Consider the following 66,092-nt stretch of genomic DNA (forward strand, 5'->3'; position numbering starts at 1 on the left):
AAGCAAAGGTAGCATCGGCCACAGGGAAAGCAAAGGCAGGATGGGCCACAGGGAAAGCAAAGGTAGGATCTGCCACAGGGAAAGCAAAGGCAGGATCTGCCACAGGGAAAGCAAAGGTAGCATCAGCCACAGGGAAAGCAAAGGCAGGGTCTGCCACAGGGAAAGCAAAGGCAGGATGGGCCACAGGGAAAGCAAAGGCAGGATCTGCCACAGGGAAAGCAAAGGCAGGATCTGCCACAGGGAAAGCAAAGGTAGGATCTGCCACAGGGAAAGCAAAGGCAGAATCTGCCACAGGGAAAGCAAAGGCAGGATCTGCCACAGGGAAAGCAAAGGTAGGACTGGCCACAGGGAAAGCAAAGGTAGGATCTGCCACAGGGAAAGCAAAGGCAGGATCTGCCATAGGGAAAGCAAAGGCAGGATCTGCCACAGGGTAGGGGGGATAAGGAGAAATAATGTTTTGGCTCCTCCCCAGCCCCCCTGCTCCCAGCTTCTTTCTTTGTGCCTCCCAGGGAGCCAAGCAGTTAAAAAGAGGCCAGAACGCAGCGCTGTTGAAGTGTAACAAACCCGAAGTACATTCTTCTGCTCTTAATGACACAGACTCCATGCAAAGTTACAAAACCCTCCCTGGAACAGCAGATAAATCCAATTCTTCATAACAGCAAAGGCCAACAGAAGAAAAAGAGAACAAACCCCCAACCCCCTCCCCAGAAACTCCCCTCCAGACAGGGGGGAGCAGGAGGAGTAGGAAGAGAGACAAACACTTGAGCATGTCCTGGATAGAGAAATATATTTGCTTCTCCCCACACCCTACAACAAGACAGGGGGCAAAACTAAAGGGTCATCATCAGAACCGTGTGGGGCTGGCCAAAGCTAAAATCCCAGCCCTCCTCTCCTTTGGAGTGGGCATCACAGAGCTAAACACGGGAACCTCCCCTCCCACCCTCAAAAAAAAAAAGTGCATCTTAGAAAACAAAACGAAAGAGAAGGAAGAAGGTGGGGCCGAGGATGGAAGAGGAAGGGAGGAGGGCAGGAGGCAGCCCCCGCCCCAGGCAGGGCTAGTTGCCCCGGAACGCGTTCTGTGCGGCTGCCGAGGCGGCCCCGGTGGCGGCCGTCTGGAAGCTCCTGTTGGTGAGGATGCCTTGGGAAAACTCTTCCTGGGCCCTTTGGAAACTGGCTCCCGTGCGCCGATACAGGGAATGCACCTAGGAGATCAGAAGGGAAAGGAAATCAGGCGGCAGCTCGGGACTTGCTTTGCCTCCTCCCTGTGCCTTCTCAGCTCTCCTGGTAGCTGGAGGATAGGCTCCATCTCCTGTTTTGGGGCACTCACTCCAGGAGGGACAAAGAGGGGCTGGGGCAGGTTCCACAGAAGGGCAAGAAAGCATGGGAGATGGTATGGAGATCAAAGCAGGGGAGGAGCAGCTGAGGGAACTGGAGAAAAGAAGGCTGAGGGGAGACCTCATCGCTCTCTGCAACTCCCTGAAAGGAGGATGGAGCCAGGTGGGGTTGGTCTCTCCTCCCAGGTAGCAGGAGGAGAGGAAACAGCCTTAGGTTGCCCCCAGGGAAGGCTTAGGTTGGACATTAGAAAAAGAACTTCTTCTCTGGAAGGGTTTCCAAAGACTGGAACAGGCTTCCCAGGGAGGTGGTTGAATCTCCATCCCTGGAGGGCATTCAGAGACACAGAGCCGTGGTGCTGAGGGCCATGCTTTAGCCCCAGCCTTGGTAGAGTTAGAGAATGGTTGAACTCCATGGGGCTGTTTGGCCTGGAGAAGAGGAGACTGAGAGGAGACCTCATTGCTCTCTACAACTCTCTCAAAGGAGGCTGGAGACAGGTGGGGCTTGGTCTCTTCTCCCTAGTAACAAATGACAGGGCAAGGACAAATGGCCTCAAGCTGCACCAGGAGAGGTTTAGGATGGATTATCAGGGAAAAAATTCTTCCCTGAAAGGGTTGTCAAAGCCTGCAACAGGCTGCCCAGGGCAGTGGTGGAGACATCATCCCAGGAGGGCTTTAAATCCAGGCAGATATGGTGCTGAGGGTCATGGTTCAGTGGTGACCTGGGCACTGTTGGGTTAATGGTTGCACTCTTGGATCTCAGAGGCCTCTTCCAACCCAAACCAACCTGTGATTCTGTGAAATCAGTACCTTTGGTGCCACTTCCATCAGCACCTCCACAAAATCCAGCCACGTGGTGTAAAGACAGGGCTGCAACACCTCACATGGCAGGCAGCAGGTGGCAGGTCTGCAGCCTAGACCTGCATGCCACTGTGACAGCTCTGCAGGGCCAGGGATGTAAGTGTTGGGGGGGGGGGAAGAGGAAGGGAGGGACGAAGTGAGAGCTACAGAAGGAAGGGAAGTGGCAGTGGTTGAAGGGAAGGGGCATGGGGAACACTGACAGTTCACAGTGGGCCTCACTCAGAACCACATACAATAATAGAATGGGGTTGGAAAACACCTCTGGAGGTTGAGTCCAACCCCACTCCTTGCCAAGGCAGGTTCATCTAGAGAAGGTCACACAGGAATACATCCAGATGGGTTTGGAATGTCTCCAGAGATAGAGACTCCACCACCCCTGTTTTGACAGTCTATTCCAGAGCTCCACCACCCTTAAAGCAGTTCCTCCTCCACATGATGCTGTGGATTTCAGGAGATACTGTGGGTATCACATCAAAAAGTCCTCTCCCTACACTGTGATGCTGTGGACACAACTCCTGTATTTACAGACAGGACCTGAAGGTGTTTGCCACAACAAGCAGCAGCTATCTCCTTCCAAGACAGAATTTTAGAGGGAAAGGAAGAGGAAGCAACAGAAATGGGACCAGTTTGGCCTGTTCTTGCCTTCCCCAAAGCCACATTCCTGTTGTTCACTGCAGAAATGCAACCTTCATGGGCTCCATCAGAAGGAGGAAGGGCAGTTGTGTCTCTGAGACACAACTGGATCCCACCACCAGGCTTTGGGAAATGCCACTGCACTGTGGTAGGAAGGACTGAACAGAGCAATGGTCTAATCTGCTCAACCAGCTCTTGACAGACTCAAGCTAAAAGGAGGTGCAAAAATGTCCATGTTTGCTGACATCTGGGACCTCAGTGGCCACCTTTGTTGGACAACAACCAAGGCAGCAAGATGTCCTACTTCATTCTAATTGTTAAAGCTACCTCTGCCTCTTGCTTCTTTCTCAAAGGTCACTTTCCCACCTGCAGGTCTCCTTCAAGCCACTTGTTGTGGACCCAGGAAGCACAAGCAAACTACCTCCATTGAAAGTGCCCAAATTCATGGAATCATAGAATGGTCTGGGGGGCTGGGAGAGACCTCTAAAGGTCATCCAGCCCAACCCCCTGTGCTGTCAGCAGGGACATCCTCAACTACATCAGGCTGCCCACAGCCCTCTTGAACCCACCTTGAAGATCTCCAAGGATGAGACCCCAACCACCTTCCCAGACAACCTGTTGCAGTATTTCAGCACCCTCATGGTGCAGAAATTGTTCTTCACACCCAGTCTGAATCTGCTCTGCTCTAGTTTGAAGCCATTGCCTTCATTCTGTCCCTGCAAGCCTTTGCAAACAGCCTCTCCCCATCCTTCCTGTAGCCCATTCCCATCTTCACAAGCTAATCCCCAGCTGGCTGGCAGGAGGCGACGACCCCAGAATCACAGAACGGTTTAAGTTGGAAGGGACCTCAAAGCTCATCCAGTTCCAACCCCCCTGCCATAGGCAGGGACACCTCTCTCTAGAACAGGTCAGGAAATGCCCTGGGAGCAGCCTGCCCTGCGGGGAGGTTCAGCTGAGACCCTTGAGCCACTCACCTGCTTGAGGAGGAAGAGCGAGAGGACCGCGCAGAGCGTGAAGAACCCTGCCACCACCATCATGATGATGGCCACGGCCAGGTTGTCTCCCACCATCGACAAGGCTGCGATCCAGCCGCTGCAAGAGAGAGGGGAGAGCAGGCTGAGGGCGGCCAGCACTCCAGCAGAGGCAAAAGCACCACCTGCCACGGCTCCAGGGCAGCCTTTGGTTACAGGCAAGTGCCAAACCCAACGCTAATGGCTGTGCAGATAGGGACCCAGAGCTCATCCAGGTGCTCCTTCTGGGGCTGGAGCATCCTTCATTGTTTTTTGGAAGCAGTTCTCTTCTCCACAAGAGAACTGAGCTCACCCTGGCCACAACATCACCCCCAACCTCTTCAGCAGCAAAATCAGCTGAAGTGGGATCAGCAGGACCAAGGAAGACAGGGAATCTCCTGTACTTGGCACTAGTGAAGCCACACCTTGAATACTGGGTTCAGTTTTTGGGGCCTTCACTCCAAGAAGGACATTGAGGGGCTGGAGCAGGTCCAGAGAAGGGCAACAAAACAGGGGAAGGGTCTGGAAAACAGGGCTGGGGAGGAGCAGCTGAGGGAACTGGGGGTGTTCAGCCTGGAGAAACAGAGGCTGAGGGGAGACCTCACTGCTCTCTACAACTCTCTCAAAGGAGGCTGGAGACAGGTGGGGCTTGGTCTCTTCTCCCTAGTAACAAATGACAGGGCAAGGACAAATGGCCTCAAGCTGCACCAGGAGAGGTTTAGGATGGATTATCAGGGAAAAAATTCTTCCCTGAAAGGATTGTCAAGGCCTGCAACAGGCTGCCCAGGGCAGTGGTGGAGACATCATCCCAGGAGGGCTTTAAATCCAGGCAGATATGATGCCATGGTTCAGTGGCGACCTGGGCAGTGTTGGGTTAATGGTTGCACTCTTGGATCTCAGAGGCCTCTTCCAACCCAAACCAACCTGTGATTCTGTGAAATCAGTACCTTTGGTGCCACTTCCATCAGCACCTCCACAAAATCCAGCCACGTGGTGTAAAGACAGGGCTGCAACACCTCACATGGCAGGCAGCAGGTGGCAGGTCTGCAGCCTAGACCTGCATGCCACTGTGACAGCTCTGCAGGGCCAGGGATGTAAGTGTTGGGGGGGGGAGGAAGAGGAAGGGAAGGACGAAGTGAGAGCTACAGAAGGAAAGGAAGTGGCAGTGATTGAAGGGAAGGGGCATGGGGAACACGGACAGTTCACAGTGGGCCTCATTCAGAACCACATACAATAATAGAATGGGGTTGGAAAACACCTCTGGAGATCCTTGAGTCCAACCCCACTGCCAGAGCAAGTCCACCTGGAGAAGATCAGAGAGGAATACACCCGGATGGGTTTGGAATGCCTCCAGAGAGAGGCAGAGACACCACCACCCCTCTGGGCAGCCTGCTCCAGCAGCTCCATCAACCTTAAATGACAAACGTTCCTCCTCATGTTTAGCTGGCACTTCTTACGCTCCAGTTTGTGCCCACTGCCCCTTGTCCTGTCACTGGGCACAAAAAGCCTGGCCCCATCCTGCTGACACCCACCCTTGATGCACTGCTCAGCACAGGTCACATCCCCTACTCGGTTCTCTGGACTAAAAAGCCCCAATTCTCTCATCTTTCCTCACAAAGTCTCTCAGTCTGTTCCTCCAGCCCCCTGGGTGTTCAACACCCTCCTGGGTGCTGGAGAAAGGAATCTTCCCAACTGCTGAAGCAAGCCAGCCAGCCCTGTGCCACCGGGAGAGAGGGAGTGAAGGGAACTGAGGCCACCCTGCTGGCCGGGGGGGACACGGCAGGCACACTACCAGCCCCAGCCGAAAACAAACACGGGGCCTGGCCACAGGAAAGGCAGCAGCAAGCTGCAGGCAGCCTCTCTGAAGGCAGTCTCCACACACAGGGTGCCCTCTCTCAGTCCCCTGTGACTCAGACAGCAGTGGCTCGAGGGGCAGGCAGCACAGGACAGCTTTGCCCAGGGGACAGCTTCGCCCAGGGGAGAGCTTCACCCAGGGGACAGCTTTGCCCAGGAGTCATTCTGCAGGCAGTCAGCAAAAATAGATGAAGGTTTCACCCTGCTCCTCACCCCGAGGCTGAGGAGGAGAACCACTGCCTGTTAACCTTTTCAGTGTTCACAGCAGCTTGGGGAGCTGATCAGTGGCCAAAGCCTCTGTGTCCACTGCAGGAGGACAAGTGGGACCTGCTCCAGAAGCTCGGACTCACCCTTCTGTACAAGGCCATCAGGAGAGGGTGAAGGTAAAACCCTCCTTGCCCCTACTGACAGCACACTGGAGAGAAACTCAGGTGGGGTTTGGGGGGACACTATCAGGCTGGGAACAGCAGTAAGCTGTTAAGCCAAAACCAGACTCTGGGTGGGACTCTTCAGCCCACGCTACCTCCTCGGTCTTGTCACCGTGAAGATGCAACCAACCCTTGAGGCTCAGCATGAGAGGAAGCAGCCTCACGCTGTGCCAGGGGTGGTTCAGGGTGGATATCAGGACAATTCCTTTCACTGAAGGAGTGGTTAAGCCCTAGAACATCCTGCCCAGGTTGTTGGTGGAGTCACCCTCCCTGGAGGTGCTCAATAAATGTGTAGATGCGGTGCTGAGGGCCATGGTGTAGTGGTGAACTCTGCAGTGCTGGGTTAATGGTGGCACTTGGTGTTGGAAGTCTTTTCCAACCTTAATGAGTCTATCACAGGATTGTTTGGGTTGGGAAAGGCCTTCAAGATCATCAAGTCAAATAATTCTCCAACTCTGCCAAGGTTGGTGCTAAAACATGGCCCTCAGCACCACATCTCTGTGGCTTTTAAAGGCCCCCAGGGATGGAGTCAGCCACCTCCCTGGGCAGCCTGTTTCAGTGTCTGACAGCCCTTTCAGGGAAGAAGTTCCTCCTAACATCCAACCTAAATCTCTCCTGGTGCAACTTGAGGCTGGTCTCACTTGTCCTGTCACTTGTTAGCAGGGAGAAGAGACCAAGTCTCACCTCACTCTAACCTCCTTTCAGGGAGCTGTGGAAGGCAATGAGTCTCCTTTTCTCCAGGCTGAACACCCCCAGCTAATGTCTCATGTCCAACCTAAACTTTCCCTGGGGGCAACCTAAGGCTGTTTCCTCTCCTCCTGCTACGTGGGAGAAGAGACCAACCCCAACCTGGCTCCAGCCTCCTTTTCTCCAGTTCCCTCAGCTGCTCCTCCCCTGCCCTGTTCTCCAAACCCTTCCCCAGCTTTCTTGCCCTTCTCTGGACCTGCTCCAACCCCTCACTGTCCTTCTTGGAGTGAGTGGCCCAAAACTGAACCCAGTAGCCAAGTTGCAACCTCAGCAGTGATGAGAAGGGGTAAATCTGCCATGTCCTAAGTGAGGGGGGCAGGCAGCAGGAGAGGTGTGGAAGATTTCTCGCTCTCCTCTCTGCACCGGCCCGCAGCAGCAGCAGCACAAAAGGCACTGGGACCAAGAGAGGAGGAGGAGAGGAGAGGAGAGAGGCAGCCCAGCTGGGACCTGCCAGAGCTGCGTGGCAAGTTAAGGAAACCAGGGTGGGGAGAGGAGAACAGTCAGCTGTGAGAAACAGAGCTCAAAGCTCCTGACAGCCCCAACCCAGGTGAGGAACAGCACCCAGGCAGGGCTGTGACACAGGGGCGCCAGTGCCACCCAGCTTACCTGTCTCCCCAGCCAGGAATGCCAACAGCCTGGATGACATAGATTGCTATCTGGCAGAAGAAGATGAAAAAGAAGACGAAGAAGCTGAAGGAGCTGTCAGACCTGCAAGAGAGATGGCAGCAGAAGTGTAAACCCAGCAGGATGTGATCCTTGCCCAGCCTCTCTCCCTCCTCAAAGAGGAAGGCAACAAATCCAGCAAAGCCCTTTCTGCAGGGGGAATGATTTCAGAGGCAACTCAGGCAGTAGCACAGCTTAATGTGTCCACTGTGCATGACTAACCCACCCACCAGGCTGCCCAGTGCAAAGTGGGCTGAAGGCAGGGTTCCTTGCCTTCCTTGGCATTCACATGCCCTAGGTTGGGCCCTAGAGTGGCTCCCTGGGGCAGTTCAAGGCAAGGTTGGACGTGGCACTTGGTGCCATGGTCTAGCCTTGAGCTCTGTGGTAAAGGGTTGGACTTGATGATCTGTGAGGTCTCTTCCAACCTTGGTGATACTCTGTGATACTGTGGGACTGGGGCTGGGAGGTGAAAGAAGCTCCTCACAATCAAGTTCTGTCAGACACTTGTAACACGTTTAGGAACAAGCGGGTCTGATCTGCTCCGCTAGGCAGAGAGCTGGGAAAAACCCCCTCTGGGCAAAAGAGGATGGGAAGAGACAACGCCAAAGCTCCTCCCACCCAAAAGACAGATTCCCCACGACAGGAGCAAACAGAACTTGCCTGAAAGCCTTGTAAATGGGTCTGTACCAACAGAGAAAGGCACAAGGGGTAAATAAAATAAACCACAGGATCGAGAGACCGAAGTCCACTCCTCTCTCCTTGCTGGCTGTGAACCAAGCCAGGCAAGCAAGCAGGTTTAGGAGCAGAGTGATGGAATGCACTGCACGGGGTAGGAGACAGAGAAAACACATCAGTAAGTGCTTGGGAAGCTCCAAAGTCACTCCAAGCATCCCTAATCTCCCGCTGAGCACACGGAGATCTGCCGCAATTAAGGAGCCTTTGGGCCATCTAATTTCCTTCCCTCCCTTGAAAAGGAAACTGAGCTTAACCCTAAGACCTTCATCTGATCCTGCTGCTTACAACCAAATCTTTCCAGAGCATCAAAACTGACAGAGCTGAGACATTCTGTGCTATCTGCTGCCTTCTGGGGGCTCAGGAGAGTTGTTAAAGTCTCTGTCAAAAGACAAATTGGAATTCTCTGCTGAATGAGCCATTCCCAACAGATCGACTCTGAGCCCCGGGCAGCCCTGTTCCAGTGCCTCACCACCCTCACGGCGAAGTTTCCCCCTAATGGCCAATCTAAATTGAGCTCCTGCCAGTTTGAAGCCATCACTCTCTGCACTGTCACTCCATGTCTCTGTAAAAAGCTCCTCTCCAGCTCTCCTGCAGCCCCCCACAAATACAGGAAGGCCACCAGGAGGTCTCCCTGGAGCCTTCTCTTCTCCAGGCTGAACAAGCACTACTCTCTCAGCTTGGTCTCACAGCAGAAGGTTTCCATTCCTCCCAGTATTGCTGTGACCTCTCCTGGCCCTGCTCTAACAGGTCCTTGTCTGTGCTGTGCTGAGGACTCCAGAGCTGGCCCCAGCACTGCAGGGGAGGGTCTCAGCAGAGTGCAGCACAAGGGCACAATCCCCTCCCTGCCCCTGCAGCCCACACTGCTGGGGACCAGCCCAGGGCAGGGTTTGCTCTGGGCCAGGAGCACATGGAGCCAGCTCATGCCCAGCTTTTCACCCCTCAGTACCCCCAAGTCCCTTCTTCACAGGGCTGCTCTCTTATCCATTCTCCATCCAACCTGGATCTGTGTTTGGGATTGCCTTGATCCAGGTGGAGCATCTTGCACTTTTCTTTGCTGAAATTCATGAAGTTGGCATTTGCCCACCTCTACAGCCTGCCCAGCTCCCCTCCCTGGTTGCCATCCCTTCCCTCCAATCTGCCCAGCTCCTCTCCCTGGATGCCATCCCTTCTCTCCAGCCTGCCCAGCTCCCCTCCCTGGATGCCACCACACAGCTTGGTGGTGTTGGCCAACTTGCTGAGGGTGCCTCAATCCCATGTCTCCAGCAAAGATGCTCAACAGCACCAGGCCTGGTACCGACCCCTGAAGATTGCTAAGAACCCTCTCAGGGAGAGTTCTGGCTGCAGTTCCAGCTGGTACTCACACATCCACAGGTAATAAAGCATCTTGCATGTCCTCTGGTAGTCAGCTGGGATGTCTGCAGAGAAATCCTGATAAAAACAGGGCTTGATGGGACACTTCTTGGGAAGAGGTGGCCAGTTGTTCTGCCTCGCTGTGGAGAGGAGAAAGGAACAGCTCTTCACTCTGCTCTCCTCTCCTGCAGGCACTCAGTCACACGCCATGAAGTGCACACAGCCATTCAGACATGCTGACATGGCAACCTTGGAAGAGGCCAGGTGTGAGCTCTGAGCATGTCCTAACCTGGCAGCATCACACAACAGCTCAGCCACGGGCACAAAACTGGCGTCTGAAGAGCTTAGGGTGGTGGAACGCAGGTGCTGCCAGCATGCTCAGGGGGAGAGGACCCACCAGAGCTGGGCTCCAGCAGCTCTCAGCTTGTTTCCCACTTTGTCAGTTATGGGATGCCAGGTGCAGGCCCAGGAGGGCTGCCACAGCTGTGAAGGGCTGGAGGAAAGACCCAGGCCCTCGGCCTGGCTGAGCCTCCCATCGCAGCCTGACCCAGGCAGAGTGCCAGAGCAGCACAGTGCCTGTGGGCAGGGCACCTAGGGAGCAGTACTCACGGTTAATGCTGGCTGCACTGCTCTGCAATTCCCTTTCCTTCTTCTCCAACTCTGCTGCTTTCCTCTCTAACTCTGCCTGCTGCTGGAGGAGCCCAGCTTGTGCTGCTGCAGCCACGGCCTAAAGCAGGGGGAGAAAAAGGATAAGTCCTTGCCTAACCACAGCAGTGGCAGAGCCACCAGCAGACACATCAGATGGCAAACTGGCAAGGAAGCAAAGGCAGAAAGGCTGAACACCTCTGGCTGATCCAAAACATCTTGAGGCTTTCTGCCTTAGCTGCTGGAGGACAAAACTGAGACCAATGCAGACATCTGCCCAGATGTTCATCTCTTATCCCAAGGGAAGACAGGGCCAGAAGAACCTCCAGCCTGCTGCCCAGCCTCTGTGCCCTTTCCTTCAGCAAAGCTACACTTTTCTTGCAGCTGTTTCAACCTTCCAGCTCACCTCACTGCTCTAAGTGCTGTCCCAGCAGAGCACTGAGCAGGAGGTTACCACTACAATTCCCTCCCCTGCTAGGAGAGGGGGTTGAAAGCAAAGCAAGACAGCTGCCCACTCCACCTCTTCCACCTGCTGGCTGTTCTGAGAGCTGACCCTTTCTCCCAGCAGTTTTGGCTTCTCTTGATGAGTGAGTCCCTGCCAGCTCTGCCATGTCCAGCTCCTGAAAGGAGCCTGTCTGACCAGTTACCAGAACTAGGCTCAAAGCATTCCCAAGGAAATGCCAGTGTTTCCAGAGGGAAGCCAGAGCAAACAGGACACAAGGCAGGGAGAGCTCTGCCACCAGACAAGGAGGTCTGGCAGGTATTGCATGTCTGCATCCCCTACAGAGACCTGCTCCCCAAGGCAGCCCCAACGGCCAGTTTAAAAGACCTCACACAGCTTCCCACACCTCATCCCAGAGAATCCCATTCTTCTCCCATTCTCCTCACACCTCCCAAGGCCCAGGGCAGCTTCTTCCTGCTCTGCAGCCCTGCTCTGAGGGAGGCAGCAGTACCTGGGGAGTGGGCTCCACGGAGGTCTGCAGAACAGCAGGCTGTGAGTGGCCAGAGGGCTGCGTGGCTGGTGTCGTCCGAGCTGCATTTGTCTGCACACAGAACACAAGCAGCAGCACAGAGACATCACTGACTGCTCCCTGCAGGACAGGGAAGCTCAGCCTTTAGCACTGCCAAACCAGAAAGCACTGGCAGCAAGCAGCTCTGTGTCTTCAAGTGTTTGTTAGGTCCCCCATGAGCTGGGGGAACAGTGGCTAAGGATCAGGGCTGTTAGGCTAAGGAGGAAGAAAAAGGGATCCAAGTGCAAGGTCCCTGCACCTAGGTTGAGAAAATCTCTGGTATCAGCAAAGGCTGGGGATGAAGGGCTGGAGAGCAGCCCTGTAGAAAAGGAATTGGGGGTGCTGAGGGGTGAAAAGCTGTGCCTGAGCTGGCACCATGCACTCCTGGCCCAGAGCCAACCCTGCCCGTGGGCTGATCCTCAGCAGTGTGGGCAGCAGGGGCAGGGAGGGGATTGTGCCCCTCTGCTGTGCTCTGCTGAGACCCTCCCCTGCAGTGCTGGGGCCAGCTCTGGAGTCCTCAGCACAGCACAGACAAGGACCTGTTGGAGCAGGGCCAGGAGAGGTCACAGCAATACTGGGAGGAATGGAAACCTTCTGCTGTAAGACCAGGCTGAGAGAGTAGTGCTTGTTCAGCCTGGAGAAGAGAAGGCTCCAGGGAGACCTCCTGGTGGCCTTCCTGTATTTGTGGGGGGCTGCAGGAGAGCTGGAGAGGAGCTTTTTACAAAGACATGGAGTGACAATGCAGAGAGTGATGGCTTCAAACTGGCAGGAGCTCAATTTAGATGGGACATTAGGAAGAATGGTTTGAACTAGAGTAAGGGAGATTGGTCATTAGGAGGAAGATCTTTATGATGAAGGTGGTGAGGCACTGGAAGAGGCTCCTGAAGTAAGTTGTGGAGGCTCCATGACTGGAAATGTTGAAAGGCAGATTGGATGGGGCCTTGAGCAGCCTGGTCTAGTGGAAGGTGTCCCTGCCCATGACAGGGAGATTGTAACTAAGTGATATTGATATTAGAAGGAAGTTGTTGGCAGAGAGAGTGATTGGCATTGGAATGGGCTGCCCAGGGAGGTGGTGGAGTCACCATGCCTGGAGGTGTTGAAGCCAAGCCTGGCTGGGGCACTTAGTGCCATGGTCTGGTTGAGTGGGCAGGGCTGGGTGCTAGGTTGGGCTGGCTGAGCTTGGAGCTCTCTTCCAACCTGCTTGATTCTATTCTATTCTAAGCTCACCACCAACAAACCCAGTGCAAGGGGGTGTGGCACTTACCAGCTGGGAGCTCTCAGAGAAGGGGTTGAACTCATCCAAGCCACTTTGGCTGGCATTTGTGAGCTGGGTCACTGAGGGGTCCTGCAAGGAGAGAGAGCAAAGGCAAATCAGCAGCATCAGACACGGGCTGTGGAAGCACACAATCGTTTTGGTTGCAACAGACCTCTGAGATCACTGAGTCCAACCATCAACCCAACACCACCACGGCCACCATGTCTCAAAGTGACAGGTCTGCACATTCCCCCAACACCCTGGGCAGCCTTTTCCAATCCCTGACCACTCTTTCAGGGAAGAAAGATTTCCTAATCTCCAAGCTAGCCTTCCCCTGGCACCACTGCAGACCATTTCCTTTTGTTCCAGCACTTGACACCAGGGAGAAGAGACCAATCCCCACCTCACTTCAACCTCATTGAAGCCTTTCTGCCCAACTACACTTTGGGATGCTGCTACACTCAGAGCTACTGCTTCCCTGCACTGAGTTATTCCCAGTTTCCACGGACTCAAAGTGGGACAGGGATTCATTCACCCACTGCTGGACATCCAGGACCACCTCCCAAGCCTCCCTCATGGGCAAGGATGCCCAAAGCACAGCAGAGCCTCACAGAATGAGTTTCCCAGGTCCAGATGAGATTACTGCTGGACATCCAGGACCACCTCCCAAGCCTCCCTCGTCGGCAAGGATGCCCAAAGCACAGCAGAACCTCACAGAATGAAGTTTCCCAAGTCCAGCTGGTCCTAGCTGAGGTGTCAGCTGCCACAAGGGACATTCAGAGAAGCAACCTGAAATGCCAGTGACTGCTCCAGAAGGAATAACCCATCAGCTTGAGGGAGGGTCTCCTGCCTCACTGCCCTAGTGAGGCCACAGCAGGAGTCCTGGGTCCAGTTTTGGGCTCCTCGGTTCAAGAGACACAGAGAACTACTGGAAAGAGTCCGGAAAGGCTATGGAGATGCTGAGGGGGCTGGAGCAAAGGCTGAGAGCCCTGGGGCTGGTGAGCCTGCAGAACAGCAGTCCCAGAAGGGATCTGATCACTGCTCAGCAAGAGCTAAAAGGCAAGAGGCTGGGGCCATGCTCTTGTCAGTGGTGCCCAGTGACAGTACAAGGAGCAATGAGCACAAACTGGAACCCAGGAGGCTCCATTTGAAGAGGAGAAACCTATTTGGTGTGAGAGTGCTGTTACAGGCCTCCAGGCTGCCCAGAGGGGTTGTGGAGAGATTCCAAGCCCACATGGACATTGTGATGCTGGGCAAGCTGCTGTGGGTGCCCCAGCTGTAGCAGTGGGGTTGGACTGGACGATTGCCAGCTGTCCTTTCCAACCCCCACCATGCTGGGACCCTGTTGCAAACTCCCAAGGAAACTCAGCCAGAGGTGTGCCACTGGTGACTTTCAGCTGGCACAATAACTGCACTGAGGTAGTTTTCTTCCTTCCTTTATCCACACTACTTCCCACAAAAAGATCCCTCTTCCCCAGGCATCCCTTGGACCTCTGGAGCACTTCTCTCTCTGGTCAGCAGAGAAACAAAGCACTTTCTGAGCCTGGAAATGCTGCTGCTGAGAACAGCCTGGCAACCTGGCAAACCAATCAAGATAAAAGTGGCTGTTCATCCTTGCCTCCCTCAGCAACTTGTGTCTCAGGATCACTCAGTTAACCACCCAACTAAATGGGGTGAGAAGCAAGGGAGCAAGCGAGGCGTGCAAGGGGCTGCAGGGGAGTTGCTTGGTTGTTTGGAATGCTGCTGGAGCCATCCCCTGGGCTTGTAGCGCAGCCTTCTGCCGAGCCAGAAGCCTACAGAAGAGTTAATGAGTAACTGCAGACATCTCCTCAGCAGCAAGGCACTCCCCACGCAACAGGTTGCACTAGTTTGTGAATCACCCCAGGCTCAGGGATCTCAGACTGGGAGAGGTTTCAGATGCTGGCCAGGAAGCAGCACCAGCAGAACTACCACGGAGGAGCTGAGGGCTCCGAGGAGCCCAGGCACAGGTTTTATTTCACTGCTTGCTCCTCTGGAGGCTTCAACTTAACCAGTTTTGCAGGTGCCTGGGCTGCTGGATGCAAGTTTACAGGGCAGCTGCTGCATGAGAGCTGCTGCGTGCTGGCCTGATGGCCTTTAATCCAGAGCAGGCAAGGTCCCAGCCTGACTAAAGTCCAGCAGAGGACAACTGCACAAGGAAGAGAAACTCCCTTCAAGGCACGGGAAGAGGAAAGCAAAGGCTGCAGAAGCACTTTAAGAACCTGAATGGTCAGGCTGGGAGGAAAGAACTCAGAAACAAGAAGAAACACTACCCAGGCTAAACACTCACTTTTCCTTCCCATCACAAAACCACAGGGGCTGGAAGGGACCTCTGGAGATCAGAGTCCAATCACCCTGCCAGGGCAGCTTCACCTAAACAATATCATACAGGAACATGTCCAGATGGGTTTTGAACGTCTCCAGACATGGAGACTCCACCACCTCTCTGGGCAGCCTGCTCCAGTGCTCCACCACCCTCAAAGTCAAACTGAAGAAGTTCCTCCTGATGTTGAAGTGGAAGTTCTTATGCTCAGGTTTGCGCCCATTATGACTTGTCCTCTCACTGGGCATCATGGACAAAAGCCTGGCCCTCTCCTCCTGACACCCACCCTTGAAGTTTTGATGAGATTCCCTCCTCAGTCTTCTCTTCTCCAGGCTACAAAGCCCCAATTCTCTCAGACTTTCCTCATCAGAGAGATGTTCCAGTGCCCTCATCACCTTTCTAGCTGTCTTCTGCCCTCTCTCCACTCCTCATTGCTCACCTCCACTCAGACAGACCTTGCACTAACAGGCCCAGTGCAGCCCTGCTCCAGAAAAGGGCAGGCTGTCAGAGGGCTGAGCAGGGCAGTGGGAGTAGCACCACTGCTTCCAGCTGCAGAATGGTTTGTCCTCCAAAGGAGACAACCTCTTATCTTCTTGTGTGGCTTTAAAGCAAATCAATCCCTTTGCGAGGTGGCACAGCCAAGGCAAGGCAGCTGGGTCCAGCCTGCTGTGATGCAAGCCTGGCTGAAACAGTTACACAAAGAGCAGAGGCTCTGCAGCCAAGCTCGAGTGCGTCTGGACAGGACATGTGCCTCTGTGGCCTGCGGAGGGCAGGAAGGAAAAGAGCAGCTGTGAAGCAGAGGGTGATAGGAAAGCAGCAGCTTCTGCCAGCCTGGACCGCACCGCCTGAAGGATGAGTAAGCACCAGAACGGCAGAGGAGGTGAAGGAAGAAGGCCAACGGTGTCCTGGGGTGCACTAAGAGTAGTGTGTCCAGCAGAGCCAGGGAAGTTCTTCTCTCCCTCTACTCTGCCCTAGCGAGGTGCCACCTGCAATACTGCATCCAGTTCTGGGCTTCCCAGTTCAAGAAGGACAGAGATCTACTGGAGAGAGTCCAAAGGAGGGCTTCAAGGATGCTGAAGGGACTGGAGCACTGCCTGATGAGGAAAGGCTGAGAGCCCTGGGGGTGCTTAGTCTGCAGAGGAGAAGGCTGAGAGGGGATCTGAGCAATGTCTATCAATATCTGAGGACTGGGGAACAGGAAGGAAGGGACAGGGACAGGCTCTGCTCACTTGCATCCTAGGATAGGACAAGGAGCAATGGATGCAAACTACAGCATAGGAAGTTCACCTCAACATGAGGAAGAACTTCCTTGCTGTAAGGGTCACAGAGCACTGGAAGAGGCTGCCCAGAGAGGTTGTGGAGTCTCCTTCTCTGGAGCCTTTCCAGCTCTGTCTGGATGTGTTCCTGCACTAGATTCTATGGTCCTGCTCTGACAGGGGGGGTTGGACCCCAGAGGTCCCTTCAAAACTCTGACATCCTGTGATGCTGAATGAGGAGGAGGTGCTCTCACAGCTGCTTTCTGCAAGCTACAAAGCAAAAGGCAGATGGCCCTCTTGAAATGAGCAGTGGCCTGATCCTTTGTCATGGAATTGTGTTGGAAAAGAACTCCAAGATCATCAAGTCCAACCATCAACCATACACTTATCATGGACACTGAACAATGTCCACAGGTTTCCTGAACACCTCCAGGAATGATGACTCCACCACCTCCCTGGGGAGCCTGTTCCAATCCCTGACCACTCTTGCAACAAAGACATTTTTCCTGCTATTCAACCCAAACCTCCTCCAGTGCAACTTGAGGCCACTTCCTCTTGTCCTGTCACTTGTTGCATGTGAGAAAAGACCAACTCCCATCTCACTCCAACCTCATTTCAGGGAGCTGTAAGGAGCAATGATGTCCCCTCTCAGTCTTCTCCAGCCTAAACTTCCCCAGTCCCCTCAGCTGCTCCTCACCAGCCCTGTTCTCCAGACCCTTCAGCACCTTTGTTGCTGTGAAACATGGAAGCACAGAGTTCATTCAGCTGCTGAACCCCTTGAAGCCACACTCCCTCTGAAGAGGAGGTAACCCTGTGCTCTACAGTCACCATGCATCTTTCCTTTCAGAGGGGGGTTAGTTGTTGGGATCCTCAGCTAAACTCAAGTCATTTGGGAAGAGCCTGAGCATCTGAAGGCTCTCTTACTTCTCCATTCCATTTAACAAGCAGGTCCACCCACAGATTTTGTGCTCACTGGACCCCAAGCCACCAAAATCCCCATTTGCTGCCCCTCCTCAAGCAGCAGGGACACACGAGGTCATTTTTCACAATCTCTAGCTCCCCAGTGCAGAATAATTTCATGGCTGGACCAAACTGCACTGCCACAAGATTAAAGATTAAGATTAAATCTGCTTCCAGATGCAGCATTTAGAGCAAATACCGAGCTGCAACCATGCCAGCTGACAGAGTTTGATACAACAGGTTTGTGCAAGAAACCCCATCCTTCCATTTCTTTCTGTTCCCACAGGTCAAGCAAACAAAACAGGACCAGATGCCTCTCTGGATGGGATCAAGGCAGGACAAACTGAACAAGAATCACACAGGTTCACAGGATGTCAGGGGTTGGAAGGGATCCGAGGAGATCATCCAGTCCAACCCCCCTGCCAGAGCAGGACCACACAATCCAGCTCAGGGCACACAGGAACACATCCAGACAGGGCTGGAAAGGCTCCACACAAGGAGACTCCACAACCTCTCTGGGCAGCCTGTGCCAGAGCTCTGTGACCCTTCCAGTCAAGAAGTTCTCCTTTGTGCTGAGCTGGAACCTCCTGTGCTGCAGCTTCCATCCACTGCTGCTTGTCCTGTCCCAGAGAGCAGTGAGCAGAGCCTGTCCCCCACTCCTGACCCCCAGCCCTCAGGTGCTTATAAACATTGATTCAATCCCCTCTCAGTCTTCTCTTCTCCAGACTAAACAGCCCCAGGGCCCTCAGCCTCTCCTCATCAGGTGGTGCCCTCCAGTCCCACTCATCATCCTCGTAGCCCTCCGCTGGGCCCTCTCCAGCAGATCCTGTCCCTCTTCACCTGGGGAGCCCAAAACTGAAGGCAGTATTCAAGATGAGGTCTCAGCAGGGCAGAGTAGAGGGGGAGGAGAACTTCTCTTGATCTGCTGGACACACTCTGCTTAATGCACCCCTGGATCCCATTGGCCTTCTTGGCCACAAGGGCACATTGCTGTGCCATGGATGCTCTCCACCAGCACTCTCAGGTCCCTCTCCACAGGGCTGCTCTCCAGCAGATCACCTCCCAGCCTGCAGTGGTGCAGTTTATCATCCCTCCCCAGGTGCAGGACTCTGCACTTGTCCTTGCTGAACCCCACTTGGTTCCTCTGTGCCCAGCTCTCAGGCTGTCCAAGTCTCACTGGATGGCCACAGAGCCTTCAGCTGTATCAGCCAAGCCTCTCAATTAGGTGTAATCACCTAAAACTTAACACAGGTGTCCAAACATCTCTGAAAGTGCCCCAAATATCAGCAAATCCTACAGTTAGCCAGACCTCAGAGCAGCATCACTGCCTGGAAGATGCACTGGGAGAAAGCTCAAGAGGTTTGTTATTGGTATCTCTAGAGGATGGACATTTCCTACCCTGTCTGAAGCTCACCTCAAAGCTCTGGAGGTAGCTGCCACTAACAGCAGGCTACCGAATAAAGGAAGGCAGTTAATCACCTCTCGTTAACTGGTTACAAAAAGCAACAAGAAGAAAAGGCAGAGATGTTTTTAACAGGGCAAAACCAGCTGCTTTTTTATCCACACCACGAGCAAAGTCTCCCTAAAAGGCAAAGATGCCCAGATCTGCCAGGAGCTGTGGAGTGCAAAGCGCTGCACCGGGAGCCTCAACGTGGGAGGACGACCCTGGTGCTCTGCCCAGCGTGACAAGGCTGGGAGGGTGAAGACACTTCCAGTCCTCTCAGCAGGATCTCTGGAGCGTGTGGAAGGGGATGCACACTGTCCCCTCAGCCCTGCACAGCAGCAAGCCAGCACATGGAGCCGAAGCCTGGCAGGGAAGGGGCTCGTTTCACCAGCTTTACAAGAGCAGGGCAGCACTGTCCTGCGTCGTGAGGTGCCACTTTCTAACCAGAGGCAGCAGCACTCAGAGACTCCTCCTGCACAGCTGACGATGACTGGAGGGAGGGGGGAAAGTTTTCTTTCAGTAAAGGTGGCCACAAAACCTCATGCTCCCACAAAGAGGATATAAAACCTGCCACAAAGCCCAGCTGCAGCTGCACAGAGCCTTCAAGTGACCACAGGGACACTGGGGTGCAGTGTATGTTTGTCTTCACAGGCAGGAGCAAGCCTGACATCGAGAGCTACCTGCTGTAATCTGCATCCAAGCTTTCATGTTTGAACAGTGAGTAAAGAGCGAGCACAGCCCTGCTCAGTCAGACACCAGGACAGCTTCATGGGCATGAAGCAGAAGAGTATTTACTTCCTCAGTGCTGAAGCAGTAAATGCTGATGTGTACAACTGAGCCACCCTCTGTTTGCCCTCGCCGATGGAATGCTTCAGGAATACAGTCATCCAAACCCTTCTTGGGATGCAGGAGAGGGCATGAAAACAAAGGTGAGGAGGAGAAGGGGTGATTTTTCCCTCTGAATTCACTTTGATCCCTCAAAAATTGTACATGTGGCACTTTTGGACATGGTCAAGGAGGTGTGGGGTAGAAGGTTGGACTCAATCCTAGTGGTCTTTTCCATAGGGTTCCATGAGAACACTTCAGTTTTTCACAGAAAACACTCAACAAACATTTTTGTCTTGGCTTGGCCACGGAATCAGAGGTCAGGACACAGTCTTCTCCTGCAGATCACCTTCCAGCCAAGCAGCAAGGCTCCAGCAGCACCTATAGCAGCCTACGGATGGAGGTCAAAGCCTGGACGCTTTTTGTCACACCCCTACCACGTAAATCAGGTGCAAGAGCCTATTCCTGGACAACTCCCCGTGTAATGATCCCACGCTTCCAGCATGGAGGTTAATCCCGCAGGGAAAGTGGGCAAAGTTCCTCAAAGGCTCCCGAAACCCACTGCCAAAGGCTGCGTTCGGCCTTGTAGGCTCGGGTTTAAATGCCGACGCTCCGTGGCGCTGAAGATCAGCCCCCAGCCGGGCCCAACAGCCGGTCCCACCGCCGCGACCCCGGCCCAGCGCAGTCTGCTGGCCGAGCTGCTTCCTGCCCCACCACTTCGGCACCCCCGCAGGTAGGGGCGGCTCGTTGGCACAGAGCCCCCTCCGCGCATCGAGCGGGTCCCCGAGCCCCGGCCCCGGACGGGGGGAAAAAAGCAGGCTGCCGGGAGGGAAGGAAGGGCCTGTCCGGAGGGTATGGCGGCTGGGGCACAGCGAGGCCGAGCGCATGCGGGCAGAGGGGGATGCGACACGGGGACAGCACAGCCCCGGGGCAGGGAGCGGGTCCCGGGGACGGCTGTCCCGGCCGCCGCATAGTCCCGCCCCTCCTTCCTGATTGGCCGACGCAGAGAGAAGCGGCGCCACGATTGGACAGCGACGCTTCACTCACTGCCACGTCCCGCCGGCAGCGGCCCCGAGAGCGCAGGGCAAGAGGAGGGAAGGAAGGGCCGGGCAGGGGGATGGAAAGAACGACCAGGGGCCCTGACGCCTCACCTGGAAGGGATTGATGTCCACCGGGTCGGCGAACGGGTTGGTGACGAAGCCCGACATGGGCGCGGTCCCCGCGGCTCCGCTCCTCGCTCCCCCCGCCGCCGTCGCCGGACCAGGCACTTCCGGGGCAGCGGGGGGGGACTGGCGCCGCCAGCCACGTGACCCGAGCCCCGCCCACTCCCCCCGGCGCGGTGACGTCACGGCGCCGGCAGCGTGCGGGGGGGCGGGTGTGGGTGCGCAGCGTTAACCCTATAGGGGAGCGGTCAGCAGGGGGCTCCTATAGAGGGAGCTGTCGGGGGCAGGCTCTGCAGGGGGGGTTCCCATAGGAGCCGCAGGCCGCTCCCTGTAGAGTATCCTCTATGGCTCAGCCCTTTTGAACGCCCCCTGTAGCTCACCCCCTATAGCTCGCCCCCTGTAGTTCAGCCCCTATAGAAGAGCGCATCCCCTATAGCCCTCCGCAGCCCTTGCGGAGGTGCCCCCGCCCGGACAGTGCCCCTGCGGCCGCGCAGCCCCACAGCGCTTCCGAGTGGGCGCTATAGGGTGTCTGTAGGGCCCTGCCCTACCCTGCCCCGCCCGAGCCGGGGGGGGAGGCGGTGCCGGCGACCGGAGCCGCCGCTGTGGGACTACGGCTCCCGGCCTGCTCTGCCCTGCTGTGCCCTCTCGTGTGCCGGTCGAGCTATGGCGGAGATCCGCGGTGAGCGGGGCCCGGGAAGGGGGGGTGGCGGGGCGGAGAGCACCTCCCGGGACTTGGGCTAGAGGCTGTTCTCGGGGCACCCCCCGAGGAAAAAGGCTGTCCCTCGTGGGGTTCGATCCCGCGTGGGATGGGGACTTTTGGGTGGGCAGGTCACCCCCACGGGGATAGACCTCCCCCCTACACCCCAGGTCCCCCAGGACGGTGGGACAGAGGCATTGCAGCCCGCAGCCCTCAAGTCCTCAGCCTGATGATACAAAATTGCCCCCTCAGTGCCCCTACCCTGCCAAAAGCCCTCGGTCCCTCCCTGTCCTGTCCCCTTCACACTCCGCACCGGAGGGCTTGGGACTGTCTGGATGCCCGGGAGCGTTTGGGGGGTGGTAGGAAGAGTGCTATTTCTGTCTTCCCCTCCTCTCTAATGTCTGGCTGCCTCCCGCAGTGTTCCCCCTCTCCTGCGCCGTGCAGAACTACTCCTGGGGGAAGCTGGGCCTGGAGAGTGAGGTGGCCAAGCTGCTGGCCAGCAGTGACCCCTTGGTCCAGATCCAGCCCGACCAGCCATATGCAGAGGTGAGTGCCTGGCTCTGTCCATCCAATCCCTGTGTCTATCCCAACTGGCTACAACTCTGCCATCCAGGATCTGGCCAGCTTGGGAAGGGCTGGGGATCCTCTCGCCTTGACTGGTCCCCAGGGAGGAGGAGAGAAGCTGCCCGGTGTGACTCAGCCACCGAGGGAGCTGCCTTGGCCACACTGATCACCTCCAGGGCCAAGAAGCCTCAAGGAAAAGCCAAAGTCATGGCTGTTGGCTGCCCAGCTGAGAGGTCCATCTGTCTGTCTCCCACAGCTCTGGATGGGCACACACCCTCGGGGTGATGCTGTTATCCGGGATAACCGCATCCCTCAAAAGACCTTGGGCCAGTGGATTGCTGACAACCCTGCCTGCCTGGGGGCTAAGGTGAAGGACGCCTTCCAGGATACCCTGCCCTTCCTCTTCAAGGTGCTGTCAGTCAACACTGCCCTCTCCATCCAGGCGCACCCCAACAAGGTAGGGAGAACCCCTGGGGGGACAGCCCCAGCCGGACCCCATGACCCTGGGGAGGTCACCCAGCTCTTCTGCCCCCTCTCTCCAGGAGCTGGCAGCGAAGCTTCACGCCCAGTTCCCCGAGCACTATCCTGATGCCAACCACAAGCCCGAAATGGCCATCGCTCTCACTCCCTTCGAGGGCTTGTGTGGCTTTCGGCCAGTGGAGGAGATCGTCTCCTTCCTCCAGAGTAAGGACGGCGAGGGAGGGTGGGCATGGGGTCAGACCCCGGCCCCACCTTCCCTCCTTGCAGTGGGTTTGGGGTGGGGATGGTGGCTCTACCACCTCGGGACGGAGGCGCTGGGTTTCCCTGTGGTGGTGTCCCGGGGGTGACTTGGGCTGGCCACCCTGGCAGGTGTTCCCGAGCTGCGGGCGCTGATCGGGGAGGTGGCCGCAGAGCAGCTGGAGCGCAGCGGCAGCGACGACCCCCGCGGCGTCTCGGCCGCCCTCCGCGTCTGCTTCACCCGCCTGATGAAGAGTGAGAAGAAGTTCTTTGTTGACCAGCTGAACATGCTGGTGAAGAGGATTTCTCAGGAAGGTGGGGCCTCTCTGCCCACTGCAGCCCCCCCAGGACGGCTGTGGTAGGGTGGGCTGTGTTTAGGGGAAGGGTCAGGACGGGGCACCCCCGGAGCTCCCTCCCGGCTCTCTTCCCATGTAGCGGCGGAAGGGAAGGACACGTCGGGGAGCAACGGGGACCTGCTGCTGCGGCTGCACTCCCAGTACCCAGGGGACATCGGCTGCTTCACTATTTACTTCCTCAACCTGGTGAGGCTGGAGCCAGGGGAGGCCATGTTCCTGGGAGCCAATGAGCCTCATGCCTACCTGCAAGGAGGTGAGCATCGCTCTGGGCTTTCACAGAGTCACAGAATGGCATGGGCTGGAAGGGACCTCCAAAGCTCCTCCTGCCAGAGCAAGATCACCTAGAGCAGATCACACAGCAACACATCCAGGCAGGTCTCCAGAAAGGGAGACTCCACAACGCCCCTGGGCAGCCTGTTCCAGTGTCCTGTCACCTTCACAGTGAAGAAATTCCTCCTTATGTTTCAATGGAACTTCCTATGCCTCAGCTTCTACCCATTGCCCCTTGCCCTGTCATTGGGCATCAGTGAACAGAGCCTGGCTCCAGCCTCCTGGCACTCAGCCTTTACATCTTTATAAACACGAATGGGGTCACCTCCGAGTCTCCTCCTCTCCAAGCCCCAAGCCCCAGCTGCCTCATGCTCTCCTTGTAACAGATACTCCATTCCCTTCATCCTTGTGGCTCTGTGCTGTACTCTCTCAAGCAGTTCTATGTCCTTTAACTGAGTGGTCCAGAGTCTTTCCTAACTGAAGGTTCCACCAGGACTGTCCCCTAGGGTGACCATAGTCTCCTGCACAAGGTTGGAACCCCCTGGGATGTGCAGGAGGGCTGGGGTGGTCTGACTGTGGCTCCTCGTCCCCGCAGACTGCGTGGAGTGCATGGCGTGCTCGGATAACACGGTGCGTGCCGGACTCACCCCCAAGTTCATCGACGTCCTCACCTTGTGTGAGATGCTCAACTACACTCCAGCACCCAGCAGCTCCAAGATCTTCCCAGCTGTCCAGAGCCAGCTTGACCCCAGTGTCTACCTCTATGACCCGCCTGTGCCAGACTTTGCCATCATGAGGATAGAGGTGAGCTGTGACAGGTCTGCTTGGGGGTGCTTGGAGGGGGACATCAGCTTTCTTCCATCTTGTTTCTGCTCTTGGGAGGACATCTTGGTGTTGGCTGGAGTTTCGTTGGTGTGGGCTTGCTCACCCTTGTTGTTAGTGCCCCAGTCAGGATGGAGAGATGTTTGGGTCACCCCCAGGCAGCACAGCAGGCTTCTCTCTTCCCGCTGCACAGAGCTTGCTCACCTTATCTGGCAGCTCTGAGCAGAGGAAGGACCAGGAAGAGGTTTTGGAAGTACAGCTTGGGTATCCTCCAAGCCAAGGTCCCTGTGCTTGGGCTGCTGCAGGTACAGGGTATCCTGGGTGCACCAAAGGCTGCAGCAGAGCGGGAGTGGGGGTGTCCCACTTCCAGCTCTCCAAAGCTGAGGGAGATTGAAGCCATGGTGACCCTTCCCATTGCAGATCCCTGCCTCCATCAAGCTGTACCTCGTCTCCGCCGTGGACTCTGCCAGCATCTTGCTGGTGATCCAAGGGACAGCTGTGGGCACCTCCACGGCGGCGGCCTCGGAAATGAGCCTGCGCCGTGGCTCCGTGCTCTTCATCTCTGCCAACGAGAGCATCTCCCTCCACCTCTCCTCACCCGATGGAATGCTGCTTTTCCGAGCCTGCTGCCTCCTCTGAGCAGCACCAGGGACACTCCTCCTCCACCACTCTGTATTTAAGTAGATAGAGACTGGCCTGGGCAAAGTCATCTCGCTTGGAAGTTTTCCCTTCCACCTATAAAAGCCCCAAAGCAGCCTGCACCCGAGGTATAGAAAGAGCAAATCCACCAATCGACTCCCTGGATGTGGCATGGAGCAGGCAGAAGAAGAGCATCTCCCCCCACAGCTTGTAGCATCATCACCTCTGGGTGCTGCTAATGCCACGTGGTGACTCCTTTTTAGTACGTTTTTCCCCCTCCCTTCTCACCCAGGAGCAGCAAGGAGGCCTAAACTCTGCACTTCAGGCCCCAAAACATCTCTGCTCAGCCCCTCCTCAAAACGCAATGCTGGGGCTTTCTGCTGCTCTTGGATGCTCAGTGGGTTCTTCCCAAGCCTGGCAGTCCTCTCACCCCTTCCCTGGCCTTGAGGGGCTGCTTGGTGGGGTGATGGAGCCTCCGGTGCTGTGAATAAAGTGGTGACTTTGTCCTTGGCACAGGGCAGTGTGGTGTAGGGAGCAGGAGGATGGGGAGAAGCATTTGTGCTTGCAGGGCTCAGAGACTGGAGGTGGCTGGGGGCAACTCTCTCACATCAGCCTGGGTGACAACACAGTTCCACAGGGAATCAGAACACTGTGGGGGGAAATGTGACAGAGGAGACACTCCCAAAATACATTTGGGTCAGGGGGAAAAGCCCTCCTGAGTGGGGCTACTGGGGGAAGTGGAGCTCAGCTCCCTGCCCCAGCACCAATACTCCCTCTGAGCACTTATCAAGTGCTCCCTTTAAGAAGTGAAACACCAGAAAAACACTGAACCACCCCAGTTTGGGTTTCTAAACAGGAACTATTTAAATAAGGTTCTTTATAAGAAGCTGATTGTCCCCAGTGTGGTAGAGCAGGACCATGATTTAAGGCAGCTTTTAAGGTTCACAGCAGATAGATTTGCCAGCCACCCCAAAATCTGTACCCAAAAGGAGCTGTGCAGAGCTGGCCATGGAGAGTCTGGGCTGCCCCTTGCCTGCCTCAAAGCAGCTTTGGGGAGAACTGGAACAAGCCATCAGCTCCAAACCCAGAACTTAACAGGTCACTCGAGAGGCAGAAAGCAGGGAGGTACCAGCCTGAGCAGTAGCTGCTGGTGGGTACAACAAATGCAGAGGCTCCAAGCTCAGGAGCTGGTCCCCATCTGCTCCAGTGGGTTCCCCCCTCATCTTCCCTGCTGCAATCTTTGGTTCAAATCAGCCTAGGCTTTGGGAGGAGGGAACCCAGCAGCAATTAACTGCGAGCAGCATGAGACAGGTAAAAGCAGCAGCTCGTTGCCAGCTAGTGTTCACCCCAGCCTCACTGGCTTGGCCTCAGCCTCCTGGGGAGGCAGGGTGACTAAAGTGAAAATAAATAGGAAAGGGATCTCAGGGCTTCCCAGTCCGGCCCCACACCATGGGCAGTTTGACCTCTTCATCAGGGAGGGCTGGGAAGGGTAACTCCATGTCCAGTGCCAGGTTCTGATCCTCACCGCGGCCAGTTCAAGGAGGAAGAAGGAACTGAGCAGCACTCCCCTGTTCCTTCCCTTCACACTCCCAGGGAGGTGCCCAGGCTTTGCCCCTCCTCCCTCCCTACCCCAGCCAGGCCACTTAAACGTCACTGTGCCACCTCTACCCACTACTGCTGAGCAGAAAGAAAAGTCCTTGAGGGTTGACAGGTTGCTGCTGCTCACTGCGGGTGGCACCGCAGCATCACTCACTCCTCAGCATCACTCACTCCTCGTGTCACCGTCCCAGCATGGGACACAGACACCAGGAGCCATCCCCCTGGGACACAAAGTGCTGGATTTTGACCTGTCCTTGCACGGGCCTGGCTGAGCAGCAGCTACTGGATCACACAGGAGAGGTTTTCTCCAAAACAACAGGGGCAGGAAGAGGAGGTGACAGGTTTTGGGGGGATGAGATCCAGATCTTCATCATCAGGGACCTCATCCAGGTGGTACCCATCCTGCAGCAGCTGCCGGCTCAGGTCCTGGTTCACCTGCTGGGAGTGGGGGAGGGGAACACACAAAAAAAGGCACAGCTGGTTAAAATGAGCCCCAGCTTAGACAAAATTTAGGTGGCAGGGCTCGTAGAGGGTAGGACTGTGAACAGAAGGGCATCACAGCCTTCCTCCAGTGCCTCGGTACGACAAGAAGCAGCAGAACCACAGCAGACAAGAGCTTCTCCTGGGCTGCAGCACCCCAACACCTAACCCCATGCACCCCCATCCACTGCACAAGCTTCCTGATCACCCCAGGGGTGATGTTTCACTTCACTCCCATACAGACCCCGAGGTGTAAAGGGGATGGGGACTACAACGGTGGGGTCAAACTGGACTTGCCTCAGCAGAGGAGTAGCCTGAGGAACATCTGGATCCCTGCTCCCCGTCACTAAGAGAAGAAGGAAATGGTCAGAGCCAACCAGGAAGCAACATCTTTGCTTGGGATGGATTAAAAAGGAATCTAGGAGGGGGCAAGGAAGGAATCCCAAGGGACCTGTAAAACCTGGGACAAGGGCAAAGAAGGAAGCTGGCAGTGTAATCCCAAGGGACCTGTTAAACCCGAGAGAAGGGGAGCGCTTCGCTGCCAAGAGGAACCTGCTACAACTGGGGATACTCTACAGGTGACAAAGGAAAATGAATCCCCACCAGAAGGCCAGCTCTGAGCCTGCAAGCCCTCCACCCCACCTCCTACAATCCCGGGGTATTTGCTCAGTCCCCACCTGTCGGAATCGAGCGAGACCAGGCTGTCATCTGCCGTCTGGCTGAGCGCTGTGTAGCCCTTGTTAAACTTCACCGACCTGCTGACAAGCAGAGGAGAGCCAGGGACAGGTGTTTTGGGGTGGAAATCCCAGAATCATAGGTTGGTTTGGGTGGAAAGGGATCTTTTAAAGTCTTCTAGTCCACCCTCGCTGCAGTCAGCAGGGACATCTGCAACTAGGGCAGGTTGCTCAGAGTCAGGATGGGACATCTACCACCTCTGTGAGCCAGGGTCTCATCACTCTCAGTGTCAAACACCTCCTTCTCCCCAGTTTGAATCTCCCTCTTTTAGGTCAAACAATCATCCCTTGTTCTGTCATGACAGGCCCTGCTTCAAAAGTCAGTCCCCAGCTTTCTTCTTGGCCCCTCTCAGCACTGCAAGGCCACCAGAAGGTCTCCCTGGAGCCTTCTCTTCTCCAGGCTGAATAAGCCCAACTCTCTCAGCCTGGTCTCACAGCAGAGGGCTTCCAGCCCTGCCAGCATTGTTGTGGCCTCCTCTGGGACCACTGCAAACAGGTCCCTGCTTTGCTGTGCTGAGGGCTCCAGAGCTAGCCCCAGCAGTGCAGGGGAATCTCAGCAGAGCACAACAGAGGGGCAGAATCCCCTCCCTGCCCATGCTGCTGGGGATCAGCCCAGGACAGGGTTTGCTCTGGGCCAGGAGCACTTGGTGCCAGCTCATACCCAGCTTTTCACCTCCCAGCACCCCCAAGTCCTTCATCCTCCAGCCTGTGCTAATACCAGGGGTTGCTCCAACCCAGGTGCAGGACCTTGCACTTGGCCTTGTTCAACCTCATGTGTTCTCACTTCTCAAGCTTGCCCAGGTCCCTCTGGATGGATCCCATTCCTCAGGCATGCCACCTGCACCACTAAGCTCAGTGTCATCTGCAGACTTGCTGAGGGTGCACTCAATCCCACTATATCATTAACAAAGACACTAAACAGAGGTCCCAGGCCCCTGAGGGACACCACTTGTCACCCTCAAGCTGCTGGACTGAGGAGCTAAGGCAGGAACCTTCAACTTGAATGTGCCCTTCCCACCCAGGTATTGCCCAGGGCCACCACAACCTAAGAATAAACTTCATCTAAGCTTTAGGCTCCCCAGTTTGATCCCCACAGCAAAGAGAAGCAGCTGCAGGGGCCCTTGCAAGGCAGAAAAGTGCTGTTGGTTGCTTGCTGGTCACAGCAAAGCCAGAGGACTGAGGTCCCCACTTCAGATTTTCAATCCTCTGTGTTCCCCATTCTTCCTAAGGAAGGAGAAAACTTATTCCAGGGGAAAGGAAAACAGGATCAGACCTTTTAGCTGCTGGCTTCTGCTGGTGCATCTTGGGTCCCCCCAGCAGCCCCTGCCTCCGCAGTGCTGCCTTCGCCAGCTCCCGCTGCCTCTCTGTAAGCCAAGCACAAGGGCAGAGCTGAAAACACCCCAAACTACTCCCCAGGGGGCTTTTTGGAGAGGTGGCAGGGTCACAGGATCACAGGCTCACAGATGTTAGGTGTTGGAAGGGACCCAAGATGATCATTGAGTCCAGTCCCCCTGCCAGAGCAGGACCAAACAATCTAGCTCAGGTCACAGAGGAACACATCCAGACAGGCCTGGAAAGGCTCCAGAGAAGGAGACTCCACAACCTCTCTGGGCAGCCTGTGCCAGTGCTCTGGGACCCTTACAGTAAAGAAGTATTAAAGTACAGTATTAAAGGAGTATTACAGTAAAGGGTATTAAAGGTCATAAGAGCATGAGGGGCATTACAGTGCATTCCATGAGGGGTTTTTGCTGAGGCTTTTGTATGGTTTTCTCCCAACCAGGAATAAAAAGGCCTTTTGGTCAGTCCTGCCCTCAGTGGGATATGCAGAATGTCTCCCCAGACTCCAACAGAACCCTTGGATGCCACCACCCATCACTTACGGAGCTTGGTGTGAAGGGAGGGAGGCTTGCTCATGATGTAGGGTCCTCTTTTCTCCACCACGTCCATCGCCTTGTTCGGCCTCTTGCTTTCAGCCCAAGTGAGCTGAAAAGCAAGGGAGAGCAGCACATTTAGGAGGACTTTCATCTGTGAGGGTGAAGTAAACTGGAGTCATCTCAAAGCACCTGTTTGTTCTTGAGGAACTGAAGGGCAGTGGGGATATCTGCCACCATGTCAGCTGGGCAGAGCTGTAGGGGACAGTTCCGTACTGTGAGGAAGAGGCAGAAGCAGCTGTATTGGCTGCTGAAGGCATTATTTGGGAATGGTGATGCCAAGTAAAAGCAGAAAACAGGAGTGTTGAGGACAGTTGGTGCAGGAGGGATGGGAAATTAGAGCAAGCAGTTACCAGAGAGAAGCCAGACAGGCCCTGAGATGCTGATCACAGAGCACAGCTGGGATTAGCTCAGTGCCCTGAGCTGGGATTAGCAGGACAGAGCCTTACAGGAGGGAATAACCCACAGGGAGCTGGGGCTGCCCAGGTATCTGCATTAAACCACACAGGCACCCAGACCTCTCTCTACAGCTGTGCCCCCCAGACAGCCCCCCCTTAGACAAGGCCCTGCCCTGGACCTCCACCTGTACACTCTCCATAGCCCATTGCACGCCCCCTAACCCTCTGTCACTTCTTTGTGCACACATTCCAGCCCTATGCTGCCCCACACATACCCCATGCTGCCCCTGTGCAGATGCCCAGACCTATACCATGCATGCACGCACCCCATACTGCCCCACACACATACTCCAGCCCTACAGCCCTGCACACCTGCCCTCTGCACACACACAGCCCCAGGCACATAGCCCCCAGTGCCCCCTCATGCAAATGCCTCAGCCCTATATCCCCCCCCCCCAAATACCCCAGCCTTGTAGCATCCCTGTGCAGATACCCCAGACCCATACAGCCCCATGCAGATACCCTGGCCCTATACCACCCACACACAGACACCCTAGCACTATACCATCCCTATGCACATACCACAGCCCTGTTCCACCCCTATGCAGAAATCTTGGCCCTGCCCCACCCCCATGCACATACTCCAGCTATAGATCAGCTCTGTCCTGATACCTCAGCCCTACACCTCACCTATGCACACCTCACCTATGCACACCTCCTATGCACACATCCCAGCCCTGCAGCCCCCATGCACATCCCCTGCACTGCCCCACGCACACATCCCAGCCCTGCAGCCCCCATGCACATCCCCTGCACTGCCCTATGCACACATCCCAGCCCTGCAGCCCCCATGCACATCCCCTGCACTGCCCCACGCACACATCCCAGCCCTGCAGCCCCCATGCACATCCCCTGCACTGCCCTATGCACACATCCCAGCCCTACAGCCCCCATGCACATCCCCTGCACTGCCCCACGCACACATCCCAGCCCCGCAGCCCCCACGCACACATCCCAGCCCTGCAGCCCCCATGCACATCCCCTGCACTGCCCCACGCACACATCCCAGCCCCGCAGCCCCCACGCACACATCCCAGCCCTGCAGCCCCCATGCACATCCCCTGCACTGCCCCACGCACACATCCCAGCACCACAGCCCCCATGCACATCCCCTGCACTGCCCCACGCACACATCGCAGCCCCGCAGCCCCCATGCACATCCCCTGCACTGCCCCACGCACACATCGCAGCCCCGCAGCCCCCATGCACATCCCCTGCACTGCCCCACGCACACATCGCAGCCCCGCAGCCCCCATGCACATCCCCTGCACTGCCTCATATTTCCCATACACACGCCATATCCTCCGCTCCCTGCACGCACCCCCGGGCCTCGTCGCACGCCAGCTCCACTGGCGGCGGAACCGGGACCAAGCCCAGCTCCGGGACCGGTCCCGGGACCAGCCCCGGCCCCTCCGCCGCCGCCCGTCGCCATGGCCGCTATTGCCCCGCCTCCGCCCCGCCCCCCTGCGCCGCCAGCCAATGGCAGCGCTCAGCGGCGGCACGCAGCCAATAGAAGGCGGGGTGTGGCAGGCCCCTGCGCCACGCGTGCGTAGAGCGGCGTCCCGGGGAGCTGGGGGGACGCCGGGACGGGCATGGGCTCATTCCGCCTGGCACAGCTGCTGCTGCGGCACGGAGAGCCCGTTCCCTACACAGAACCCTCGCTTCCTTCAAGATGCCATCTTTCTTGTGGGGATTTGCTTTTCCCCTCCTTCGTTCTGCTCAAAGCCCTGTCCGCGACAGGACGGAGAGGAAAACACAAACCCTATGCGGAGAGGCTGAGGGAGCTGGGGGTGTGCAGCCTGCAGCAGAGGACGCTCAGCGGTGATCTTGTTACTGTCTACAACTACCTGAAAGAACATTGTAGCCAGGTGGAGGGTGGCCTCTTCTCCCAGGCAACCAGCAATAGAACAAGGGGACACAGTCTCAAGTTGTGCTGGGGAAAGTCTAGGCTGGATGTTAGGAAGAAGTTCTTCCCAGAGAGAGTGATTGGCATTGGAATGGGCTGCCCAGGGAGGTGGTGGAGGCACCGTCCCTGGAGGTGTTCAAGAAAAGACTGGATGAGGCACTTAGTGCCATGATCTAGTTGACTGGATAGGGCTGGGTGCTAGGTTGGACTGGATGATCTTGGAGGTCTCTTCCAAAGTGGTTGATTCTATGATTCCTCAGATCCTGGAGCAGATCCCAGCCCAGCCACACCCCAGCCAAAGTACAGCCGGGGCAACCAGGAGCCTCCCAACAACTTGGTGCTTTCAAGCCTCCACCTCATCACAGGGACATGACTCCTCTGAGGTCCAGGGAGTCTGCAAAGTTCTTCTCCTCCACCTCTCCAGAGCAGGCTGGACCAGAGCATCACCATGTCCCCTGGATGGGTCCTTACTTGTCCCTTTCCAAAGGTGAAGCCAAATGCTTGACAAAGCCACCAGCACCATCCCTGGAGGTGTTCAAGAGGTGTATGGACATGGCACTTTGGGACATGGTTTATTGATCGTGGTGGTGCTAGGTTGATCACTTAGAGGTCTTTTTCAAACAAAACAATTCTATGATAATCTCTTACATGGTTATAATCTCTTAAGCCTCCTTGGCAGAGCACATTTAACAGTTTGTTTGAGAATCATAGAATCAAAGCATCAAGCAGGTTGGAAGAGAGCTCCAAGCTCAGACAGCCCAATCTAGCACCCAGCCCTGCCCAACCAACCAGACCATGGCACTAAGTGCCCCAGCCAGCCTTGGCTTCAACACCTCCAGCCACAGCCACTCCACCACCTCCCTGGGCAGCCCATTCCAATGCCAATCACTCTCTCTGCCAGGAACTTCCTCCTAACATCCAGCCTAGACCTGCCCTGGCACAGCTTCAGGCTGTGTCCCCTTCTTCTGGTGCTGCTTGCCTGGCAGAAGAGTCCAGCCCCACCTGGCTACAACCTCCTTTTCAGGTAGCTGCAGACAGCAATGAGCTCTGCCCTGAGCCTCCTCTTCTGCAGGCTGCACACCCCCAGCTCCCTCAGCCTCTCCTCACAGGGCTTGTGCTCCAGGCCCCTCCCCAGCCTTGCTGCCCTTCTCTCAACACCTTCCAGCACCTCAGCATCTCTCTGCAATGGAGGAGCCCAGAGCTGGACACAGCACTCAAGGTATGACCTGACCAGTGCTGAGTACAGGAGCAGAATAATCTTCCTTATCCTGCTGGCCACACTGTTCCTGAGCCAGCCCAGGATGCCATTGGCTCTCTTGGTCACCTGGGCACTCTGCTGCCTCACCTTCAGCTACTATCTCCCAGTACCCCCAGCTCCCTCTCTGCCTGGCCCCAGTCTGTAGCACTGCTTGGGGTTGTTGTGGCCAAAGTGTAGAACCCTGCCCTTGGCCTTGTTCAGCCTCATCCCTTTGGTTTGTTCCTTTTCCTCCTAAACCCAAAATAACCACATGCACCAGCACATCAGTCAAACCAGTTTTTCCTTTATTAGGTCCAACTTCCCATCACATACATTGTGACTCAATAAAGGAAGAAGTCATTTCAATCAAGGTAATATTTTAACATGTGTCTCCAGGCGCTGTGGTACAATCCGACGGCATCAGGGAAATGCTTGAGCAATGCACCTTGGAGAGAACACAAAAACATTACAGCAGCAGCTCAGGATTCCCACAGGGTTTCCATGGGATCTCAGGTGAATTATTTCCATCACTCACTCTTACACTCAAAGCCCAGTTTAACCCCCAGCCCACCAAATGCGGTCCATGCACTCCCAGTACTACTGCCTCAGTCCTCCCTTACACCAGAACACAGTGCCCCAGAGGAAGGAGGGCACAGACTAAAGACATCCAGAATTAAGAGCTATTTGCAGTCTGAGATCGGCCATTTCCTGAAGAGACTGCATTAAGAGTCTGCTTTTACTAAGCATGGCTTCCACCACGATTTATTTAGGGCTTAATTTTAGTCTAGGATTAGAGCACGTCAAGGTCTTGCCTTTAATCTGAACTCCTCATCAATCAGAGCAGCTGCTATTTAATAACAACACCTTCATGTGAGAGGCTTGGTTTACGATGAAGATCTAAACATCTTCATCACAGTTGCTTTCAAATTTAGGAAGTACTAAGCTCAGCTCTGCAAACAAACAAACAGTTAAAAACAATCTGGCCTTCCAAGACTAAGTTTGTGCATTCCTGGTGGAAATGATCCAGCCATTTGCTAAAAACACTGATGGTGGACAAGTTGATGGGATGCAGAGGTCAACACACTGCCTGGGTGCTGCAACAACCACTGTCTGGCAGCTCCTCTCTAGGAATTTCTGGGAGGTTGGGTATGGTGACCAACCACACTGTTCCCTTAGGGAATTGCACTGTTCCTTTTGGAAGCCACCTTTGAAAAGGGGTGATACCTTTTTTCAAGGAGACCTGTACTTACAAAGGTTATTTATTTGGAGAATGGCATTACAAGCTTGAGCTTTCCAGCCTTTCAAACACTCATGAAGACAAGGAAGGGCTCTGTCCTTGCCAGGAGAGTTGTAGGGCACTGGAGTCCCATGCCAAGAGTCTCAGAAGCAACAGCATCCCTTACCGATAAGGTTTATGCCTTGTCCAGGCCCAGTTCCTCTGGAGTGGAAATTCCCAGTTCACTCAAAGTTGGTCTAAGTTCCTGGATAACATAGGGATAGATTTCCTTGTGAGGTCCTGCCTTGTCCTAAACAAAAAAAGAAATGGTGTTATTTCCACAGCAAGACGCTGGCAAGGTCCACCAGATGCTGGTGAGGTTTGCAGTCTGGGCTGTTCACAAAAGGATCTGTGGCCTGACCCATCTCCTGCTCTGCAAACTAGCCCAAGGAGTGCTTACACCTTAGCTAAGGGTATGAAAATGGTTTCTCATCATGAAACTAGGAACAAAATGCTTACAGCTTAGGAAAGGGTATGAAAATGGTTTCTCATCAGGAAACTAGGAACAAAATTTGAAGCAGACCTAAGAGAAACCTTGCTTGAAAATCAAGGGAAAACCATCACCCCTTGAGTGATATTTAAGTGGAGCACTAGGAAGAGTATATGTTTGTCCCCAGGTTCTGACAAGCAGAGCTGTGGGGACGAAAGGACAGAAGGAAACCCCAAAGAGATAAGGCACGATGAAAGCTTTCTTCCATTGGTCTTACATCTCTAAAACCACTGACAAGGGTTTCAGTTTTACACAAGCACACAGAAAGCAGAAATGGCAAACTTGAGAAGCCACTGGCTGTGGAATCAAGTTTTAAGTCAGTGCATTTGACAGCTAACAAAAAGACCTCCACATCTGTCCTTTGCAGTTGGAAGAGCAAAGCTGTTGGCTTCTGTGACTGAAATGGAACTCCTGGCTCCATTCCCACCCACATCAACTCCCCTCTTCAGTGAAAGTTGGGCTCAGGTTTCAAAGTGCTGGTTTATGCTGTTTCTCAAGCCTGCACAGCTCCCCCCAGTCACTCCTCCCAGCCAGCTCAGTGCTGCCTTTGCCTGAGATGCTTCTAGTACTGCTCAGTAAAGAAACAAAACAAAGGGAGAGAAATCCTTAAAGACTTTCCCACCAGAGTCAGCATCTTTTGTGAATCATAGAATGGTCTGGGTTGGAAGGGACCCCCAAAGGTCGCCCAGTCCAACTCCCCCTGCAGTCAGCAGGGACATCCTCAACTAGATCAGGTTGCCTAGAGCCCTGTTAAGCCTCACCTTGAATATCTCCATAGATGGGGCCTCAGCTACTTCCCTGGGCAACATCTTGCAGTGTTCCACCACCCTCATGGTGCAGAACTTGCTCCTAACATCCAGTTTAAGTCTTTTCTCTAGTCTGAAGCCATTGCCCTTCATCCTATTACTACAAGAAAGAGTATTTTACTCGTAGCTGTGCTGCCTCAGAACGATTATGTCAGGCCACCGAGAACACACTCACAATGAAGCTATTGATTCTGGCAGCAGGAAATAGTGGATTCCCTTCACACCACCACCAGCAAGCCAAGAAAAACTCCTCTGCTGCTGGGCTTCCAGCAACTCCAACACAGCAGTTACACCCCAGGCTGCCACTCCACTCACCTTTACAACTTCTAGGATGCGGACAGCACTGGCAAAGTCATTTAACCGTCTGCATGCCCTCAGAGCTGCGTCGATGATTTTTGGTTCAGGAACCAGGTCATAACCCACCAGCGTGTTTATGCCTGTGCACGGAAAGAAAGAGCAAGAGGAACTTGGCTTCAGTGCATCGTGCCAAGAAAAGGCACCTGCTGAGCACCACTTTGCTCCCCTCCGTGGAAGGACGAAGTATTACTGCACCATTACAAGCTGAATACAATTTTGAGGACACACGTGGAGAGCCGAAGGTTTTCTGTTGCTTTTCTCCCTCTCACTGCTGTAGATGTTCAGATATTTTAAGTGGATTTCATGAAATCCCAGTTGGAACCATGCTCCCAAAAGAAGGCAGGCTCTGGCACACAGCACATCAGTTAGGGAATCATGAAGAAAAGGAAATTACTTCATCCCTACAACTCAAGCTGCTGCCTATTCCTTCCTCTCCCTCCCAAGGGAAGAGGCCAACACCTTGTCATCCAAGTGATGCTGGCACGATCCCTCTGGCTGTTATGAAAACACATTTTAAAGCCCTAATTGGGGTTAATTTAACAGGAGCTGGCAATTTCACAGCAAATAACAGCAGGAGGCGACCACACAGTCTACAGTGAGGTAAGGCCGAGCCACGGAGTCAAAGTCCAAAGGAATGTGTGTGTGGTTGTACACAAAGCAACAGCTGAGCTCAAATATGCTTTCCTCAGAGCAAACATTTATTTCTCCCCCACCTAGATGTTAAAATGCCTGTTCTGGAGCACTAAAACTTACAAGCATAGGCACACAGGAACAGAGAGGCAACAAATAAGGCTCACAGAGTGCCTCACCCTGACTGGGTATTTACAGGATTTCTCTCCCACACCACGCTCATAGTTCTCAGTACTTCTGCTATCCAACAGCAAGATTAAAGTTAATTCTGGGTTACAAGATGATCAGTTCTTCCTCTTTCCTTCAACTTACCTTTCCTGAGCTCCCAGGCATCGATATCTGGCTTGTTGAAATAAGTCACCCAGCGAGCATCGAATTCTTCATCTGATTCTTGTGACCCATGGGAGTAGCAGCGGGCATGCAGTACAGCTGAGGGCAAAAAGAAAGGAAGGGACTCTGAGCAAGCCAAAAAGAACTCTGACCAAAACCCATAAACCACCAATTTTGCTCCCTGGAGTCAGCATGGATTCATCCTCAGTCTGAATTAGTCCTCAGGCCGAATTAGTCCTCAGCCCAAGATGAATATAGCTAACTAAAAGCTGTGTTCTGTGGCAAGGTGTCTACCTTCTGCTCTACATTAGGCTTCTGAAGTCATTCTAGGTCCTTTGGACAGAGCAGGATTAATTAATGAGAGGAGGACACACAGGAGAACATCAACTCTGTATAACCAGTCCTTGAAAAGAGCTTTCTGGGGTCCCTGTTTCTATGGAACACAGGAATTTTCCCTCTTCCTAGAGTCAAGCCAGAGAAATGCAACATCCATGTACATGAAGCATCATGCTTGTTCTGTCCCACACACTGGACCATTCTCACACCTTTGTCAATCCAAGGAGTTTAGCTACAGGAATCCTGCTTTGGCAGGGGAGTTGGACTCAATGATCTATCTGAAGCTCCCTTCCAGCCCCTAACACTGTGACTCTCCTTCAACCCATAACAGTTATATTGTTATCCACTTAAGATGAACACATTAGTTTATCCTGGAGTAACCTCCTACTTACAAAATTTGCTCCAAAGCTGATTTTGTAAGCCAGGAAAAGTAGATTTCCCAACTAACAGGCTGACTTTGATGGATGACTCAACAGCAACGAACTGCTGGTCCCCAACTCCACCACAAATTCAGAAGCTTGTTTGAAAATGGCTTTAGGGATCTGTGCAAAAGGAGCTGACTCTAACCCTAAAGGCTCTCAAAACCAAAAGGATCAGAGAGATTTTTTCCAACAGGCTAATGAAGGGTTGAAGGAGACCAAAAAAAAAGAATGAAAAAAAACACTGCTGCCTCCACATCTAAGGGGTGGAACAAGATCATAGAATCAAGCAGTTTGGAAGAGAGCTCCAAGCTCACCCAGCCCAATCTAGCACCCAGCCCTGGCCAGTCATAGAATCAAGGTTGGAAGAGAGCTCCAAGCTCAGCCAGCCCAACCTAGCACCCAGCCCTGCCCAACCAACCAGACCATGGCACTAAGTGCCCCAGCCAGGCTTGGATCCAACACCTCCAGCAACAGCCACTCCACCACCTCCCTGGGCAGCCCATTCCAATGCCAATCACTCTCTCTGACAACAACTTCCTCCTCACAGCCAGCCTAGACCTGCCCTGGCACAGCTCAAGGCTGTGTCTCCTTCCTCTGGTGCTGGCTGCCTGGCAGCAGAGCCCAACCCCAGCTGGCTACAGCCTCCCTGCAGGCAGCTGCAGGCAGCAATGAGCTCTGCCCTGAGCCTCCTCTGCTGCAGGCTGCACCCCCCCAGCTCCCTCAGCCTCTCCTCACAGGGCTGTGCTCCAGGCCCCTCCCCAGCCTTGCTGCCCTTCTCCAAACACCTTCCAGCACCTCAACAGCTCTCTACAATTCAGGAGCCCAGAACTGGACACAGCACTGCAGGGGTGGCCTGAGCAGTGCTGAGCACAGGGGCACAAGAACCTCTCTTGTCCTGCTGCCCACACCGCTCCTGAGCCAGCCCAGGATGCCACTGGCTCTGCTGCCCACCTGGGCACTGCTGCCTCCTCTGCAGCTCCTCTCTGCCAGCACCCCCAGCTCCCTCTCTGCCTGCCTGCTCTCAGCCACTCTGGCCCCAGCCTCTAGTGCTGCTTGGGGTTGTTGTAGCCAAAGGGCAGAACCCTGCACTTGGCCTTGTTTAATCTCATCCCATTGGCTTCTGCCCACCCATGCAGCCTGGAAACGTCCCTCTGAGGGTCCCTTCCAACCTGATCCATTCTGTGATCTATCCAAGAAAAATCCCTGGATCCTGAGATTGGAATTGCATTAATATTTGATGACTAACAAAGCACTGCAGTAGGTTGCACTCCAACAAACAAGGCTGATACGGTCAGGAACTCACTGTGGCTCTCTGCACCACTCTTCACCACAAGTTGTATTCTTTTTGTTTTTTATCTTTTGGTCTTATGTTTAACCCACCAAGGCTGGAAGAGTTTCCCAACAGGAATTAAAATCCAGCTCCACCCTCACTAGAGCTGTGCTGGGTCCTCCCTGCAAAGCTCGAGCAGCCTGCAAGCTGCTTCACAGGTAGAACATCAGCTTGGATAGGGACTGCTTCCTCTCCCCATTGTCCATTTCACTCTGCTAATGTTCAGAGAGGTCACCCACCAGCTGTGACCTTGCCAGCATCAAGCTCTGCTTCAGAGAAGTCACAGACAGGAAGACACTTTTCTTTCTTAACCTTGCATCAACTAGAGCTTGCTCTCTACAACTCCCTGAAAGGAGGCTGGAATAAGGTCGGGGTTGGTCTCTTCTTCCTAGTAACAAGTGACAGGACAAGACTTAGCTTTGATGTTAGGAACAAGTTCTTTACTATGAGGGTGGTGGAACACTGCAAGAGGTTGCCCAGGGAGGTGGCTGGAGCCCCATTCCTGGAGATATTCAAAGTGAGGCTCAACAGGGCTGTGGGCAACCTGATCTAGTTGAGGGATGACCCTGCTGACTGCAGAGGGGGTTGGACTGGATGAGCTTCAGAGGTCCCTTCCAATCCAAACTACTCCCTGCTTCTATGATTCTTTGCTGCACCTAATTCTTGGTGCTGGCTGACACACGCTGGGCAACTGAGCAGGTGGACTTTCCCCTCCATCCTCCTCTGCACGATACTCAGTTTCTAGTGCCCCTATCTGTTGTGCAAGGGCAGATGGCAAGACTGAGAAGACCAGGAGGGGGCTCCCCTGCCTCTGTGGGGGGCAGACCTGCCTCCACTCCCCTTCATCTCCTGGGTCTCCTCCTTTACCCGTTTTGTCTGGGTAGCAAGAGGAAACGGAATTCTCTACTGCTTGTGCAGCCCTCACCTGCTGCCCCTCCCTTGGGGAGCCTGGAGAAGAGAAAGCTTTGAGGAGACCTGATTATAGCCTTTCAGTTCTGAAGGGGGCCTACAGGAAGGATGGGGAGGGACTACTGACAAGGTCTTGTGATGACAGGACAAGGGGTAATGGGTTTGAACTGGCAGAGGGGAGATTCAAACTAGATGTTAGGAAGAAGTTCTTTGCAGTGAGGGTGGTGAGACATTGGCACAGGTTGCCCAGGGAGGTTGTGGCTGCTCCCTCCCTGGAGGTGTTCAGGACCAGACTTGATGAGGCCTTGGGCGACCTGTTCTAATGGGAGGTCTATGGCAGGAGGTTGGAACTGGATGAGCTTTGAGGTCCCTTCCAATCTAAACCATTCTATGATTCTAAGAAATGGCCTCAAGTTGCCCCAAGGGAGGCTTAGGTTGGACATCAGAAGAAACTTCTTGACTGAAAAGGTTCCCAAAGACAGGGCACAGGTTGCCCAGAGAAGTGGCTGAATCCCCTTCCCTGGAATGTTTCAGAGGCAGATATGTGGTGCTGAGGGACGTGGGTTAGCACCAAGCTTGGTAGAGCTAGAGAATGGTTAGACTGGATGATCTTGAAGGTCTTTTCCAACCAAAACAATTCCCAGGTGTTATGAACTACTCACACTAACCAACCACCAAACCCTCATTTAAATGAGGGTACTCCAAACTGGGCTGTATCACTGCATCTTTCCCAGATATACTCTGATGAGCACAGTGCCCAGCATGCTGTTAAAGCATCTCCTTAAAGATATCCCTGCTGACTGCAGAGGGGTTGGATGAGATGACCTTTGAGAGTCACTTCCAACCTGCTGCATTCTGTGACTCTGTCTTAATTCTCCATAAACATAATGGAACATTTGAACAAAGTCCACAGCAATCTGTGTCCAGAGAAGGGCCACTGGGTTGATCAGAGGGCTGCAGCAGCTCTGCTATGAGCACAGACTGAAAGAGCTGGGGCTGTGCAGGCTGGAGCAGAGGAGGCTCCCAGGGGATCTTCTTGTGGCCTTGCAGGGTCTGAAGTGGGCTACAAAAAAGCTGGGAAGGGACTTTTTAGGCTGTGAGGGAGTGATAGGACTGGGGGGAATGGAGCAAAGATGTAGATGGGTAGGTTCAGACTGCACATGAGATGGAAGTTGTTGAGCAGGAGAGTGGTGAGAGGTTGGAATGGGTTGCCCAGGGAGGGGGTTGAGGCCCCATGGCTGGAGGGGGTTGAGGCCAGGCTGGCTGAGGCTGTGGTGAGGCTGCTCTAGGGTAGGGTGTCCCTGGGCATGGCAGGGGGGTTGGATCTAGATGATCCTCGTGCTCCCTTCCAACCTGGACTGATTCTAGGATTAATTTCAAGAGAAACCTCTAAGCTCATTCAACTGCAGCCCAAACCAAGTGCAGTCCAGGTTTTGGGCAAAATCCAACATGGTCCAACATTCCAGCTACGTTCTTGGTGTACAAAATGCTTCCCATGCCATGCCAACAGCTTGATTTTGTTTTCTCTCCACAATGAGGTAAGGGAAACCCAAATGTCAGCCAAGCCAGGACGATAATGCTCTTCTGCTGTTCCCTAGGGAGATTCCCCATCCTCCCCCCAGCTCCAAATCACACCTTTGACCCTGCTTTCTCCAGTGCTGAGCTGAGCTCTGGGCAGCAGTCCCTGCAAATACTCCTGAAGGCAGGGAGGGAGTGAGGGGACACTACTGAAAAGCTCACTTGGAGGACAACATTTTTCCTTCTCCTAAACACAGAGCAAAGCCTAGAGAGTACTAGCAAATCCCAGTTACAGAAAAGCCTAGGTGGCTCTCAAATACCACCCTTAAGTCAAGAAATTAAAGTCTCTTTCCACTGAGTGCTCAACAAACCCACTTCCTTTAGTCCTAAACAAAGGAAGGACTCAACTGGACCAGAAAAATCCTGAAAATAAAGATGAATTTGAACTCTGGATTTCCAGGATGCGTTTGTCAACTGCTGATGCTTCTTTCCCACCCTTTGTCTTCCACGCTAAGGCTTCTACCTCTCCTCTGCAGACAGGACTCTGCCAGCCACTCTGGGTGCCTCCCATTTCAGTGAGGTCCATCAAGGTCACCGTCACAGGGCCGATGCCTGTGTGACAGCTGAACCATGCCAACCTGTCTAGGGGGGAAGTTCTCAACTCAAGAAGCAAAGGGCAAGCACGTTGGCAAAGGGGCATTTTCAAGCCAACTCAACAGGCTGCCGAGAGCCAGAGAAGTCCCAAATGGTCCCATTTAACATATCTAAAGCCACATTAAAGCCTCCCCAAGCGTCAGGACTTGCCAGCTCTCCCTGTTAGCGAGCACAGAAAGAGAGCACACATCACGAGGAGCATTCATTTACTGGAAACGGCAAGAAGCAGCCCAGGGCTCCATGTGCCTTGGCTGCAGAACGCTTTGTGGCACGACAGAAGGTAAACCTACACCCAGGGGCACGGGAGATGAACCCAAGGTGCTCACCGGGCCGAAACACGACCGCTCGGGGCCACCAGCAACGGCGACTCGGGTCAGGAGTGTTAAGCGAGGGCGTTTGTAATACAAGACCTTGGGAAAGGAGAACATGGAGCCTGCCGATTAGCGACGGCGTGGAGAAGCCTGAGCAGCAGCGGAGGCACACGCAGTGCTCAGGGCGGTTTCATGCCTGCTAACTGGCTATTAACTGAGCCGTGCGGACAGTGCCTCCTCTGCAGTCTCCGTATTCGAGCTCCGGTTCCCAACTCACTCCGCACTGCCTATGGCTGCTGCTCTTTCTCTAACCACCGAGGTGTTAATGAGGGGGGCAAAAGGAAGCCAGGCGCTGGATGGCGCAGAGCTGCCCCGTCCCGATCGCCCCCGGGGCCGGAGGAGAGCGCCGGTATCCCCCCGTGACCCCCCGTGCCAAGCCCGAGCAGCCAGCTGCAGAGGTCACCGTCAATGTCACCTTCACAGGAGACCCGGGGAGATCGCCACCGCCCCCCCGCCTACCGGCCCGGCAAAGGGCCCAGTGTCCTGCCGGCGGCGGCGGGGACAGCAACAGCTGGAGGTTACCGGGGGCGGCGGGAGCGCGGCGGCTGCCGGGCGCGATGGAGGCGGCGCGCACTAGGCCGCAGCCGCAGCCTGCCCTCGAGTGACGCCGCTGGGTCACCGCAAGGACACGGCCACACCGGCCGGGCGCCGCCGCCCTCCTGCCATCGCCCCCCCGCCCGGCCCCCGGGCCGAGCCGTACCGGGGAGGGGTGGGTGCAGAGCGGCGGGAAAGGTCGCGGGCCGGCGGGCGGCCTGCTCACCTGCGGGGCCGGCAGGCCGGCGGACGGTGGAGCGGAGGCCGGCGGCGGCGCAGCGGCGGAGGAGCGCGGCGGCAGAGGCCAGCATGGCGGGGAGCACCGGGCAGCACCGGGGGCGCGCACCGCTCGCTCCGGGCACCGGACCGCGCGCTGCGGGCGGGAGCGGAGAGGAGGGAGCGGGGACGGGCGGGAGGCGGCGGCTACGGCGGCGCGGAAGGGACAGACCGCGCTGCGGCGGGGCGGCGGGAGGGCCGCAGGGGCGGGGTTAGCCTGCCCCCGCCCGAGGGCTGCCGGCAGCCATTTCGCGGCGGGGGTGCTGCTGTGGCTGCGCCCCGCCTCCTCCCGACCTGTCGTGGGGGCTTTGAGGGCTTGTGGCTGCGGCCCCTGCGTGTCCTCTCGGCCCCGGTAACGGCGCTCCGGCCGCCGCGGACCCCGTGCGGCACTTTTGCTGTCCCTGCTCATGGTCTCTGCGTGGTCCCAGTTCTAGCAAGGGAAAGTAGCTTCACTTCTTGCTGGTCAGAGGATAAACGGGGCCCAGCCTGGGTCTGGCTGTGGTATCCAGCAGCTCTCCCAAGGCTTTCGGCGGCTCTGCCCCGGTGCCAGACATGGCACCCAGCAAAGCAGCCTCCATCACCTCCTTGTCCCCAAGCCTGAGCGACCCTGAGCGCAGGCTGCTGCCTCCAGCTGCCATTGCCCTGTGCGCTGCTGGGAGGATGGGGCTGGGCTGGGCAGCCCCTCCCAGGCCGCCAGCGGGGTCGGAATTCTCTCCCCCCAGAAGTCATCTTCGGCAGGCACCTGGGGCTCTGCCTCGGCAGCACAAAACAGGATGACACAGCTGCCAGGGTTGGAAGGGACCTTCAGGGTCATCTGGTTCCAGCCCTCCTGCCATGGGCGAGGACACCTCTCACTAGGTCAGGCTGCCCAGAGCCACACGGTGACAGTTTTGCTGGCCATGTCCTGCTAGGAGCCTGTGGAGCCAGGTCTCATCATGCTCTGTTAGCTGCTCCAGGCTTTGGGTTTGCTTTTATTTAACCATCCCACAGGCTCACAGGATATGAGGGGTTGGAAGGGACCCAAGCTGGTCATCGAGTCCACCCCCCCTGCCAGAGCAGGACCACACAGTCTAGCTCAGGAACAAATCCAGACAGGGCTGGAAAGGCTCCAGAGAAGGAGACTCCACAGCCTCTCTGGGCAGCCTGTGCCAGGGCTCTGGGACCCTTCCAGGCAAGAAGTTCCTCCTTGTGTTGAGCTGGAACCTCCTGTGTTGCAACTTAGACCCATTGCTGCTTGTCCTGTCTCAGGGAGCAGTGAGCAGGTAGTGGCAGGAGTGGGGGGAATGGAGCAAAAATAGAGATGGGGAGATTCAGCCTGGATGTGAGGAGGAAGTTCTTCAGGATGAGAGTGGTGAGAGGCTGGAATGGGTTGCCCAGGGAGGGGGTTGAGGCCCCATGGCTGGAGGTGTTTGAGGCCAGGCTGGCTGAGGCTGTGGTGAGGCTGCTCTAGGGTAGGGTGTCCCTGGGCATGGCAGGGGGGTTGGAACTGCCTGCTCCTTGTGCTCCCTTCCAGCCCTGCCTGATACTGTGATTCAATGATTCTATGAGCAGAGTCTGTCCCCCCACTTCTGACCAGCCCTCAGATATGTATAGACATTGATTCAATCCCCTCTCAGTCTTCTCTTCTCCAGACGAAACAGCCCCATGTCCCTCAGCCTCTCCTCACCAGGCAGCGCCCTCCGGTCCCCTCATCATCCTCCTAGTCCTCTGCTGGACCCTCTCCAGCAGATCCCTGTCCCTCTTCAACTTTCCTCACGTGGGAAATCCTTGGGCTGCAGCCAGCCAAGCGAGCAGTGCAAGATCTCCAGGCTTCTGTTGCCTCCCAGGCTGGAAATGGCCTGTGTACAAAAGCAATTAAAAATAATTTTCAACGTTAACAGGAGAAATTAGTCTTTATTTTTGGTGGGGAGTGATGTGAGCAGCAGTGGGGCAGGGGATGTGAAGGGCTTTTAGCTCTCGGTTGTGTGGCTGGGGACAGTCCCTTAGGCTCTGTTCAGAGCCTTTGTGGAGGATTTTGTTTATTAGCTTGATTTTTAGTGGGGAAAAAAAAAAAAAGGTTAATAATTTGAGGTAGGAGCCTGTACTCAGTGCTTCAGCTCATGTGTGGGGCTGAGGGTTGAACGTGAGTGGTGTTTGTGCCACGGAGAAGCAGCTGGGAAGAGCAATCGCTGGGTGGGATGGAGCCCAAAGCTTTCCCAGCCCCAAACCCATCCCCCCCAAAAAAATAATCACAACAAAATAACGATTGGAAATTAACATTCAAGTACATGGCAGCAGATAAGTGAAGTGAATCAGCGTGCAGCAGGACAGATAAGTACAATCCTCTGCCTGCTGAGGGAGATAACAAGGTCATCGCCAAACAAAACAGACCCCTGCATCCTCCTCCTGGTTCTTTGGTCTCCTTTCATTCCCATTCCAAGCCAAGCAAAACGTTTGCCAAGCAAGCCCTGGACAAAAGAGGGGATAGAGCAAGAGCAAGGCAGGGAGATAAGGCAGCTGCAGCCCAGCTGTCCCTCCTGGCTGGCTTTTGGGAAGGGTGCCCTCCATAATACCAGCTTCATTCACGTTGGGGCTGCCTGGGCTGGCTCAAGGGGAGCCAGGTAGGTCAGGGCTTGCCTGGCCTCACGTAACTCATCCTCTGCTCTCCACCTTGCCCTAGTGCCTGCTGTATGGGGACTTTGCCAAGCTCTGCTGTGCCAGCAGGGGCTAGGCTGCTGCCAGGGCACATAGGAGACACGAATCCCGTTCTAGCGAGGCACAAGGCTTGTCTGGGATCCCTTTATTCCTGTGCTGCTCTGTGCTGTGGTCTGCAAGCAAGACAGTCCCATCGTGTTCCCCACAGACACACTTCAAGTATTTCTGGAGAGCTTTTATTTCCCATCCATTTCCCATCACTCCCAGGAAGAAGCAGGGATTGTGCTCCAAAGGACTTTCCCTGGGACTCAGCCCTCAGCAAGGGCTCTGCAGCCAAGCCCATAAGCCCCAAACTTCCCCATCCTGTGCCAGGCACCACATCCAGCTACGACAACGTTCCCATTGCCTCCCAGCTCCCAACATCAGGGCTTTAGCCCAGCTCCAGACCCTACAGGAACACCTGGCCACCTGCTGAAGGAAGAAGGCTTGTTTGGTTTTCCCCTGCCGTCCCACAGCTCTCTGCTTGCTCGGGGGGTTGATTTGGGGTGAGCCTGAGCCCCGCGGGGTGCTGAGCTCGGCGTTAATTGAAGCCAGCAGCTCCTCGCCGAGTGTAATGGCAGCAGGTTGGATGATGAAGGTTTTACTCCAGGAGGCTTGGGGCAGAACCATCTCTGCAGACTGCCGAGATGTGGCAATGGGGAGCGGTGGTGCTGAAAGGCAGTGGGGTGCTCTGGCTCCCTGGGAGTCGCTGCAGGTGGTGGCATTGTCCCTGGGTGGCTGAACGTGGGGTCAGCAGCTCCCTCCTCCCCACCCTCCCCCATCCCAGCACATCCTCACGCTTGCTGCTTCAGTCCATAACCAGGTTTAACCCTTTAACTCTCACCCTAAAGCTAAGGACAAAGTCCCCCCCCACCCCCGCCCCGCTCCCCCAGCCAGGGGTCAGCTGGAGCAGCAGCAGCGAGCAGGGACGTGTTGAGTGGAGCCTGCAGCACATCAGTGACCCTAGAGCAAGCCCGAGAGAGGCTTCCCCCTGCCTTCATCCACAGCCAAGCAGCTAACAAAGCCCCGGGTTCTCCAGCGTAACAATCTCCTGCCTCAGACCCGGCGTGCGGCTGCTCAGGGCGGGAGATGGAGGAGTCACTGGTGGTGGTCTGGCTGGTGGTCGCTGGCCCCCGTGCCCCTCGGATCGCCTGCTCCCTGTACCTGCAACTTCTTGGTCAGCAGCTCCTCAGAGGGAGGTGGCAGGGGCCGCTTCAGCCCTTTGCTGGAGGACCCCGACACGTCTTCTGCTGCCTCTCCAGGCTGTGCCTGCAGCCCGGCTGCGGGCTCCGGGGGCTGGTAGCCTGTCTCGTTGGGATCCAGCGGGTCTCTGGAGAGCAGGATGCAGATGGAGGGGACGTTCTTGTGGACGGTCAGGTTCTGCGCCGGGCCACCGGGCAGCGGGTCCTGGTTCTCCCAGACCTCCAGCAGGGTTTTGTAACGTACCTTGGTGACCTGGTGCAGCCCCCCCAGCTTCCGCTTCATGATCTCCACACAGGTGATGGTCTTGGTGACTGCCCGGCCACAGCCGCTGAAGACGATCTGCCTCCTGCCCTTCAGCTCCATCTGGGCCATGGCATAGTTCATCAGGTTCCTGATCTTGCTGCCTTCCTTCACTTTCATCTCCACCACGTCTGGGGGCAGGTCAGAGAAGGGCAATGGACTCTCCTCCTCCGACGTCCTCACCTTTCGGAAGTTCTCCATCCTGGACTGCACAGCAGGCTTGGCTCTCTCTCCTCCAGCAGCCATCCTTCACCCCTTCCTGGTGGATCCGTTTGGGCTTCTAGCGCCCTGGGACCATGACAGGGCTGACTCCACTGCCCTCCAGCCTCGTCCGTAGGAGAGCTGAGTTTAACCCTGTGTTCCTGACACCACTGGACCCTTCCACACTCCTTGCCCAGAGCTGGCTGTGGAGGAGCAGGCAGCAGGCTCGGTGTCTGTGCCCTAGGATGTCCCCTGGAGGGGACAGGGCTCCCTGGTCGCTCCCAGTGGGGACAGCAGCCGACTCAGGCTCTTGGTGATGCTTGGGCTCCTCCGCTCCCACTGCAGCACTCGCTTCTGCTGCTCTTTGCTTCATTCTGGACTTCAGCAGCCCCCAGAGCTGTTCTGTGTAATTAGCAGATCCTCCCCCTCTCCCTCCCCTTCCTCCCCTCCTCCTCCTCCCCTCGCTCAGCCTCCCATCCCAGCACCCAGCTCCTGCTCGAGCACCAAGAGCCAGAGAAGGGGAAGGGGTGAGCAGGGAGTCCTCGTCCCCGACCGGGAGCTTGCAGGCAGGGAAGCAGCAGAAAAGGAGGGGAAGGGAAGGAGGGGAAGGTGGAAGGCAGAGGGAGAAGCTCACTCTTGCCTTCATGATGCTCCCAGAGTCCTGCCCCCTTAAAGAGAACCTGGTCCCTTCTCTGGGTGGTTGCTCCGCTCAAGGACAGCAACTGGGAACTGCCAGTGTCAGCAGAGCTGGGGCAGCCAGCCTGCCCTGCACCCGCTGCCCAGCAGCATCCCCGCGGGGAGCGGCACGGAGGTGTAGGAGGGACTTTGGGAAAGCTGGCAACCTGAGCTCAGTCCTTATTAACCGTCAGAGAAGCTACTTCAGCCCCGGAAGCCGCAGGCGGGATAAATCCTGGCAGATGGCACTGAGCGTGCCAGGGCTCTGCACCCCTCGGTACCCTGCAGCCTCAGCCCCGGCTCTCCCAGAGGAAAGGCTGTCTGCCCCCAGAGCCCCGAGGAGCAGATGTCGTAGCAGAGACGGTTTCACGGCTGATTTCTTCTCTCCCTCCTCCTCCCCCACCCTCCCTCTCCCCGCTGCTTCCTCAGGCCCTGTCTCTTGCCCATCTCTGTGTCCCCAGCATGGATTTGCCCACCAGGGGGGCAGCAGCATATTTACTTTATGAGCCCTTGCTAGCCCGTTCGAGGAGACACCTATTGCAGGCTGGAAGATCTTCTCTTTCTGCCCCAATCCTTTCCCAGGGCAGAGGTGATGCCCCTGTGCCAGGCTGGCCCTCTGCCCACCCCTGTCACTTGCCTGTCCCCTGCCTGCCCCGCTGCCTGGGGATCAATGCCCAGTGGAAAGACACTGATGAGTATTGACTTGCATTCAAATCTTCTCAGCCTCTGGAGGCCCCTGGATTGTTTTCACTCAGAGCAGGGCTTGAGAAAATACATAAATAAATCAATCACTCCACCCCATGCCCGTGGAGGTGAAGGCTGTGACCAGGCAGGATGCCACCATCCTCTGCCAGCCAGGGTGAACCCTGTCATCTGTCTGCTCCCCAAAGCAACTTTCTCTGGGTACCACTGCTTGAAATGGAGGTGCATGTATGGGACACACAGACTAGGCTCCAGGAAGGGGTCTGTGCACACTGGGAGACCAGCACCATGTAGGATGGGGCGTTCCACACAAGAGCAGTGCACTCCCACACTGGAAAGGTGCGTGGATGGAGGACACCTTCTCCTGATCCTGATAACACCCTACAAGACCCCTTTGGTGTGGAGTGGGGAAACCAAAACAGGGCACAGGATGCTCCCAGGCTCATGCCCAGCACCAGCTTCAGGCTTTGAACACCCCCCAAAGTCCCACCTGGCACTCTGCAGTAGTGAGCATGCCTGGTTGCTCTGCTTCCATCATGAACCCCTTGCTCATAGGAGATAAAATGACATCATTTTCCCCCCTTTTCACTTGATCCTTAAAATGTCTTCCCCCCACCCCCCTTCCTGCATGATTACTTGCAGAAGACGCTTGGCTTTCCTTGGGAAGCTGTGGAGCTGGATGAATCCCTGGTGCTGAGTGAAGCATCCACTCCTCTTTTCCTGGCCCGGAATCATCTCCTGTGGCCCATTTTATGGCCTTTCCAGATGACAGAAACAGCAGCAGCAGCTTCTCTCCCCCCACCTCTAATTGCTGTTTAACAAACTCTGCTTCTTGCAGTCTCTGAAATGGAGGCAGGTGAGGTGCTACCATGGCCAGGCCTTGCTGCATCCCCGAAAGAGCTGAGGGAGGTGAACTCCCCACAAAAGCCAAGGCTGCGGCAGTGGGGGAGCATTAATGGCAGGGCCTTGATTTTCCTCTGCAGCACTCAAAATGTAAATGAAATTCATTATTAGCAGCTCTGCTGCTAATTATCATCCGAAGCCATTCATTAGCCTGTCAGCTTATTTGTTGGAGGACAACAGAGTGGATTGGTTATTCCAAGCGATGGAATAGCCAAAATGAGCTCAGCCGTGGCGAACAGCAGGGTGGGAGAGGGAGGAGAGTGGGGATGTGGGGGACACACAAAGGCACAGACAGCCCCAGCATGGCGGGGGGCTGGGGGGAAAAAAACCACCACAACAAACCACACAACAAAACACTGTGAAAGTGGAAGTGGAGCTGTTTAAAATGGAGAAGAGGCAAATGGTCAAAGCAAGACTGGAGAAGAATCCAGAATGAAGGAGCTACTCCCTGCATCCTGTCCATCTGTCCTACCTGAGCACCCACCCTGCTCACACTAGGACCCCAGAGGCCAGTCCCTTCCTCCTTTTCCCAACTACAGTTTCTTTCTGAGCAACCCAAGTCCCACTGCCACAAGCTGGCAGCACCCCAGAGGGCTGAAAGTTCCATCCTGGGAGTCTCCATCCCTACAGGACCCTTCTGCATGGTCCTGATCCTGCAAGAGGTGTGAGCTTGAAGAGCCATTTGGCAGAGGAGCCAAGAGAGGAGGGCTGGCAGTGGTGTGGATGGAGAGGGCTACAAGGCTACCTCTCCTGTTGTGACAGGCTGAGGGAGCTGGCTCAATTCAGCCTGGAGAAGAGACAGCTCTGGGGAGGCCTTATAGGGGCCTTCCAGTACCTGAAGGTGGGTACAGGAAAGCTGGAGAGGGACTTTTTGCAAGGGTCTGATGAGGGACAATGGTTTGAAACTAGAGCTGGGTAGGATTACATTAGCCATTAGGAAGAAGTTCTTCAGCATGAGGGTGGTGAGACACTGGAAGAGGTTGCCCAGGGAAGTTGTGGACACCTCATCCTTGGATATCATAGAATCACAGAATCAAGCAGGTTGGAAGAGAGCTCCAAGCTCAGCCAGCCCAACCTAGCACCCAGCCCTGGCTAAGCAACCAGACCATGGCACTAAGTGCCCCAGCCAGGCTTTTTTTGAACACCTCCAGGGACGGTGACTCCACCACCTCCCTGGGCAGCCCATTCCAATGCCAATCACTCTGTGAAGAACATCCAGCCTAGACCTCCCCCGGCACAGCTTGAGACTGTGTTCTCTTGTTCTGTTGCTGCTTGCCTGGCAGAAGAGACCAACCCCACCTGGCTACAGCCTCCCTTCAGGTAGTTGTGGACAGCAATGAGCTCTGCCCTGAGCCTCCTCTTCTCCAGGCTGCACCCCCCCAGCTCCCTCAGCCTCTCCTCACAGGGCTGTGCTCCAGGCCCCTCCCCAGCCTTGCTGCCCTTCTCCAAACACCTTCCAGCACCTCAACATCTCTTGAGAATTGAGGAGCCCAGAACTGGGCACCGGATATGTTTAAGACGAGGCTGGATGAGGCTTTGAGCAGCCTGGTCTAGCAGAGGGATTGGAACTAGATGCTCTTTAAGGTTCCTTCCAACCCAAGCCAGTCTATTCATACATTTAAAGGAACAGCACAGAGTAAGATCTCAAAGTGGCCCTGTACAGTCCCGAAAAATGGGAGAAAAGACCCCAGAACCACATTCCTAACAGAGAGCAGGGCAGGTGGAGAGGAACAGTAACCTGAACTCCTGTCCTCCACCTGCCCTCTCTATATTTTCTTTCACCCAAGGTGGCCCTGCATGGGAGCGGGTCGGAAAGTTGCAGCACCCGATACAAGGAAAGTCTGGGCGCTGCCACCCATCTCTGCGTCACATCGGCCCAGCTCAGGTCTCAGGTGCTCATCACGTTGCACTTGCTGGCAGGCTGATGCCTGGGCTGATTGCAGTCCCAAGTGAGGTGCAGATGGATAGTTAGGGGATCCCTGTAGCACCTGTGGCACCCTGTTCCAATCCTAACTAGAGTCTTCTCAGCGCCAGCCCCCAGAGGACACAATCCCAAGCCCCTGGAGGTACAAATGGTACCTCAAGGTGCCAGAGAATCATAGAATGGTTTAGGTTAGAAGGGATCTCAAGGATCATCCAGTTCCAACCCCTTGCCATAGGCAGGGACACTTCCCACTAGAACAGGTCACTCAAGGCCTCATCCAACCTGGCCTTTAACACCTCCAGGGAGGGAGCAGCTGCAGCCTCCCTGGGCAACCTGTGCTGGTGTCTCACCACCCTCACTGCAAAGAATCCTTTCCTAACATCTAGTTTGAATGTTCCTTCTGCCAGTTCAAACCCATTCCCCCTTGTCCTGTCATTACAAGACCTTGTCAATAGTCCCTCCCCAGCCTTCCTGTAGTTCCCCTTCAGGCACTGGAAGGCCACTGTAAGGTCTCCTTGAAGCCTTCTCTTCTTCAGGCTCTTCTGAAGAGCCCCAACTCTTGTGGCCTGTCCTCACAGCAGAGCTGATGCAGTCCTCTGAACATCTTTGTGATCCTCCTCTGGATTGGCTCCAACACTTCCATGTGCTGCTTGTGCTGGGGGCTCCAGAGCTGCACCCAGGAGTGCAGGTGGGGTCTGAGCAGAGCAGAGCCAAGGGGCAGAATCCCCTCCCTTGCCCTGTGCCCACACTGCTCTTGCTGCAGCCCAGCACAGGGTTGTGTCTGGGCTGCACTCACCCTGCAGGCTCATGTTCAGCTTTGCATCAGCCCAGACCCCCAGGTCCTTTTCCTCAGGGCTGCTTTCCAGTTCTAAGAGCATCCTAGAATGCCACCAGCTCCCAGCTTACTTTAAGCAGAAAACAGCAGAGCTCAAGATAATCCACATCCTCAATGGGAAGGCAATAAACAAGAAAGAGAAAAAAAATCCTTTTACAGGCTAAATTCCTCTACAAAGCTCCAGCAGAAGGAGCAGGAGCACATTGTAAAGGTTCTGAGGCCTAATGGTCCTGACCAGCCCCACCTGGGAGCCCCCACACCCACATCCTGCTCTATTTAAGTTCAGCTCAGGAGCCTTAGTCCTTGTCTGAGTGCTGTTATGATTGGTCTTCAGGTTAGTTACAGCTATCCTCGTGCTTGGTTCCTGCTGTTCTGGATCTCAGCCTGTGGCCTGGACCTGCAGGTTGGTTTCATGGCTTGATTTTGAACCTGTCTACTTGCTGCTTGACCTGGACCCTTGTTTGAACCTGGTTATCCTTTCTAGCTGGCTCTGCTCAGGTAGTGTGGGATGGGTGCCAGGTAGTTAGGTTCTTGTCCTGCCTCTGTGTTATTTCCTTGGCTTCCCAGACATCTCCTGTTAGCAAGAGGAGTATCCATCTCTTTGGGTCCTGAACATGCCTTCATGTGCAGCCCATGATGAAAGTCTGGCAGGGCAAGGAACAGCTCTGCAGCTCGCCATCCCAAAGTCTTGATGAGATAGGAAGGTGCTGGAGAGCCTGAGGCAGGCAAAGAGGTGGATGGGGAACAAATCTAGATGAGAGAAAGCTCAAGAGACAAGTGTGGGAAATAAGACAGTTGCCAAGGTCCTTGGCCCAAGGATAGGACTTCACAGCTGATCTGTGGTGAAACTGGGCCTGAGTTGAGTGCCAATAAATCCTCCTCAAGGAAGTGGGGCTGGGGTGTGTGGCCAGCCCTGTACCCTAGAGTTGTTCAGTGCTTGCAGGGTGCAGGGATGCCTGCAAGCAAAGCCTGTGCAGCACTCCCAGTCTCAGAGCACCCTCATGAGGTCTCACGCGTGGGTAAGCAGCAGCGCTAGGCAGGAAGGGGGATCCAGAGCCGCCTCCTCTTCTGCCCTTGCTGTTTGTGTTCCTCCTCTTGCTTTCCTGCTGCTCTGCAGGGCGCAGGGCTGAATGCACAAGGGTGCATCTCTGGGGAAGAGCAGCTCAGAGTCCAAGGCCTAGAAGGTGTTTAGAGTGGACAGCTGGGCCCTCAGCTATGGGGTCATCTGTGACAAGCTTATTTTCCTGCTTCCTTTTATTTTGCCATCTGTGCAATAGGTGTTTTCCCTGTTTCTGCCAGGTTTCTTTCCCAGTGTCACCACAGAGCAATGCTGCTCTTCTGCTGGGGCTGCTTGGTGACCAGGGCATGCTGGAGTGAATAGATTTAGCTGCTTCCCTGTCTTCCCAGAGTGGGACATTGTCCTCACTGCCCCTCTGTGCTCAGTGATAACATGCTGATGCTTGAGGCTGGACCCTGAAGGGGAGCAGGGTTTAGCTGTCAGATAAAGCCAGCTTCATGACAAGCTGGCTCACAAGCCTCAAGGCAGGAGGTCTGAGTGGTCTGCATAGGGCTTCTTGCAATGACACTGAGGGCAAGGAACACTGCCTATGGAGTGCTCACGTTGCTTGGAGTCCTCAAGCTGACCGAGAATTAGTGCTCCCTTTCAGAGCTTTCTGTCTCCATCCTAGCTCACCTGTGAGTCAATCAATCCATTCCCCTGCTCTTTGCCTCCCAATCTTGGCATTGCTGACAAAAGCAATCAGCAGATCCTCTGCCCTTTATGTGAGCTGTTAATTACTGCAGTAAGGTGAGGCAGACCACGGTGAGAACCTAGGCAGGATGTGGACATGGCATCCCCTGAATTGGGTCAGCATGATGAGGGTTGAAAGAACCTTTAGGGAGCGTCTAGTCCAACCCTCCTGCTATAAAGCAGAGGCACCCACAGCAGGTTGTCTGCAGTGTTCAGGCAGGCTTGGAATCTTGCCAGAGAAGGAGACCCCCCAGACTCCCTGGGCAGCTTGCTCCAGGGTTCCAGCACCCTCACAGCAGGGAAGTTTCTTCTTATGTTTCAGATGGAACTTTTTGTGGTCCAGTTTATGCTCTTGTCCCTTGTCCTGCCGATGGGCACCACTGCAAAGAGTCTGTCCCCATCCTCTTGCCCTCACCCTTTAGCTCTTGCTGAGCATTGATCAAATCCCCTCTCGGGTTGCTCTTCTCCATACAAAATGACCCCTGGGCTCTCAGCCTTTCATCTTCAGAGAAGCTCTGGGCCTCTCAGCATCTTTGTAACCTCCTCTGGCTACAAAGGCTACTCTCTCCAGTAGTTCTCTGTTTCTCTTGAACTGGGGACCCCAGAACTGGACACAATACTCCAAATGTGGCCTCACCAGGGCAGAGTAGAGGGGGCAGAGAACCTCCCTTGACCTGCTCACCATGCTCCTCTTAATGCACCTAGGAGACCATTTGTCCTCTTGGCTACAAGACTGCATTGCTGGCTGGTGGTGACCTTCTCCACCAGCGCTCCCAGGTCCTTCGCAGAGCTGCTTGCCAGCAGGTCAACTGCTCACCTTTGGTTCTGGAACACAAACCCTGTGGGGAGAGGCTGAGGGAGCTGGGGTGGTTTAGCCTGGAGAAGAGGAGGCTCAGGGGTGACCTCATTGCTGTATGCAACTACCTGCAGGGACATTGTAGCCAGGCGGGGGGTGGCCTCTTCTGCCAGGCAACCAGCAATAGAACAAGGGGACAGAGGCTCAAGCTGTGCCGGGGAAGTATAGGCTGGATGTTAGGAGGAAGTTCTTCACAGAGAGAGTGATTGGCATTGGAATGGGCTGCCCAGGGAGGTGGTGGAGGCACCGTCCCTGGAGGTCTTCAAGAGAAGCCTGGATGAGGCACTTAGTGCCATGGTCTGGTTGAGTGGCTAGGGCTGGGTGCTAGGTTGGACTGGCTGAGCTTGGAGGTCTCTTCCAACCTGGTTGATTCTATGATTGTGTTGGTAGGACCTGCAGGCTTCCCTTACACTGCTGGGCACAAGCAGCCTGTCCCTCCCTAGGGGGTCTCCTAAGCCTGTGGAGCTGCCCATGCCCACTGGAGGGTCTGCCGTGCCGCAGGTGGAGGCCGCTACACCCCCCCGAGCTCTCTCGGCCCTGCGGGGCGCCTCCCCTGTCCCCGCCTCTGCCCGCGGCCGGCGGCGGCAGGACCCTGGACAGCGGCGGCGGCGCCAACTCTCGCAGGATCTGGGCCCCGTCCCCCCCCGCCGTAGCCCGGGCGGCGGCGCGGCGCAGCCTCGCGAGAGCGCGGCCGCTGCGGCAGGAGCAGCGCCAGGGGGGCCGGCGGCCGCCGCCTCCCGCCGCCGGACGGCACGGGTCGGGCTGGGCCACCGCGGTGAGTGCCGGGGCCGTGGGGAGCGGGGGCTGCCTGGGTCTGGGCGGGGAACCCCCGGCGGGGTTGACCCTGCGGCCCCCAGCCCGCCCGTCTTTTGCAGCCCATAGAGCTGGGGCTGGGGAGGGGGGGTACGGAGCGCGGCGGGGGGGGCTGCAGCTGCCGCCGTGGGTCACGACGGACTGAGCGTGGAGCAAGCCGCGCTGTGTCCTCATCCGTGCCAGGCAGCTGTGGGGAGCGGGCTGCCAGGGTCTCGGGGGAACGCGGGGTCAGCAATCCCCGTCACGACCGAGCGCAGCCCGGGGTGGGGGGCACCAGAAGGGCGTGTTGTGGTCTCTCCTCAGTGTTGGCATCCCTGTGCTGCATTGCAAACACACACCCCCCCAGTGTTGCATAGCCCCCCCCCCAATTTTGCGAGTCTTCCCCGTATCGCGAAAGCCTCCCCTCAGATCGCATCCTTCCAAATGCTGCCGAAGCCTCTTTGTTGCTGCGAAGCTCCCGAAGCAGCCGGGCAGGTGTCGGATCTGGGGGCACACCTGGCTGCGTGTCCCCGCTCCCGGCACACGTGTGTGGGGGCTGTGTCGCCTGGGGAGACGTCACCCGCTCGTATTTATAGCACCGGGGCGGGGGGGGGGATGGAATCGTCCGTGAGCTGCTGTCGGGTGGCGAGAGACGGCACACGCCGGGGAGCCGCGGGCGTTTGCTGTGCCTTTGGCGCTGGGTTATGCTTGTAGGAGATGTAGAGACCTCTCCCAGAAAGACCAAAACGTGCCCGTTGTGTGTCCCCCCCGCCATCAGCCTCCTCCTGCTGCCGGTTCCTCTGCCCGAGATCGCCTGGTAGAGGGCAAAAGCTGCAGGCAGGTGAGACAGGCAAAGTGGCTGTCTTCAAAGCCTCCCCTCTTCGTTTTTGCCTCAGTTAAGCTTAATTTTTGCTGCTGGACCATGGCATGGTTCGGGACCATCATGGGATGCGGAGCTGGACCCTCTGCCACCTGCAGGATGTGGCACAAGGTGCCAAATGCCATGAGTAATGGTGAAGGCAGCACTGAAGTGACTCATTAGTGACAATCATCACTGATTTATGATTTTTCCAGCTGGTATTTTCAGTTGATTTCTCTGATCCCTTTTGGCCTGGTTTCTACCTTGGGCTTGCGAAAATGGGAGCTGCTGTGTGGTCAAGAGTTGCCTGTGCTGGAACTCTTCCCTGGAGGAAAAATTCAAACCAAAAGGGTTTTGGTCAGCTAATGAACTTGAGGATTTCAAACTGTCCACTGTTGCTTTGCCACTTGTGGGGCCGTGTCCCTTTCCCTGCCATCCAGCTTGGCCCTTCTGCCAGGGCTGGATGTAGGTCAGTCAGGAGTGGGAGGTTAAGCTGGTGTCCTGCCCCACATCATCAGATCTTCTTAACTGGTGTATAAAGCCCTGGGCCATGGGAGCTGGGATTTATTCTGCTGCCATCCCAGGTGCCAGCAGGAAGCTGAGGGTGTAAGCAGAGTGTCCGTGTAAAGAAAGTAAACTACCTTCTTACGGTGCTGTCCTTCAGCTATTTTGGAGCAGGGGGAAGGTGAAGGTTCTTCAGGGAGGTACCCAACCACTTCACAGCACTTATTCTCTTGTTTTCCTCCAGCTTTGCTAAAGCTTCCAGGAGTTTTCCTCTTGCTTTTCCTGTGGAACGGGGAGGCTGAGTGTATGCCAGCATGGCAGGTACGGAGAGAGGTCTCTGGCAGGGCTGCCCCTTGCCTCTGAAGCCCATCTGGGCTGTTACTGGCCATAATGTCAGCCTTTTATTCTCCAGTGGGGTTGTAGGTTGTCCACACTTGCAGTATCCATGAGGCCAGCCCGAGCTAAATTTGTCTTGATGCTTGTGGGTGGTGGTTGTGGAGGGGAATCTTTAATTCCTGTGTGAAACTCATCAATTCTTGAGGCTGAGCGAGACTAATTAGCCTGCTGCCTCTTGACTGATGTTCAGCTCTGTGCAGTGCCTAAGGCTGGTGACACTTTTTCTTGCAGAAAAAGTGAACAACTTCCCTCCCCTGCCGAAGTTCATCCCCTTGAAGCCATGTTTCTACCAGGACTTCGATGCAGAGATCCCTCCGCAGCACCGTACCATGGCCAAGCGGCTTTACTACCTCTGGATGTGTGAGTTGCTGGGTGGGGAAGGGCTTGGGTGGGTTGGTGTTCGCCTCTCTGTAGGCTGCTCCTCTGGAAGTCACTGGCTGAAAAAGCAGAGCAAGGTCAGGGGAAGTCCCTTCTGCCCCTTCAGGCTTTGGGGTCTCCTGTTAAAAAAGCCTTTGGGGATGGGGGCTATGGTATCCCATGGCTTCAGCCCTTCTAGACTCGAGGAGGGAGGCTTGGAGCTGGCTCTGCCTCTGAGGGCCATTTGTGACCTTGATGTCCCACTGGAGCCTGCTGTGAGGAGGAGATGGTTCAGCACCTCCATGTCCTCCTGCCAAAGGATTTACATCTCTGCCTCACTCAGCTGCTGGCCTTGCCCCACCAGAGAGCTGCCAAGCCTCTGCTGGCTTCCTCTGGCAGCTGGGCTGGGGAAGGACTTTCTCTGCCACCTTAAGCTCCTTGCGAGCCCTTTGGCAGCAGCCTGAGTCTGAGATTCTGCTTGGACTGGAGGGCCAGAGTGCCTGCTCCTTGACAAAGGGGAGCCTGGAGCTTCCCTCAGGGCTGGATCTTGCCTGTTTCTCTTGCATGCCTCTGTGTGCTGTGCTAACAGCTGTCACAACCTTCTAACTCCTCACACTGGCCTGGATCTCTCTTTCTTACCATCCCTGGGTGGGGAGAAGAGGCAGAGGGATAGATCTCAGCCCAGTATAGGTGTCAATGGATGCATGCAGCTCAGGGCAAGCTGACAGCATTGGTTTATTCCTCTTTAGAACTTAGTTCCTTAGTCAGGTGTTTCCGCTGAACTTTGGAAGCATATCAGTGCCCAGGGAGTGCCCTGTGCTTTTGAGGCAGGCTGCAAGTAGCTGAGCTGGCACTAGCAAGGTCAGGCAGTTCTGCTTTTGGCATGGTGCCAGGCTGGCACTCTCAGGCAGTGCCTCACTCCAGAACTGGGGGCCATACCCCATCAGGAAGGTGACCCTGGGATAATCTCCCCATTGGGTCAGGAGGGTTGGTGTAGCTTTTCCATGAAAGGAGGGGGAGGAGGGGAGTTGTGCTTCTCTGGAGAGTGTTAAATCCCCTCCCCATCTCAGTCTGGCTGTTCTTGCTCTGCTTAATTTAACAGAGCTGGGCTCTCACTTCCAGCCTCTCCAACAGCACAAGCACCAGCTCTCTGTGCCACTCATTGCTGGGGTTTTTGCTCTTGGGATCATTTCCTCCCCAGCTCCCCACACAGAGAGTCTCCAGGGTGTCCTTGGGGGCTTTAGAGAGCAGCAAGCACCCGTTCAGGCCTGGCCAACCGAGCTGCCTGTCTTGCCAGCTGCAGCTCTCTTGTGGGTGGCAGTGGGAGGGTTTTAGCTGTCCTCGAAAGAATGAATCATTCTCCAAAGTCGGAGGCGTCAGAATCCAGATGAGCTGCTTGGCTTTGTCCTGTGTCTGCTGAGCTGCCCCTCAGAGTGATAGCCCTTGTGTTGCCTCAGCCCAAGCAGGGGAGAAAGATCCAAACCCCCCTGAACTGGCAGGGTGGGGGATGAAGAATGCAGGACTTTAGCTGGCAGACTGAGGGGGGTGTTGGCTTGGGGAGTCCTTGCAGAAGCTCCTTTGGCAAAACTGTAGCTAGAGGCAAGCAGAGAGCTTCACTTTGATTTCTCCATTTTTCTGCTGTTGATGGAAATGTGGCCTGGGTGACCAGCAGTGGGAGGAGATAGGGCTTTTCCCTGTCCCTGGAGCCCCATGAGCCCTGGACTTCCAACCCACACCATTTGCTTAAGACATTCTAAGTCTGACCATAGAGCTGTTGAGGACGGAAGAGACCTTGGACAAAGGCCAACCACTCGCCTAGAGCTCACAGTCTCACCACTACTGCTGAGCCACTACCACTAAACCATGTCACTTGGCACCACATCCATGTGTCTTTTAAACACCTCCAGGGATGGTGGTGACTTCCCCCACTTCCTTGGGCAGCCTGTTCCAAGGCTTGAGGACCTTCCTGGGGAAGAAATTTTTCATGATGTCCAACATGACCCCCCCCAGTGCAACTTAAGGCCACTTCCTCTTGTCCTGTCACTTCTTGCCCATGAGAAGAGACCAACCTCCACCTGGCTCCAGCCTCCACTCAGGGAGTTGTAGGGAGCAATGAGGTTTCCCCTCAGTCTCCTCTTCTGTAGACTCAACAACCCCAGTTCCCTCATGAGACTTGTGTTCGAGGCCCTTCACCAGCTTGTTGCCCTTCTTTGGACAGGCTGCTCGCACATCTTGGAGTGAGAGGCTCAAAACTGAACCCAGTACTGAGAGGGAGCTGAGTAGAGTGGGACCATTCTCTCCATATATGTTTTTAATCCTTCTCCCCAGCTCAGGTTGGCTGAGCTGGCCTGGGGATGCTCCCTGGGCTCAGCCAGCTTCATTTCACTTAAATTTAGGGCCCTGCAGCTAGTGCAGGAGGCCAGCCCCACATGGGCTTGTGTATGTAGGGTAGTGCTCGATGGCTGGAAGCTGAGATGGAGAGCAGTGGTGTCCCTCAGGGACCTGTGCTGTTTAATGTTTGTATCAATGCTATAGACAGTGGGATCGAGGGCACCATCAGCAAGCTTGCAGATGGCACCAAGCTGAGTGCTGCTGTTGATATGCCAGAGGGATAGGATGTCATGCAGAGGAACTTGGGTGGGCTGGGAGAGCTGGGCCCAGCTGAACCTCCTTGGGTTCAATGAGAGTGAATTCAGGGTCCTGCACCTTGGAACAATCCTCACTGTCAATGCAGACTGGGGGATGAGGTGATAGGAATCAGCCCTGTGGAAAAAGCCTTGGGTGTGCTGATGGATGAGAAGCAGATCATGAGCCAGCAATGGGCACTTGCAGTCCAGAAGGCCAATGGCAGCCTGAGCTGCATTGAAAACAGCACAGCCAGAGATGGAGAGAGGGGATTCTGCCCCTCTGTTCTGCTGAGATCTCACCTGCACTGCTGTGTCCAGCTCTGGAGCCCTCAGTACAGGAAGGACATGGACCTGATGGAGCAGGTCCAGAGGAGGGCACAAGAATGATCAGGGGATTGGAGCAGCTCTGCCGTGAGGACAGGCTGAGGGAGCTGGGGGTGTTCAGCCTGGAGGAGGCTCTGGGGAGGCCTCATAGCAGCCTGCTTGGTACCTGGAGGGGGCTACAGGAAGGCTGGAGAGAGACTGTTTGCAAAGGCCTGCAGGGACAGCATGAGGGCAATGGCTTCAGACTAGAGCAGAGCAGATGTAGGAAGGAACAAGTTCTGCACTGTGAGGGTGGTGGAACACGGGAACAGGTCACCCGGGGAGGTGGTTGAGGCCTCATCCATGAAGGTACTGAAGGTAAGGCTCAGCAGGGCTGTGGGCAAGCTGCCGCAGTGGAGGCTGCCCCTGCTGACTGCAGAGGGGGTTGGACTGGATGACCTTTGGAGCTCCCCTCCAACCCAGCCCACTCTGTGAGGACTCCCTGGGGCCGGGGGCGTGCGGCGTGGCAGCAGCGTCCCCTCTGGGCCCCACTCTGCTCCCTCTGTGTGTGTGTTTGCAGTGAACAGCATCACCTTGGCAGTGAATCTGGTTGGCTGCCTTGCATGGCTGATCGGAGGCGGCGGAGCCGTCAATTTTGGACTGGCAATTCTCTGGCTCATTCTCTTTACGCCCTGCTCCTATGTGTGCTGGTTTAGACCTATTTACAAAGCTTTCAAGTAAGTGCTCACACTTCAGCCTGGCTTCTCACGGTATGGGTTTAGGTTTTCCTTTCCTAAAGAGTGCTTTGCTCGGGGTATTGCCTCTGTATCTGGGGGGAATTTCTGCTCTTCCTGTGCAGCCCTTTTAGCTTTACTTTCTAACCCTCCCTAGCAAGGTTGTTTGGGATTTCCCAAGGGCCCTGTGACACAAGGACCAAACTTGTGTAGCACTGCAGAGTGTCTGGGAGAGTGGTGAGGGTGCAGCTGAAATACCACTTTTCCCTTCCCTCCTTCCTTCTCTCCCTCTCTCCCGCTCTCTTCCCCCTTCCCCTCACCTTCCCTCCTTCCTTCTCTCCCGCTCTCTTCCTCCCTCCTTCCTTCTCTCCCGCTCTCTTCCTCCCTCCTTCCTTCTCTCCCGCTCTCTTCCTCCCTCCTTCCTTCTCTCCCGCTCTCTTCCTCCCTCCTTCCTTCTCTCCCGCTCTCTTCCTCCCTCCTTCCTTCTCTCCCGCTCTCTTCCTCCCTCCTTCCTTCTCTCCCGCTCTCTTCCTCCCTCCTTCCTTCTCTCCCGCTCTCTTCCTCCCTCCTTCCTTCTCTCCCGCTCTCTTCCTCCCTCCTTCCTTCTCTCCCGCTCTCTTCCTCCCTCAAGTCCAAAGTGCTTGTACTGATTATCCATGCTGCTGAGGGCAACCCCCAGTGAAATATCCCCACCCCTGGAAATCTGGGGGTGTCCTGTTGTCTCCTACGGGATGGTTGAGCCTGATGGTAGGGTCTGGTGTGAGCTGAGAGCTGTGTCTGAACGTGGGTGCCCTCACTGCTTGATGCGCTGAGCTGGCCAAGACATGAGGAGGGTCTCACACCCTGTGGCTTTCCCAGGCTTCAGCCTCTCATAGTTTCTCCCTTGCCTGTAGTTTTACTGTCCACAGGTAGTTCTGCTTCTTACTACCCTCTTGCTAAATCACAGCAGCTTCCTCCCCCAAAAAGGTCTGAGATATGGGAGCATCTCCCTTCCCCCACAAGTTAGCAGGGATGTAAGGAATGACTGAACCTTCTGTTGCAGGACAGACAGTTCCTTCAACTTCATGGCTTTCTTCTTCACCTTCATGGCCCAGCTGGTGATCAGCATTATCCAGGCGGTGGGAATCCCTGGCTGGGGTGTCTGGTAAGGAAGATGCTGCTCTTGTGCTGGGTGCAAGGACAATCACTGTCACACTGGTGCTGTGGCCTCTTGCTGTTTTAGCATCCTGAGTGCTAAGCCACTACCACTAAACCTTGTCACTGAGCACCACATCCACGTGTCTTGTAAACACTTCCAGGCATGGTGGTGACTCCACCTCCTTGGGCAGCCTGTTCCAAGGCTTGAGAACCTTTCTGGGGAAGAAATTCTTCCTTATATCCAACATGAACCTCCCCCTAGTGCAATTTAAGACCATTTCCTCTTGTCCTGTCACTTCTTGCCTGAGAGGGGCGCAATGAGGTCTCCCTTCAGCCTCCTTTGTTGGAATATGGTTTGAGGAGCTGGGAGGGATGGTGGCAAGCTGTGGTGTGTTGAAGCAGGCAGGAAAGCCCTAAGCTGCTTGCTGTGCTCTCCTTGCAGTGGCTGGATTGCAGCAATTTCCTTCTTCGGGACCAACGTGGGCTCAGCTGTGGTGATGCTGATCCCCACTGTCCTCTTCACAGGGATGGCAGTCTTCTCCTTCATCGCTCTCACCATGGTATGGGAGGACAGGGGAGGTGCTGCCTTGCTCTGGGGAGCCCTCGCTGCTCGCCCTGGACAGTCCCCAGGAGCAGCAGTTGCTTAACGGCTCTGGGTTTTCTTTTGCCAACCTGTTACAGGTGCATAAGTTCTACCGGGGGAGCGGTGGAAGCTTTAGCAAAGCCCAGGAGGAGTGGACCACAGGGGCCTGGAAGAACCCCCACGTGCAGCAGGCAGCACAGAACGCGGCCATGGGGGCGGCCCAGGGGGCCATGATGCAGCACGAAACGCAGTACTCGGCCACCCCAAACTACACCTACTCCAACGAGATGTGAGCAGCAGGACTCTGTCCTCTGGAGAAAGATCTTGGGGAGGGGATGGAGGAGGAGGAGGAAGGAGGCTGAGCCGAGTTTCTGCAGCCACACCAGAAAGTCGGAGTGTACCATAAGGGTGGTTCTTTTCCTGTTCTTTGTAACAAGATTGGGATTTGTTTCTGGTTTAGGGCTTTTTGTTTGTTTTTGGTTTGTTTTTTTCCCCTCATTACTGTCTTGAGCTCTTCTCTTTTTTTTTTCTCCTTTCTTTTTCATTTTGAGGAGGTCATGAGTTGACCTGCAGGGCTCTTGTTGTGTGTGGTAGTTCAGTGTCCGTTCACTTGTCTTCTTTTTCCCTGTGAAGTAGTGTACAGTGGTGGGGTTTTCATTACTGTGGTGATAGGTGTACGTTAGAACCACATCAGCCAAGAGCTCCCCCAGCTCCCTTTCCCCAAACGCCCTCAAAAGGGAAAGATAAAAACAGCAACCAGCACCTATCTCTCCCCTACTGGAATAAGCCCTGAATGGTGGGTTTGGGTTTCTGACCTGTGTGAGTTTCCTCTTTCAGTCGATAGCATCCAGCCACTGTCTCAGCAAGGGCAAGCAAACCTGGGAATTCTCCCTTTCCTTTTGCTTTTTAATTAGCAGGTGGCTGGTTTAGCATTTAAAAACAAAGGAGGTGTGGGGGGAGAACCCCTCACTCCTGCTGTTGATTATGCTGGAAGCCAAGAGATTCCTAATCTACACCCTGGCTCAGGATCTACAACTTCCCTCCATGTGTGGTGTTGTAAATGAGTAGTTCACATTTTTGATGTGGAGGATCTGTACTGGTGTGTGCCAGTGGGCAGGAGCCCTGGTGCTGTGCGTGTGTGTGGCTGTGTGTGTGAGTGTGTTGGGAAGCAAGGACAAGTTTTCCCTGCGGGATACAACCTTCCCCTTCCAGGTACTGCATTCCCAAGCCTGGTTTTTAAAGGCTTCTGTTGTGAAAAGCTGCTCTAAAATTGGCAGAGTGTTTGGCAGAGGACCCTATTCTTGGGTAATTCTCTGGGCCACATCCCTGGGCAAGCACATGGAACCAGCCTCACTGACTGCCCAGTGGCTTGTCTCTGTTAGCTTTTGAGGCATGTGCTGATTTAAGGCTCTTTAGGAAGCCTCCAGGCTAGTGGGAAGGATTCCTGCTCACTTCCACTTTCAGAAAGTGCAGTGAAATGTGGCCTCCTGCAGAAATCCCTGCTCCTGTCAGCCCCAAATCCCTGCTCCTGTCAGCCCCAAATCCCTGCTCCTGTCAGCCCCAAATCCTCTGCCCAGTTAGGGGAGGTCAGGCTTTGAGCAGTGGCAGGCAACTGAGCTTAGACGAACACTCCTTGGGCTGTGGCAACTGGGGAAGGTGAGCAGCAGATCCTGGGAAAATGTCAGTTCCTAACTGGGAACTGATGGACACTGCAGGGCTGGAATAGGGAAGACTCCTCCTTGGAGATGCTTTCCAGACTCTAAATGCACTTTAAGCCAAATTTTCACCAAGCCCTAGCAAAGCATCCCCTTGGGTTAAATCACCCCTGCCTGCCGCAGGTGTGACAAGCTCAGCGTGCCACTGCTCACGCCCACAGCTAACCAGGGTCTTGCCAGCTCTCACCCCCAGCCCCTTTAGCTGTCTGGTGATGCTTGTCTGTGACTCCCACCCATTGAGAATCGCCCCAAAGAGCAACTTCTCTCCTCCAGCAGAGCACACCAAGAATAGTTTCCTTTGTAAGGGTATTACCATGTCAGTCACTCTGCAGTAAGCAAGGCGTCTCTTGACAAGACTAAAACTCAGCTGATGATCCAATGCCTGTCTCTGTGTGTATAGAATATCTCTGTTTTAAAATGTAAAGGGGAAAGTAATCCTTTGCTGAGCCTATTATGTACTTAACCAGGTTTCAATATCGTGCAATTCATTTATAGCTAGCCTAAAACTTACTATGCCAAACCATGTGCTGTGTCATTCCTGTCTGTGGTGGATTGCAGTGATTTCACCTTCTGCATTTACAGTAAGATGCATAAATAACTGTAACAAGCTCTAACTAACAGACGTTGCTTCAGCACCCAAACCTTCCTCTCCAGTCTGTCTCCTCACTAAGATGTGCTGCTCTGGCCCCAGCCAGCAGGAGTGGGGCTGGGTAACGTAGCCCTGCTCTCACCACGCTCGTTTTTTAACCTGCCACTACTTCAGGTGGGAGCAGCCGCGGCTGTGAAACCGACGGGAAGCGGGGGGTGAGCTGGGGCTGGGTGTTTCTGTGGCTCAGCAGCTCCAGGCTCCGCTGTGCTTGAGCTTTCAGTGATGGCCTCTGCTGCTTTAGGGAAGCTCTGCAG

General features: G+C 55.3%; 6 protein-coding genes across 8 annotated transcripts; 2 read left to right on the forward strand and 4 right to left on the reverse strand.

Moving 5' to 3' along the window:
- Nucleotides 1-770: 770 nt before the first annotated feature.
- Nucleotides 771-20,672, reverse strand: SCAMP2 (secretory carrier membrane protein 2). Its single transcript, XM_064157278.1, has 9 exons — nt 20,500-20,672; nt 12,532-12,612; nt 11,211-11,300; nt 10,222-10,339; nt 9,624-9,752; nt 8,188-8,347; nt 7,471-7,572; nt 3,800-3,917; nt 771-1,202 (listed from the first exon to the last, which is right to left on the reverse strand). Exons 1-9 carry the CDS (start codon nt 20,554-20,556, stop codon nt 1,056-1,058), a joined length of 1,002 nt encoding a protein of 333 aa, XP_064013348.1. The 5' UTR covers nt 20,557-20,672; the 3' UTR covers nt 771-1,055.
- A 155-nt stretch (nt 20,673-20,827) lies between these two features.
- Nucleotides 20,828-25,089, forward strand: MPI (mannose phosphate isomerase). The gene is made up of 8 exons (XM_064157277.1): nt 20,828-21,190; nt 21,627-21,754; nt 22,029-22,229; nt 22,315-22,456; nt 22,622-22,804; nt 22,925-23,098; nt 23,711-23,919; nt 24,358-25,089. Exons 1-8 carry the CDS (start codon nt 21,175-21,177, stop codon nt 24,574-24,576), a joined length of 1,272 nt encoding a protein of 423 aa, XP_064013347.1. The 5' UTR covers nt 20,828-21,174; the 3' UTR covers nt 24,577-25,089.
- A 1,244-nt stretch (nt 25,090-26,333) lies between these two features.
- FAM219B (family with sequence similarity 219 member B) lies at nt 26,334-31,219 on the reverse strand. 2 transcript variants are annotated; one of them, XM_064157280.1, is made up of 6 exons: nt 31,100-31,219; nt 29,270-29,372; nt 28,663-28,753; nt 27,333-27,410; nt 26,953-27,001; nt 26,334-26,613 (listed from the first exon to the last, which is right to left on the reverse strand). In XM_064157280.1, the coding sequence occupies exons 1-6, from the start codon at nt 31,208-31,210 to the stop codon at nt 26,455-26,457; spliced, it is 591 nt and encodes a 196-aa protein (XP_064013350.1). In that variant the 5' UTR covers nt 31,211-31,219; the 3' UTR covers nt 26,334-26,454. The 2 variants fall into 2 exon arrangements, with proteins under 2 accessions (XP_064013350.1, XP_064013349.1); XM_064157279.1 differs by having other exon boundaries at nt 29,270-29,414.
- A 1,986-nt stretch (nt 31,220-33,205) lies between these two features.
- On the reverse strand, nt 33,206-43,241 carry LOC135182817 (cytochrome c oxidase subunit 5A, mitochondrial). Its single transcript, XM_064157281.1, has 5 exons — nt 43,111-43,241; nt 36,793-36,909; nt 35,809-35,930; nt 34,325-34,447; nt 33,206-33,366 (listed from the first exon to the last, which is right to left on the reverse strand). Exons 1-4 carry the CDS (start codon nt 43,193-43,195, stop codon nt 34,334-34,336), a joined length of 438 nt encoding a protein of 145 aa, XP_064013351.1. The 5' UTR covers nt 43,196-43,241; the 3' UTR covers nt 33,206-33,366; nt 34,325-34,333.
- A 3,490-nt stretch (nt 43,242-46,731) lies between these two features.
- Nucleotides 46,732-47,948, reverse strand: RPP25 (ribonuclease P and MRP subunit p25). Its single transcript, XM_064157095.1, has one exon. It carries the CDS (start codon nt 47,580-47,582, stop codon nt 46,932-46,934), a length of 651 nt encoding a protein of 216 aa, XP_064013165.1. The 5' UTR covers nt 47,583-47,948; the 3' UTR covers nt 46,732-46,931.
- Nucleotides 47,949-52,889: 4,941 nt separating this feature from the next.
- On the forward strand, nt 52,890-65,830 carry SCAMP5 (secretory carrier membrane protein 5). Of its 2 annotated transcripts, none has more exons than XM_064157283.1 (7): nt 52,890-52,979; nt 57,582-57,658; nt 57,965-58,093; nt 61,601-61,757; nt 62,797-62,898; nt 63,334-63,451; nt 63,573-65,830. In XM_064157283.1, exons 2-7 carry the CDS (start codon nt 57,652-57,654, stop codon nt 63,765-63,767), a joined length of 708 nt encoding a protein of 235 aa, XP_064013353.1. In that variant the 5' UTR covers nt 52,890-52,979; nt 57,582-57,651; the 3' UTR covers nt 63,768-65,830. The 2 variants fall into 2 exon arrangements, with proteins under 2 accessions (XP_064013353.1, XP_064013352.1); XM_064157282.1 differs by lacking the exon at nt 52,890-52,979 and adding an exon at nt 55,848-55,957.
- Nucleotides 65,831-66,092: the final 262 nt, after the last annotated feature.

Source organism: Pogoniulus pusillus, chromosome 17 (genome assembly GCF_015220805.1).
Source record: "Pogoniulus pusillus isolate bPogPus1 chromosome 17, bPogPus1.pri, whole genome shotgun sequence".
Classification (NCBI taxonomy): domain Eukaryota; kingdom Metazoa; phylum Chordata; class Aves; order Piciformes; family Lybiidae; genus Pogoniulus; species Pogoniulus pusillus.

Bases quoted from the DNA above. Each gene is read 5' to 3' on its own strand.
- SCAMP2 (XM_064157278.1), bottom strand. From the start codon at position 20,556: ATGTCGGGCTTCGTCACCAACCCGTTCGCCGACCCGGTGGACATCAAT. The intron at 8,348-9,623 runs GTGAGTACCAGC...TACCCCGTGCAG, and splicing joins GCTTTATTACCTGTGGATGT to TGCATTCCATCACTCTGCTC. The intron at 7,573-8,187 runs GCAAGTTCTGTT...TCTCTCTTGCAG, and splicing joins CCCATTTACAAGGCTTTCAG to GTCTGACAGCTCCTTCAGCT.
- MPI (XM_064157277.1), top strand. The intron at 22,457-22,621 runs GTAAGGACGGCG...CCACCCTGGCAG, and splicing joins GATCGTCTCCTTCCTCCAGA to GTGTTCCCGAGCTGCGGGCG. The intron at 23,099-23,710 runs GTGAGCATCGCT...TCGTCCCCGCAG, and splicing joins TCATGCCTACCTGCAAGGAG to ACTGCGTGGAGTGCATGGCG.
- FAM219B (XM_064157279.1), bottom strand. From the start codon at position 31,210: ATGGCGACGGGCGGCGGCGGAGGGGCCGGGGCTGGTCCCGGGACCGGT. The intron at 27,411-28,662 runs GTCTGATCCTGT...GCTTGTCAGCAG, and splicing joins CAGAAGCCAGCAGCTAAAAG to GTCGGTGAAGTTTAACAAGG. The intron at 26,614-26,952 runs GCAAGTCCAGTT...CCCCACTCCCAG, and splicing joins CAGGCTACTCCTCTGCTGAG to CAGGTGAACCAGGACCTGAG.
- LOC135182817 (XM_064157281.1), bottom strand. From the start codon at position 43,195: ATGCTGGCCTCTGCCGCCGCGCTCCTCCGCCGCTGCGCCGCCGCCGGC. The intron at 36,910-43,110 runs GTGAGCAGGCCG...TTTTGCCCTCAG, and splicing joins CCGGCCTGCCGGCCCCGCAG to CTGTACTGCATGCCCGCTGC. The intron at 34,448-35,808 runs GTGAGTGGAGTG...TTTTTTGTTTAG, and splicing joins GCATCCTAGAAGTTGTAAAG to GACAAGGCAGGACCTCACAA.
- RPP25 (XM_064157095.1), bottom strand. From the start codon at position 47,582: ATGGCTGCTGGAGGAGAGAGAGCCAAGCCTGCTGTGCAGTCCAGGATG.
- SCAMP5 (XM_064157283.1), top strand. The intron at 61,758-62,796 runs GTAAGTGCTCAC...CTTCTGTTGCAG, and splicing joins CCTATTTACAAAGCTTTCAA to GACAGACAGTTCCTTCAACT. The intron at 63,452-63,572 runs GTATGGGAGGAC...AACCTGTTACAG, and splicing joins CCTTCATCGCTCTCACCATG to GTGCATAAGTTCTACCGGGG.